Source organism: Bidens hawaiensis, unplaced genomic scaffold (assembly GCF_021521415.1).
Source record: "Bidens hawaiensis isolate Kalapana, Puna unplaced genomic scaffold, B.hawaiensis_p1.1 tig00005179_1, whole genome shotgun sequence".
NCBI classification, from domain to species: domain Eukaryota; kingdom Viridiplantae; phylum Streptophyta; class Magnoliopsida; order Asterales; family Asteraceae; genus Bidens; species Bidens hawaiensis.
Window position 1 is genome coordinate 1,566,362 of NW_027491332.1, and position 72,089 is coordinate 1,638,450.

Here is a 72,089-nt window from a genome sequence, read left to right on the forward strand (position 1 = left end):
TAATAAAGAAAATAACGAGAAAGAAGTCACGTAAGATCGCTTGGCCTAATGGATAAGGCGCTCGCCTCCGGAGCGGGAGATTGTGGGTTGAAGTCCCACCGTGATCGTTTATTATTTTTATTTTTATTTATTTTTATCCTTTTAAAATAAAGCAATTTGGGCCTGATGAGTTTGGTAAGCATGCCAGATAGGCCTTCTTAACTATTAGTATAATGTTTTCTAAACCCAAATTTGAAAATAAATATTTTTAGTATATAAATACCTCTATCATAACTGTTAAGAATACTCTAAATTTGTGTCTGATCCAATGAGTAGGCTCATATTAGGTTGGTCTAATTTGGGGTTGCCTCATTATTGTGCTCTTTAATACCTTATGCATACACCCATGATAGATTCAGGGCTTCTGCATTGTGACCCCGTCTAACAGGTGTTTATTTATGAGGTTACATTGTTACAAGTTGGGTAACTATAAGACGAACCTTCATTTGTTTGGTGAATGTAACTCTGTGAAAAAGATTTGGGATTTGATTGAAGGTTGGTTAAATTTGAATCTTCTGGTTTTGAGATTCTTTTGGATCTTATGGTGTGGCTAGAAAATTCGGTGTTAAATCTAACCAAAAAAGAAATCGTGGGGGCGATATTGTTTGTAGCGTTGTGGGTTATATGAAAACTTCGGGTCGACATGGTGTTGTTGAAGAATAGTATTAACAAAGAAGTGTTTTTTTACGAAGTTGTTTACTTTTCTTTTATTGGTAATCGAGTAGGAAAAAAATGTAAGTTATCTTGGACAGAGTGGTTGAAAAACCGCCTTTTAGTCATGCAATTTTTTCTGTTTTCGTACGTCTAGTTTCTTGCTAATTGGTGCTTTCTAAAAAAAACGAAGTGTGAGCTTGTTATTGAGATAAGAAGCATCTCCCTCCCTCGCAGTACTATTATTTAGATCTAAGCCAATGATCTGGATTTTCGTAGTGACATCAAGATACATATTTTTAAGAAATAAATATATAAATACTAGATTACATTAGAAAGTTATTTATGATCATTAATCTGAAAACATATGATAAATGAACATAAACCTTCATGTATTTTTCTCTTACTCTTGAGTTTGATTTCGCCTACTTGACAAGAGTGTTTCATCGTTTAAAATATATTTTAACAAAACATGAATATAAATCAATGTTAAATTTACAAAGATTAGTTGATTTATTAATTTACAATGTATGAAACATACTCTCTTAAAAATATTAACCTGAAAACATGTTTGAAACAATATAATCATACGTTTTCTTTAACGAGTGTTATATTGAGATTGAAACTTTCTTTGGTTCATCTTTAATTAGAAGTCCCTATGAATTGTTGCTAATGTACCATCTATGTACATGATGGCTTAATTGTAAGAATACAAAATATAAAATGAAACTCGGAGCCCCAATTTTTTAGCTCTTCACTACAATTGGTTTGCATTCGATGAACTAATGTTGTTCCATTGTCTAAATCACATACACTCTATAATGCTGTTTTGTAACATCAAATATTTTTATACTTTGAAAAATTATATATCATATTTCATAATCCTTGGCATAATGACATTAATTATTTTCAACAATCGATAGTGAAAATATATATTCTTTTTATTTTGTATATTTGTTAAACTTGTACATTTATTTAAAACTAAAAGGAGAGAGTGATGCTCTATTGACATAATTACCATCCAAGGTAGTTGGTGGTAGTTGGGTCGGTAGTTACTTTCGTGTATAATAAATCTCAATGGGACAGCAGGCCTAATTAAGTGAGCAACTATGGTCCCTCCAACATGTGATTATGTCTACTATGCTAGCATGTTATTTGGAATCAATTTTAGGTTGAGAACTTCGAGAACCGCGCAAATCACTTGTAGTAAATGCAATAATGATTTAAGGAGATAACACGTAGACGGTTATGTAATTGTCTTTTATGTGGCACTTGAAACAAAATACACTAGTATATTATCAGTTATCACTATTATACAATAACATTTTTTTGTTATGATTTGAATGCTTCTCATCTCTACTAATGTAAAAAAAAAGAATATAAACATTATAACTCATAAGGCAATTCGACCATTATTTGGAATTAAAAAAAAGGTTTTATATCGGTAGGTTGAAGCACGTGCGATAAGTGTATATATTTTTATTATACCCTAGTTTAAGTACTGCGTAAGTGCATATATTGAAGATGTTAAGGTAGTTTTAGGCACTCAAATTGTTGACTATTTTAGTTTCTTAGAACATCCATAATGCCTCGTTTTATATGGCGTTCTTGGATTCATGTATAGAGAAGAGAAAGGAGATGTTGTCAATGTGAAAGGGAGATGAAGGAGAGACGTATGTTGGATACATGTCTTATATGTGGTATCATATCTGAATATCTGTCTAGGTATCCATCTCGAATATTTCGAAAATACCTTCGGGGTTCGTTTGCCGTATTTACTCCTAATGAGACCTTTTTCAGGCTTTGACTTTTATTTGTGTATATTGATGTTTATATGACTTTTATATGTGTATATTATTTTACTCATAGATAAACAAATAGTTGTGTTCTTTTAATCGTTGATACTCTAGCACTTAAAAAAAACATTAAAGAGAGTGTTGATAAAGTAAGATCAACATATGGTGCAAAAATGAGTGGTGGTACAAAGTTTAAAATCTTGGAATGCAAGATATGAAAAAAGAAAAGTCTCTTACAAGCTCTAGATATGGAAAATCAATTGGCCTAATTTGTTAATTCTTTAATTCACCATCACCATTTTTGGCTTTTGTGCTTCCATCCATGTGCTCTACTCTTCACTTCTATAATGTTTCTTCTATATATCTCTCACACATATTTTTGGGGGTTTGTAGAGTAAATTATTATGTATCATCGATGGTATATGAGGAGTAGTAGATTTAATTTATTATAAACTAGTTCTTTTACCTGGCACGTTGCGTCGGGCAGCTGACAAAACTCTAGCGTTAAAACCCTGGTGTTGGTAAAATCCTAGCGTTATAATGATGAGTCAACACGAATTCAATCAATATCGGTTACGCTCGTTAGGGTATAGACATCGTTGGCAAAGTTTGAGCTTTGAAGCCCAAAAAAATATATTCGTCAAATTAACATATAACAAAACAAAATATTTAAAACGATGTTTATTTGGTCGTTAAACCTAGACGGTGAAAAATACCGGGGGGGGGGGGGTGGACGGTAAGCTTGCCGTTGGTAAAATCGAGCGTTGTCAGTCACAGGCGTTGAAGCTACGAGACTACTCGAATTTGGTTGGTTTCCGTCAGTTCCGTTATGGTATCGAAGCTAAATAAAAAAAATACATTTAGTCAGTTTCCCTTACGTTCGTTGTGGTAATCAAACTAAATAAAAAAACAATTTAAGGACTAATAAGGTGGCGCTAAGTGGTCCAGCAGGGCACTTGCGGCACCAAAGTTTTAATTTATATATAGTAGCAACTAGGTTATTGACCCGTGGGTGCCACAGATGGAAAAATATAAATCATGAAACATCCACATGTTTCTAGCATCAACTGATATATAAATCATGTAAAAACATAACATTCAACTAAAATAACATCCATTTTACAATTATAAATTAGTAAATAGTTCCTTATAAACCATATTTTTAGTTTTATTTGTAACTTTACCTTCATTGTCTAATATAAGCATTTTAACACCGTCTCTACTCTTCACTTATGATAAGTCACATATAGTTGACCATATGTAGACACCGGTTCTCGCAGGTATATGCCAACTCTTGCTAGTGATTGGTCTTGACTTTTATTAATGGTCATTGCAAAACAATCCGCAACAGGAAACTGTCTTTGTTTCAATATGGATGATAGTTTCTTATCTGAGGAGTTAGACCACTACGAGTTATATAAGTGCGAAACTCAATGTTAGTACCTGAAATAACATTTAGTTCGATAAAACGTCTCCCCATGTTGATTACTTGTAATCTGGTTTCGTTGCATAAACCGTTCTTCTGATCAATATACCTTAGTAACATTATTGGCACACCAATTTTTGGAACTAATCTATGATTAGGCATACCAGACATCTTTAAACCATTTAGAAAATCCGGTGAGTGTAATGCTGGATCGAAACCAGGACCAACACTATTAGACTTGTCTATACTATCACAACTGAGATATTTAACTTGTTATCCGGGAAACAAAGACAAAAAATTGTCTTTGAAATCTTGGACAACCTCATTTAAAGATGCAAGTATGGCCCTTTCTTAAAAATATGAAATATCATTAAAATTTTCCAATAATGCTGGATATACAAAATCAATCAGATCAGAAATATGATCGAATGAATCACCCATCAAAAGATCATCTGGTATATCTATAATGGCGTTGTTGTATTTATAAATAATGAAATGCAAAGTTGTATTTATAAATAAATGATAATTTTATATGAATTATAAGACATCATAACTTATTTGAATCAAATACAAAGACTAACAAAGATAAATGAAAAATTAAACTATTTTATAACTTATATCATGAGCGTAATAATAAGCAAGCAAAGAAATTAGTCTCTAAATCAACAAAACAATTTTACAATTTTGATTCAACAAAACTTCTATCTCAATGTTGATTTAAAAGAAGAACATTATCTAAGACAATTGTTACACATCAATAATCATAATGTTTATTACTCTAAGATGGTACCCGTATTTATTTACACATCAATTTAAATATATGTTGCACATCAATGTTAAAAGATGAACAATATCTAAGACATTTCTTTTTATAAGTATATTTTAAATTTATGTTACAAAACAAACTGCTATGACAATCTAAAACCTAAATTTAGTCTTTCATAATACTATAATTAATTGATCTTCAAAATAAAGTCTTTATCAATATTCAGTAACATATTAATTTTCATTCAAGTATAGCTGGCTCATCTAGAAAATTATGCAAAGCTTTCTCATCTATTTTTTTATAACTTCTTTGTGGATAAATTATGTTAAATAGTTATTGAATAATAATAATAATAATAATAATAATAATAATCTAATATTGTTTTAATAGTTTGTGCTATGTAGTTGTATTGTTTTACCCATTCAGACAAATTGCATCTACTCGGGAGATTAAACTTTTCGCCATATTTCATACATGCTAATTTGGTGGTGATGAAAATAGAAATTTAATTTTGTTAAAACTTAAACATATGGTCAACTATATGTTACTTTATCACGAGTGAAGAGTAGAGACGGTGTTAAAATGCTTATATTAGACAATGAAGGAAAAAGTACAAATAAAACTAAAAATGTCGTTTATAAGGAACTATTTTGTAATTAATGAAATTCTCATTTTTAATCTATCTAATTATTGTAAAATGCATGTTATTTTCGTTTGAAAGTTATATTTAATAAAGTTTTTATTTTGTTAGTGACATTATTAACAATTATATATCATCTTCTCGTCTCTACATATATGTATGAAATTATGTTTTCCACTTTCATATTACCGGTGGATGTTACATATTTTATATGTTTCCACCTGTGGCGCCCACAAGTCAATAATCTAGTAGATAATATACATCTTTGATTCTTTAAATGCATAATGTATGAATCTTGCAAGTTATAAAAGCAATGGTATATTCACTTTAAAAAGTGTTGTAGGTAACAATATGACTATCAAAAACCTAAATTTTGTCCTTCATAATATTGTAATTAATTGATCTTTAAAATTAAACTGTTAATTATAATAACATATTAATTCTCATTCAAGTATAGTTGACATATAGTTGATTCCTAATATATATCATTTAGGAAATTAGCCAAAGCTTTACCATCTAGTTTTTTATAACTCCTTTGTGGATAAATTACGTTAAATAATTATTAAATACATATAATAATAATAATATAATATTGTTTTAATAGATTGTGCTATTTAGCTTTTATGTTTCTTTCAATGTGTATCCATTTAACCCGTTTTATTTGTAGCTATATTTTTTTTAGCTATTTAGACAATTGTATCTACTCATGAGATTAAACTTTTCGTCATATTCCGTATATGCTAATTTAGTAGTGATGAAAATAGAAATTTAAATAAAGAATTAATTAATACTAGTCAATTTAAAATTGTAACATAATTTAAGTAATTTTATTTAATATAACGATAATTTTGGTAATACGATTACTATTGATATAGAAAGAACAAATAAAAGTTTAGTATATTTAAGGAAACGATTATTATTGATATAATCGTTGTTATTGATATCCATATTAGAGTCTGTGTTACACACGATTGAAAATATAAAAATAATAACATAAGAACTTGTTAAAAATATACGTAATTTTTTCAAACCCGGGTAATAGTTCCAAATCCATAATAATCTAGCTAGTATCTGTACTAACAATATACCAAAACAAATTTACAATCTAATAATACAAAAGATCAATATGGTACCAAACTACCAATTAAAAGTAAACTATAACCCACAACCTTCATCTCCTTCAAACAATATGAAATTTGAAATGAATGATAAGCTTTGTATTGTGAGTCTATTGGACTTGTTTGGCTGCTACAAATTCGAATTATAAGGTATTACGTCATGAATATTAGTTAAACGGTAATTACATCATTTGAAATTAAAAGTACAACTCTAATATAATTAATATGTTATAAACAAAATGGATTCATATGTTATAAACAATTACAAAGGTTTAAATAAACATATATGTTATAATAATAACATATAAAATGATTCATAAGATTTTATTTCCGATCCTAACATCAACTATAACATCTTTTGTTTTAGACTTAGTAACTACTTCTAAAACTGCACCGTCAACACTGTCATAAAGATCCTTGATGTTTCTCTTTAGATTTGTTAACAAAGTTTACCTCAACAATTTTCATATGAGTAGCACTATTCTTACCAAATGATATCCTCTCCTTCATAACAAAAGAGAAGTTAAAAATACAAAAGTAACAGTCCCATATCATAGATATTAACATACAATTAAAAGTTTCCAATATTGTATTGACGGTGTCTTAGGATTGGATATCACCATTTATAATTTGGTTTAATTCGGACATTTTAACCATTCAAGTAACAAAAAATAAGCAAGTATTTTAATCTATAAAAAAAATAATATGATAACATTTATAATAATAATAATACCACTGCCGTTGTTAAATCTCTGTTCCAAACACTCCATAAATAATATATCATTAGCAAACTTATCAATATTAAAACACGTTGCTCTTTCAAAATTGTTGTCGACCAATAGGAGTAAGTATTTATTTCGAAACATAGCATTCCCAAACTGATGTAAGTTCATATAGTTTAAAAACCGTGTGAGTTATTTTTGAAACAATATCACGTAGTTATGGAAATATCAGAAGTCATTTACTTAAAAATCTCTTACATAAAATTAAATTTAAGAAAATGTTTAATTATGGATTATATATTAAGTTAATATATAATAAATAATTATCTTGTTTATTATATATTAAAATTTATATCGTTAGATAGTTTTACAAAATTAATACACCTTAATTTTAAATTTTAAAATGTCATTAATTTGGATGCATATTTTGATAAATATTGTTGATTAACATTTAATAGTATTAAATGTGGGTGATGTGTATTACAGAAAGTTTTTGAAAATATCATTATGCATTTTGAAAAACTGTAATCTATATTATAGAAATTATAGAGACTTGGTCAACATATTAAAGTTTGAGAAAACAGTCTATATTAAAATTGAATAAAAACTTAAACGAATAATAATGCAAAAAAAATCTATATTAATATTAAATAATAATAATCTTGTGAACAATATATGTAAAGTAAATAATATGAATGTATAAAAAACATTGTAATGTTTTTCGTTACAAATATTACATTAAAATGGATTTAGTTTAAATTAAAGCTATTTAAGTTATTCAAATTCGATTATATATATATATATTAAATTGTACATGTTCAGACCTAGGGGTGTCAAACGTGTCGGGTTGGCGGGTTAACGGGTTGCGGGTTGGCGGATTGACAGGTTGAAATGTGCAACCCAAACCCGACCCATAATATTATTCGTGTCAAATATGTCAACCCTAACCCGCACACACATAAATTCAGGTCGACCCGAACACGACCCGTTTAACCCATATTTTTAAACAAGTTAATTTATATAATCAGACATACAAATTATAATAAAATCAAAACCATATATTGCAAAATTCAAATGAAATTTAAGCACCAGTCGATTTAGATATAGATGGATTTGACGATATGCATATTGGTGAATGGACATAAGAAATGCATCTTGGGTAATGAAATTCTGGTTGAGAATTTAAAAGTGTCGTTCACGAAAAATAGAATTTAAAAGGAGGCCTAAAAGGTAATATGTGGAATGAAAAATAATTAAATTCTCCAAACACATTTTAAAACTAAAGAGGAAATATAAAATAATTTTAAAATATATAAAATTAAACGGGTTAACGGGTCAACCCGTTTTTTATACAGGTCAACCCGAACCCGACCTGTTTAGAAAACAAGTCAACCCGAACCCGACCCGTTTTTTAAACGGGTCGTGTTAGCTGACCCAAAACCTGTTTTTTTCGTGTCGGGTTCGGGTTGGGTTTCGGGTCGTGTCAAGAATTGACACCCCTATTCAGACCAAGATATAATAATAAATTTTTGTAAACTAAGTATACATGAGTAATAATCGGTTTCTATAATACCATTTTAAATGTGTATAAAAATATAAAATGTAAACTAATATAATATTGGAAAGTATAATGATGTTTTAAATTGGACGGAATATTTTTGACTTAATTGGACATTGACAAAAATAATAGAGTAATGATTATGCTACTATAAGTAATTTAATGTACATTATAATCTTACGTGAATATATTATAGAATAATCAATTAAAATTCATTTCCGGAATATAATATAATCATTTAACTTACATAGATTGTGAAAAGAAATATACATCAATATTAAAAAAAGAAATATATATGAATATTAAAAAATAAAAAATATACATCTTATCAAGTAATACTCAATTCATGAAATCTTCTTTTCTCATCCAAAAAATTCCTGAAATTAAAAAAAAATCCAATCTATGAATGTGTAGATTTGACATATATTAGACAACCTAAATCTTGTTAATCATCCGTATAAAAAATATATAAAAACACAATAAAATTAAATATATAATATTAATCAAGGGGAACTTGTGTTCACAACTTACAAATGTATATTAGAAAAACAAAATGAGAATATTGTTTTGAGTCATCCTTATTTCAAGCAAAAAATCAAGCTCATGAGATCTTTTACTTCTTTCATAAAATTAAAAAAAAATCCTAAAACTAAAACACAAATCAAAACTATGAATGTACAGATTTAGTTTTCCCTTGATCATGACCGTAATACCAAAGATACCACTTAACAAACTTCTTCAACCCGTCGCCAATTCCGTCATCGTCTTATACCCAAGTTCCCGTCTAGCCAAACTTTTATTCGCGTGCGTAAATTAAACATCAATATAACAATCAACGACCTATTCTCACCAAGCCACACATCATGCTTGGGGATGCAAGTCTTCCTTACATAAGCTTGAATTCTGTTACCCTGTTACATTATTATTAACATTAGTACAAAATGGTATGAATAATATAGTAAAATTTATGAATGTGTAACAATACCATTTCGTCTTGCAAAATCATTTTTATCGACCAATCTTCTCCGGGCTTTGAATTGTCCTTGAGAAGCCATAGTTTTAAAATACGCACCTTGAGGACATGGTCACTGTTTAGCACATCAAATTGGTTCAACATTGTGATGTTTGTCGGCTCCATCTTCCTAATGGTGACAAATTAAAAATAAACAAATTATTAATTTTGAAACAATAACACTTTTAACCAAAAAACTAAAAAACATAATGAATTATATAAGCACGACAAAAACTATAAACCTTACAAACAAACAAAATTCGTTTTTTGCTAAATATGATGTGATAGTGTAAGAATTCTTGTGTCAAAGTCATAGTATTTATACATAAGAAGTAAATGATTGAATTTTTGGAGAGTTGAATAAATAAGGAAGATATAAATGTAATCAATTAAAAAACATAAAATCAGGGATTTTGAATTAGCATGAATTATGGAAGAAAATTAGGAGATGTTAATTAGGAGATTTTCAAAATTTGAAATACTTAAATGTAATGTACCTAAATTATATTATAAATACAAAATAATTAAAATTGATATATTTTAATCTACACCATAATTTCGCAAAAATTAGGAGATGTTAATTAGGGGGTTTTAATTAGGAGATGTTATGGACGAAAATTATGAGATGTTAATTAGGGGATTTTCCAATTTCGAAATACAAATAATATATTTCCAAATTTTTGAATTTTATGTAATGGTAGATCTGTAAAATGGAATGTTACATAATGTAAAAATGTAAGTTACTAATCATATAGTATGTATTGTAATTCATATAAGGTGTGAAAAAAAGTTACTAATTGTTATAATATATTGACAATAATAAGTGAATGGGTCAACTAACGTAAATTGTTATTGTTAAAAATAATAAGTCAATGGATTGTATTTTAAATCTTAAAAGTAAATGAGTGTAATTAAATCAGTGGGTCAATGGGTCAAGTAACGTAATTATAGTAAAACTTAATGATTGTTAATTAAATGAAATTTACATTCAAATTTAGATCATAATTTAGTCAATAATTAATTCAAATAGGAAGGAGGGAATATCGAATTTAAAATTTTACAAATCTGTAATTAAACCTTTCCTTAATACATTGGGTCATCATTTCCTAATCTCCTTAATTTCCTTACGAATTTGACAAATTTAATTTAAATATTTAAATAATATAATATTTTAATAGAATTATAATATTTTATATCGGTATCTCTCTCTCTCTATATATATATGTATATATATATATATATATATTCTCCGTAATCTCTATATTAAATACGTAAATAATTAATTAAATTATTTATTATATATCATATATAAACTTAACACAGGTGGTGAATGAAATCAACCAAAAAAAATAACAAAGGTGGTGAATGAAATCAACCAAAAATAATAAATTTTTTAAAAATAAATTTTTAATATTTCGAATTCAAACCATACCTGCGATTTTAAAATATTACATTAAATAGAATATTTTGTCTTGTTATTTAATTAATATAAATTTACACTTTTAGCTAAATGAAAAATTAAAGATTTTTAAGTATTATTACATTATTATTTAAGTATTTAAAATGAAAAATTAAAGATTAACGGAAAGAGAAAAGATAATAATTTAATAGGATTGATGAATCTTAATTTAATATATTATTGATTTATTTTATTAACTTGAAAATTAGAGAAGACATTGATATAAATGGAAAGTATGAGAATCAACCAATAGGAAGAGGGTATATGACTTAAAGCTTATTGCTTTAATAGTATAGTTAGATTACATAATACATTCATAATTCATAATGTATTATCATTACGCATTGCATTGAATAATATTAATTGTAGCAAATATATAATTTTTTTACATCAAAATAGAAAACAAACGGGCAAATATATATCTTATTTAAGTACAAGTTAAATCTTATGGGCATAAACACTCTTTAGCCTAAACCTCGTAAAGCTTACTGTAAGTGATGGTCATGATAAAATAATCCTGATTCGCAAAAACTTGTGAACATTCTGATTAATTTTATTTGAAAAACTAGACCGGTTGAGTTAAAGTTAGATGAAATAAATAAAATTAAATTTGTCATAAAAGATTTAAAGATGAGATGAATTTGAAGATATGCCTATTCAGGCTAGACACAGATAAATATATTCTTCTAGTTTTACAAATTACAAGTACATTATTTTGCATTCAGGTTGGAGAGGAACCTGACACGAAACGTGAAGCATTTAAGTGGAAATTTTGTTGATGGAAAGATAAATAATTTTTTATACTTCTTATTTATTTTTTTCATATTTTAATTGATCTACCTTTGCTTAGAGTTTTAGGGTTAATGCCCCATTTTTAGCCACACTTATTAAACTAGAGACAAAATGATTAGAATACACTAGTACAAGTGTAACATCCTACTTTTGATAAGAATTAATAAAATAAATTTCGTTTATCTTATAATGTGTCGTGTGTCGGTTTAGATAAATAATTTAATAGAAGGTGGGCTTGGACTTTAGAAAATGAAATAAGAAATGGAATGGGCCTTAGGTCCATGGGCTTAAGGGAGTATAAATACCCCTTACACCCTAAACATTTCCATTTCTATACATCTATACACCATAGCCTAATCTTGGAAAACACACACAAACCCGAACCAAGAATCGAAGGCGAGACCCCAACTTGTTGGTGCTGGAACGTCGTGACGGACCAAAACAACATCAAAGACCAGCTCGTGTTCATAGTTCGACTCGTCTAAGGTACGTTTATGAGTAGAAATCATTCGTTTAGGTCCGGATTCATTTAAATAATCATAGATCTGTTTTAGTATGGCAAAAACGAATCCAACGAAGCTAACCATACTGGAATGGATTACAGTTTGATAGGTTAATTGTTAGTATGAAGAACCCGTAACACATATGCCCAAATCTCACTCCTTAAACATGATTATTTGGACGAACAAAGGGTTAGAATTTGTAGGTGCTGTAATTCCGAATCCAATGATACCAAAATCGTGATGTTTCGTTAAGAAACGAAGATTTAATTGCAGATCTAAGATCGGTTGACCAGTTCGTGTTCTTGATAATTTTGACTTTGACCTTAAGTCAAAGTCTGGATAAGAACAGGGGTGATTCGCTATAATTGATCAGTTCGTTACGCGTTCATAACGAATGGGACTAATTCGTGTGATTTAATAACGAATGAACCTTTAATTCATTATCTGCCCATTCGTTATATCAAGATAACAAATCAGGTCACGTTAGATAACAAATTAGACTAGTGAACGAGGATAACGAACCAGATAACGAATCAAGTGATTTGTTATTTACCGAATTCGTCATGATAAGGTAGCGAACCAGAGGACGAATCTGATGATGAAAAGTAACGAATTAAACTAACGAATCAGGCATGGATGATAACGAATTAGCCAGCAAATTAGGCTTAATTCGTTATAGCAAATGAGTTAGCGAATTAGAAAGTTATTTAAAATTCTAATAGAAAATGTGTTAAGACAGTTAATGGAAATAAAATTTTTCCAAGCTGACCTGGCAACTAGACCCTAGCCAGGGGCTCTGCTCCTTGGACCCTGCTAGGGGCTGCCGCCCCTAGACTCCGCTGCCAGGGGCGCTGCCCCCGGACCCCGTTCGTTGTGGGTTACATAAATATAGAAATACAATACGAGTAGTAATAGTTAATTGATACGTGTAATTGTTATACAGTTAGTCGTGCACAACTCAAGAAAGGAATAACTATAAATGGTGGACGTAATCGCATTCAGGTGAGTTTCTAGCCCCATTTCCTTGTTATGTTTTCGGGGCTGTGTGCATACTCGATGTGATAGTTAATACACTTATCTTAACTGGTAAGTGTATGCCTTGTATGGTTTATATGTTATGTATGTATATCTTAAATGTGAATGAAAACTTGTCGGTACGTGAACGATATTCGGATATTGCACGTACTGTGAATGGAGGTAGTTATATAATAGATGAATGTGTATGATAGATATATGTACGATATATAAATATGTATGAATGATTAAAGAAAACATGTATGTTATGGGTATGTAAAGACAGTATGCACGAAGATGAAGAAAAAGGGATCAGACCCTAATAATATCTGAGATAGAGAATAAGGGATCTGACCCTAATAATATCTGAGATAGACAAGAAAGAGATCAGACCCTGATAATATCTGAGATAGACAAAGGAAAGAGGGATCGGACCCTAATAATATCCGAGATAGAAAATGACAGTAATTTATATAGTATGAACGTATGTATGAACTTATGTAATGGAAGCAAATAGTAAAGTAATGATTATGTGTCTTCGGATGCATAATTGAAGGTAAGTGTATGTATGATTTAATGTGTGATTAACTAGAACTCACTCAGCGTAGCTGACTTTTAGTATGCACGCAGGCTAATCGACTGAGACAGCTGGCTTAAGGGAGACACATGACAATGCTGAAGAGGCTGACATCTGAAGATTTGTTGTGATTTTTTGATACTATATTTTATGATATGTTTTTATAAGACAAGTTATGGATGTTTGTAATGGATGGTTGACAATTTATATTATTCCGCGAAAGTTTTAATTAACTCTGATATTTAGAACTGTGTTTATGAGTAAATTCTACACCAAATGTAGGGCACCAGTAACGGGGCCTTACAACAAGACTACATATTGATAAAAAAACCTATTCAATAAAATTCCAACTAGAATGTTAAAGGAAAATTTGGTTTCTTAAACCAACTATTCATATTTTACCATATACTTGTACTTTTCCAATACCGAGTGAACAATGTGGTTACGAATATTTTTTTTATGCCTTGTGATTTCGATACAAGTCGTTTTCGATATTCTTGCACTAGTGGTATTGAACCGGTGTTGTACTACCATAATCGTATATGTGTTTTTAACAATTTAAATTCTGGTGCTCGTGTAGTACATATCTAGGACGTGTATTCAAATTAAAGCATATTTTTATTGGTGAAATATAGTTATACACTCCGTTACCTGACGACGTAGAAACTATATATTTAGCTTTTTTCTTTCCTTCTTTTTTGTTTTATATTTAACATTTATGCTTACTAAATATATACATATTTATTTTTTGTAATTGTTTTCCCTATATTACTTGTTATAATTACTAACAAACAAATATACGTAGTATCCAATATAATTTCACTCATGGCATAAGCTATCTATTGGGTGGGGGCATGAGATCAGTGTGATGGGGGGCAACGATACCTCTATCACATAAGATAGATATCTGGAGTCAAATTGGATTTTAAAAATCCTATATTTTTAGCCGATAATAATTCCACCTTATAAAATAATTGTTATCGATTCCACAATTCACACTAGTTGTATTCAATGGATCTTCGATAAAAAAGTTTACGTCGTTAAGTTTTTTTTTTCTTTTTTCGAATTTCAAACTGATATTTTAGGGTTTTTGGTCGGAAGGATGATACATAGATTGATGTAAAATTTATCTCAAAACGGTGCTTCTAACGACCTGATTTTTGTTAATTAGAAGTTTAAACACCCAAATTTAAGCATTGTTTCGACGTTTCGAGCACTTTTTCGAGGTACGTTTTACATCAATCGACTTGTATCCTCATTCCAATCAAAAACTCTAAGAATTCAACTTAAAATTTGAAAAAAAACTTAACGGCGTTAAACTTTTTTTAACGGGAGTCCAATGAAAACTATTAGTGTGAAATGTGAGACCAATGACAACTATTTTATAAATTGGAATTATTATCAGCCAACTGCAAAAATATAAGATTATCAAAATCCAATTTGTCTTATTATTATTCTATTACTAAAAGCTTAAACTACTTGACAAATTCAGTTTTTATCTTCTTATTACATAATAACGTTTTTCCACAACATGAACGCACGGAAAACATATTGTTCTAATTCAAATAGGAAGTTAAAAGTTTATGTAAGGGGGATAATAAGAAATAGAGTTTCATTTATCACTTCCCGGTTCTCTGTTCTCATTCCAATGACTACAGAATAGATACCATACCTATATAGCTAAATCCATCTCAAACAAAAAGAACACCGTTGTTATATGATTCTGATTTGGTTACTGTGAGATGATAACAAAACGTATGACTGACTACATATGTGGACGATCGGCATGAAACGAAGTGTAAGGTTAATAGACATGCAATATTATAGCATCAAATATATTCCAATATTTCAACTGTAATATGCTTATCAGAAACGTAATACGTGTTACATGGTTATCCATTTCAACTTTAATATGCTTATCTTTATGTCATGTTCCTCCATGTAAATTCTTTTTGTCTCCTCATATTTATTCATCCATCATCCTATATTATTGTGATGTTCTCATATAAAAGGGTTATAGTTAGAATGATATGCAAAATAATACTAATGCAAATAGGGGTTTTCAAAAAGCTCGCGGCTCGTGGCTCGCTCGAAAAAAGCTCGGCTCTAAAAAGCTTGATTCTAAATGAGCTCGGCTCGTGGCTCGGTTTTGGCTCGACTCGTTAGCTCGGCTCGTTGACTCGTTTAGATTAAACCATAAATTTTAATATCTATATATAATAATATCATACTTATACATATATTATGTCACTCGATACCTAAAATCTTATAAAATAATAACGAAAATAAAACATATAAAGTTCTAATCATTAATTTTTATAATATGTATGTTAAAATTATATTTTTTATCTTCTATATATCAAAATTTGTAAAATAAGAATTTAAAAAATTAAAAAAAATTAAAGGAGACTGGCTCGACGAGCTCGAGCTCGGCTCAAGCTTTAAACGAGCCGAGCTCTATTTTTAGCTCGATAAAGAAAACGAGCCGAGCTCGAGCCAGCTCGATTAAGTTCGAGTTCGAGCTCAAGCACACTCTGGCTTGGCTCGACTCGGCTCGTTTATAACCCTAAATGCAACAATAATACACACGAATAAATAATATTAATGCAACAAAGGCTTTCTTCTTTTTTATTATTTTTTTATTTTTATAAAAATAGTATTGATGAAAAACTTATTTACTAAAATGATGTTATATGAAAAACAATTACCAATATAATGTTTTTAATTTTTAATAAAAACATGATTTTTGTCACTAAACTTTGACAAATATATACATTTGCCCCCTCAACTTATTTACAAACTTGGGTTCATTAGACTTGCGTCATAAAAGTTTAACATATAAGCTTTCAAGCCTCTCAATTTTAGTTTTACATATTTATCTTTTGATCCCTCAACTTTAGTAATGAACTTTTGTAGTTTTGCTCTTTCAACTTACATTTACGTTTAGGTCTCTTAACTTTGGTAATGAAACTTTTGATCGACTTTATGTCATGTAAGGTCGAAACACACTGTAATTTCTAACATGTAATGCATTTAACCTCATCCGTCACACCACACTGATAGAAAAACTTGTATATTATACAGTAGCAACAATAATATTTTACTGAAAAAAAAAACTAATGCAACAATAATATATTATTATTGCTTAAAGCACAACTTCATTTTCAAGCAAAGGGGCAAGCTTGTGGCCCCTTTTCACACTTACATTCTTCTTCTTTTATCCTCCCAAATCCCATAATTTAATATTAATTCAATTTAACGTTTATTGAAATGTCCGATATTACCCCTAGCATTATTGCAAAATGGGGTCCACGTTTGTTGAAGTGTAAGGGTAAATTAGACAAAGTACGGAAAGTACAATGGGCTTCTTTGACAAGATGATTGGTTATGTCGTCAATAAGAATTAAAGAATTCCATTCCCCACAGCCGGTAGTGGCTTCAATTAAGGAATTACAAATAGGGATTTTCAAAAAGCTCACGCCTCGTGGCTCGCTTGAAACTTGCTCGAAAATAGCTTGAAAAAAGCTCGACTCGAAAAAGCTCGATTCTAAATAAGCTCGAATCGACTCGGCTCGATTTCTGAACGAGCTGAGCTCGAGCCAGGGTCAGCTTGGCTCGTGGCTCGGTTTTGGCTTGACTCTTTAGCTCTGCTCGTTGCCTCGTTTAGATTAAACCCTAAATTTTAATAATCTATATATATTATGTCACTCGATACATAAAACCTTATAAAAGAATAATGAAAATAATACATATAAAGTTCTAATTACTAATTTTTTATAATATGTACGTTAAGATTATATTTTTTTATCTTTTATATATCAAAATTTTTAAAATAAGAAATTAAAAAATTAAAAAATAAAAATAAAAATAAAAAAATTCAAAAAAATTAAAGGAGACTGGCTCGACAAGCTCGAGCTTTAAACGAGCCGAGCTCGAGCTCGATTTTTCAGCTCGATAAAGAAAACGAGCCGAGCTCGAGCCTGCTCGATTAAGTTCGAGCTCGAGCACACTCTGGCTCGGCTCGACTCGTCTCGTTTACAGCCCTAATTACAAAACTACATTACTTATTCTTTCCAATCACTAAAATAAAAAGAGTAAATAAGGTGGAATAGTAACGTAGTTATATATTAAGAGCATTCTCAGCTCATTCTTTAAAGTTGTCAAACTCATATAATTTAGGGTAAATATTAAGAAAACCATCAAAATCACCTCTCCAATTCATTCCCTATTATATGGATGAGTTATATGGCAACTAAAGTAAATCCCTAAATATAGGGACTCATTTTTATCCATACCATATAATATATCACATATCTCCCAATCACCATTTACTATATAATAAGACAAAAGAGAAAAAAATAATAAAGAATTAATTTATGGATATGAATAGCGAATAGAATGCGAAATAATTTTGAAAAATGATAGATAAATTTATGGAATGGTGTTTTTTAGCTAAATTACAGGGAAAATATACGGAATGAGATGCGAATGCTCTAAGTAAGATTAAAAGTGTTAATACTAATCTATCAAATTAGTCATTCTTGTATATCTTTTGAATAGATTGTTGTTCAGAAAATTATAATTTTTTTTATCAAAACTATGAATTCTTTGATACTTTTTGAATTAATTAAATTTTAGTCTGTTTCATAATACTAATTTGTATGTATTAATTAAATGCAAATTGAATTTCAATAAAGTAAACTATAGTCTATTGATCAATGACAATACATATCTGCAATTTAACCTATGACACTAAGATTTCATTTTTATTATCAACTGCATACGAATTCAAATAATTATCATATTTTTAAACTCGTTTACACTTAAATCATTACTCGATTTCTCACACAATAAATGTATGTTCCCCCTTTTGCTCATGACCTATGTGGGCGGAATCGAGTTGACATCAACCATCAAGTGTTAATCTATGATGACTTGATGAGTATGTCCATAAAATTGTTGCTTGTAACAAAAGTGAAAATTCAAAGCGTCACCGGTTAAGTTGTCGATATGAATTATTATCGATTAATATTTGTATTAGATAGGGCAAACCAAGTATACGTGCAAGGGGTCCAACATTGTCAAGCCAACCTATGACTAATGTATACATCTTCACACTACATCTGAAAATAGAAAAAAAAAGGAAGAAAAATGTTTTAAATTATATTAATATAAAATTATTTTAACTCACTTTTTTTTTGTCTTACTCCTCTAGTCCCAATAAATAGCGGTTTCCGTTTCACTGTCTTCACACATTCAACCCACCTTCTCAACTCTCTATACGTACGTGTGTGAAAATGGAAGTTAGTGGTTTAACTTCTTTTGTACTTGTGTTTTCGGTTTTGACGGCGGTCAACGCTCGTGTACCGGGAGTTTACACCGGAGGACAATGGGAGAGTGCTCACGCCACCTTCTACGGTGGCAGTGACGCCTCTGGCACCATGGGTAAGTCACCATTTCAATTTCAATAATAACATGTTACAAGTAGGGGGTGTTCTTCGCGTTTCAGGTTTTTCTAGTCTGGTTGTTTGGGTTTTTGGCGGGAAAAGTGACCCGATTGCCAATTATTTTGTCGGGTTAGTCGAGTTTGGGTCGGGTTGTTTAGTTTTCGGGTTTAAATGTAAATGAAACAACATTTTTTCTTTTCCACAAAATATCATCAAAATGCATCGTGCTACTAAAAAAATATACTTAAAAATCAAACATCATTTGCACAATCATCTCAAAACTTAATATTCCAAATATAAGAAAAAAACAGAAAAAAAAAACAATAAATGTTTGGGTTTCGTGTTTCGGGGGTTTTACTATAACTATTTAAGGTTCGGGTTGGTTGGGTTCGGTTTTTCGGTTTTCTAGCATAGATGAAGAATGAATTTTTTTTGTTCACAAAATATCATTAAAAAACCAAAGTACGTTATGCTACCAAAAAATTATCCTCAAAATTCAAATTTAATTTGATAAAATTGTAACTCCGGAACTTAATATTCCAAATACCAAAATACAACAATAAATGTTCGGGTTTCATGTTTTGGGTCATGTTGTTTGGTTTATGCTAGGAAAAGTGTCCCAATAACCGACCCATTTAAGTTTCGGGTTTGTCGGGTTCAAGTTTTCAATTATCCTCTAATAATTTGGGTTCAAGTGGCTTCGGTTCAGAGTTTCTGGTCCTAGCTAGAAGCCTACAAGTTACTTTAATTAACGTTAATTTAATAATGTAACAGGGGGAGCATGTGGTTACGGTAACTTGTACAGCCAAGGCTATGGTGTTAACACGGCTGCACTAAGCACTGCTCTGTTTAATAATGGGCTAAGTTGTGGTGCTTGTTTCGAGATCAAGTGTGCGAATGATCCGCAGTGGTGTCATCCCGGTAGCCCATCGATTTTTATCACGGCCACAAATTTCTGCCCGCCTAATTTCGCTCAGGCTAGTGATAACGGCGGGTGGTGCAACCCTCCTCGAACCCATTTTGACCTCGCCATGCCGATGTTTCTCAAAATCGCTGAATACCGGGCCGGCATAGTTCCTGTTTCTTACCGCCGGTTAGTTTTCTTTATTATGGGAGTAAATTCCTAACACAACATAAAACTAACACGAAATTTGTTTGGATTTAGTATGAACGGGTTCATGTTAGTTTCTTGTCTAAACCGTGAATATATTTAGTTAAACGGTTGTGTTCGTGTAAACTCTATGGGCTCGCGTGTTATCCGTTTAACCCATTTATTTAATATTTATCGAATATATTTTTATGATAAAAAATAATTATTAGGTATTTTAAGCCCAAAGTTTAAAATTTACTAAGAAATATAATAATATTTTAGTCCTAAATTTGTGATAAAATTAGAATAAAAAATTCAGTCTTATTACAATTAAAACCTTTAAATAATTAAAAATGTATATTTACTATTTTAGCTTATGTAAATTTTCAAAACATCTTGATTTTAACACATGAAAACCCGGTGTGGGCCATCACACAAAACCGTGTTTGCAAATTTTTGGTCTTCTTGTTCTTCAATTCACAGTTACCAATTTACCCTTGTACAACTACTAATTACATAACATTTTGTTCACATAGGGTGCCATGTCGAAAACAAGGAGGTGTAAGATTCACCATCAACGGTTTCCGTTACTTTAACTTGGTTTTAATCACCAACGTCGCGGGAGCAGGGGACATAACTCAAGCATGGGTGAAAGGTTCCAGGACCGGATGGATGAGCCTTAGCCGCAACTGGGGTCAAAACTGGCAATCAAATGCAGTGCTAGTTGGCCAATCACTTTCATTTAGGGTCAGAGGCAGTGATCGTCGCACTTCCACTTCGTGGAACATTGTTCCCGCCAACTGGAATTTTGGACAAACCTTTGTTGGCAAAAATTTTCGAGTTTAGCCACTTGGGTGTTAAACGGGTTAATTGAAGCATTACTAATACTCGTTACACAAGCTTTATGATAAAGAAGTTGTGTACTAGGTGTGATTTTAATTGATGTCAGGTTTGAAAGAAAAGGAGTTATATCATATACGAGTAAGTTTAGAAAACAATGTGATTGGGAGGTTTGAAGTGGCCATAAACTATTGTCGTGTCGTGATTCATGATGGCCCGCAACTTTCAGTTTCTTATATATTATTATTTCATATTATTATCATTGTAAGAAATGAGAATTCACTTATGAAATTGATATGATATTTTTGGAGTTTTATAGTCTTTTTTAATTTATCATTACTTATTAAAGTTATCTTAGTAACAATTGATATGTTTGCTTAGGACTGTCTTATTGATAGCATGAACCTGAAACTAATGATAGTTATCGCTTTTAAATAAAACGATAATCAAACATTGTGCTTTGATCAACGGTACATGAACGCGTCTTTGATGACCATTTTTTTTACATATTTTGTTCATGAAGGCAGCAGGTATCTGAATTCATAGACATATGGCTGTATTTCTATCATTTTAGTCGGATTGGCTTTCGTTTCACCATTGAGACACTCCATTATTAACCTTTTAAGTGAGCCCGACTGTGGTAACTGGCTATAAATCCATTCCAGTAGTGACTCCATGTCATCTGCAAAATCCTTCAAGTGCCATTGTAAAAGCTTTGGCACCATAATTTTTTTTTTGCTAATAACTCCCACTGACGCGTCTAGATACTCCAGTCTCGCTCTTGCTAGTTCGTTCACTATGTTCTCGGCTGTATAAACTCTCAGCTGCAAATAACATTACAAGTTACAACCATCCTAATTAATATAGGGGGTGTTTGGGATTGTTTATTTTCACCAACTTATAACTTACTAACTTTTTAAAAAAGAATAAGATGTTTGGGATTGCTTTTAATGTGAGAGGAAAAGTTATATAAGTTACACTTTTGTAACTTATTAACTTATTGAAAAGTTATAAGGACGTAAAATACGGAATCCCAAACACCCTCATATTTCTAACACATTATAGTTACATCGTAAATAGTGATTCAAACGTACCGCTGGTGAAGACCAACTCCCTCTACAAAGAGCAAACGTCACATTGGGTTCAGGGAATCCTAACCCATACGCGTGTCTTAGTAACGTTTCTCTCTCATCCGCTAGACTCTTGTAGGATTAAGCAACAATATATATTTGTGGGTGAGGTTCATTACAAAACACTAAATTATTGCGAGAACAAAAAATTCATGCCTAAATTGTTTATCATTTTTATTAATTGTTTACATGTATATTGTAGGGGTATGGTACTAAACCCGGCTTACGACCTTAATTTATTATGTCTGGCTTATTTTATTATACGGACTAATACAATATTATTGGGCTGAGGGGTTTTGTGGAGGTAACCCTAACTGGGCTAGGCCCATTAGGGTACCATGATGGTGGCCATGAGGCTCCCTATATAAGGAGGTCTCCACCTCCTTATTAAAGGGTCGTTGTTGTTGTTCTCAATAAGAGCCACCACCATAACCATTTTTGTGTCTGTAAACAAGAGATCCTCGAGATTTCTTAGCAGTCACCTCCACACCCCCCATATTTCTATGGCAGGTCTCGAACTACCGGAGAAGAAGATCGAGTCGTGGTTTGTTCATCTCGAAGACCGGGGAACATCGTCATGGATCAGGTCAGATTCATTTCATGTTTCTTCATTGGCGCCATCCGTGGGACCGGCAACGAGCTACCCTTCGATTTTCGTCTCGATTCTCAGATCTGTTCATCCATTATTCTAGATCTGTGATTTTCTTTCTCCCAAGAAAAATCCAGATCTGGAAGTTTACAGAAAGATGCTTCAAGATTTGTTCTATTAAAGCTCAAAAGGATCCATAGATCTAAAAGATGCTTCCAGATCTGTGCAAAAATGAAGCTGAAAAAGATTTGTAGATCCAAAAAAAAACTACCTGATTCGGACGGTCAAGCCTCCGGATCTGTGATGGTTTTAAATTCTCTCCACTCCGAGCTTCAGATCTATTTTCGAGGAGGAATTTTTACACGATCCAAAAACTGAAAATATATTGCGCCATCGCCATCGCGGAAAAATGTGATGGCCGCACGTGCGCCATCGCAGATCAGTACTCCGTCATCACGTGCGCTCCAGCGAACAAGACTCCAACGCCATGCATGTGCACGTAACCCTCCACCATGCTTGTGCGCAACTTGCCGCCATGCATGCGCGCTCAACTCTTCGCATTGCATGCGCACTCAACTCTCCGCCATGCATGCGCGCTCAACTTTCAGCCGCTATGCATGCGCGCCCGCGGATCACCACTCCGCCGCCATGCATACGCGACCTTGGATCACCACTCCGCCTCCATGCATGCGCGCACCGCAGATCAACACTCCGACGCCATACAGGTGCGCTGCGGATAAACTCTCCCGGCCATGCATGCGCCGCATCGGAGGAACACCCCGACGCCATGCATGCGCAGTGCCGACGCGGGTCAACACCTGCGTGCCACCATGCATGCACGCCGGCGGGTCCTCTCTCTGCCGCCATGCATGCGCAGTGCCGAGGGTTAAGACTCTATTGCCATGCATGCACGCCACCAGAGATCAAGTCTCTGCTTCCATGCATGCGCACTGCCGAGGGTCACTTAACACGGGTCTCTTAATGAACGTCGCGGGTCTTTATGAACGCTAAGGGTCACTTACCGCGGGTCACATGTGTGTTCCTTAGAATAAATTCCAAACAGCTGGAGGTCACCCACACACGCATATCGGTGCCCCTCCATCACCACCGGAGCAACTAAAGTTAACAGTCTCGGAAAAACTCCGCCACCGCGGAAATATCCATGCTCCGCCGTGATGCATGCGCGCCCGTGAGTCATCACTCCGTCGCCATGCATGAGCGCCCGCGGAAACCACCATGTGGGTCATGCCTTTGGTTTTGCGCAGAAGACTTCGCCGCCATGCATGCGCGCCCGCGAGTCACCACTCCTCCGCCATGCAAGGGCACTACCAAGGATCAAGATTCCGCTGCCATGCATACGCGCCATCGGAGATCAAGTCTCCGCTTCCATGCATGCACACCGTTAAGGATCACCCACCACCTCCGCCGAGGAGCCGCGCCTCTAACTTGTTAGATCCAAGGAGTCCGCTTGTCTGCACCGCGCTTGATAAAAAGCAAATCCTAAAAAGTATAAACTGTCTAAAAATTTTATACACATGCGAAGGAAAGATATGCTTGTACGATGCAGTCACCCGCGGGTCATAACCGCGGCCCGCGTATCAACACCTGGGGGATGCCAATACCACCCGCGGGTCGAAACCGTGATCCGCGTAGTAACATGAACACCCCGCCATGCATACACGCAGCCACGGATCTACACTCCACCACTTGTGGAAGACTTTGCCACCGTCCATGCATGCGTCCACGCGGATGAGCATTCCACCATCATGCATGCGCGGGCCGCGGATAATGCACTACCCCGCCATGCATGCATGCAGCCGCGGATCAACATTCCACCACCTATGAAATATTCCAACGCCATGCATGCGCACGCAACCCTTCGCCATGCATGCGCGCTCAACTCCCGCCATGCATGCGCGCTCAACTCTCCGCCATGCATGCGCGCTCAACTCCCGCCATGCATGCGCGCTCAACTCTCCGCCATGCATGCGCGCTCAACTCCCGACATGCATGCGCGCTCAACTTTCTGCCGCTATGCATGCGCGCCCGCGGATCTCCACTTCGCCCCCATGCATATGCGACCTTGGATCACCATTCCGCCACCATACGTACGCATCGCCGGGATCAAGACTGCCACCATGCATGCTCGCCAGCGGGTCACCATTCCGCCGCCATGCATGCGCACCCGCGAATTCTCACTACGCTGCCATGCTTGCGCGCCGTGAATCAACATTCTGCTGCCATGTATGCGCATCCGCGGGTCCTCAATACGCTGCCATGCATGCGCACCCGCGAATCCTCACTACGCCGCCATGCATGCGCGCCGCGAATCAGCATTCTGCTGCCATGTATGCGCATCCGCGGGTCCTCAATACGCTGCCATGCATGCGCACCCGCGAATCCTCACTACGCTGCCATGCTTGCGCGCCGTGAATCAACATTCTGCTGCCATGTATGCGCATCCGCGGATCCTTAGTATGCCCGCCATGCATGCGGGCCGCGAATCATCATTCTGCTGCCATGTATGCGCATCCGCGGGTCCTCAATACGCTGCCATGCATGCGCACCCGCGAATCCTCACTACGCTTCCATGCTTGCGCGCCGTGAATCAACATTCTGCTGCCATGTATGCGCATCCGCGGGTCCTTAGTATACCGCCATGCATGCGCGCCGCGAGTCAGCATTCTGCTGCCATGTATGCACACCCGCGAATCCTCATATACCACGGGTCACTAACGCGCAACCGCTGATCAAATCTGACCTCCGTGGGTCATGGCGAGAAACTCCAGCAGCTTAAGCACAACCTCTGCGAGTCACAAGAAAGCTTCCGCGGGTCACGTGTACGCTCTGAGCAAAGAAATGGCCGGTCAGGTTTGGCTCCCGCAGACCAAGTTAAAGCCCCGACACGATCACCGCGGGTAACATAAGCGTTTCAGAAGGTGAACTTCAACCCCGCGGGTCGTTTATACTCTTTCGCTGATCAATTCAAGTTTCGCGGGTTGCAAGAAAAGTCTGGCGGGTACACCCCACGACTTTCGCGGATTATGCAAAAGCTCCGGGCAAAATCACGGCGGGTCATTTCCGCCTCCCGCAAACTTTTTGTACGCTCCAGAATGCAAATATAGTTCCAAGAACCAAGTGCAAGCTTTGACACTCTAAAACACTCCCGCGTATTATGTAAGCATTCCCGCATGCACGTTCCTGCGGGCCAACTCCGTTCATTGAGGGTCACTTATAAACACCGCGGGTCACTAATGCTCTCTGGATAGTGTACTATGGCTTCCGCAAAACTTCTGCGGATCAAATCCGGTGATTGCGGTTTACATGCAGACCAAATTCGGCCACACGCGGGCTCCGGAGGGATACCCGCGGTTCACTAATGCAAAACCGCGGATCAAATCCGGCTACTGCGGATTATTAGCGGGTTCAGGCGGATCAATTCCGCCCACACATGCGGGCTCCGGAGGGATACTTGCGGGTCAAGTAAAATCTCTTGCGAGACAACCTCGGGTCACTGACGCGCAGCCGTGGACCAAATCTGGTCACTGCTGGGTCATACGCGGGTTCAGGTGGATACGCTCCGGCAATCATGAGCTACATATGCATCAAGGAAGCTGATCATCGCGGGCCGCATGCGTTGTTTTTCTACTGTATTATTCTCTTCATCTTCTCAAACCTGCAAATTCAAGCAAGACCTTATTTTGCTTCGACATACCATCTTCGGTAAAGGTATTCTGTAACTCATATTTTTTAAGCTAAAAAGTGATGGGTAGGCATGTCAAATTGTGCGTGGTATCTTGCAGATCATCTTAACTTAGATGTTTGTCAGTATCATGTGAAGGCCACCATAGTCTTACAAATATTTGGAATTAATTTCCAATTTTTCACAAAGAACCCTCGTACTTTGAGGTCTTATTTATTATGATTCAATGTAACAAAACAATGTTTTGGATATTTACATTCTAATCATTTATTTTTCAACAAGATAAAACAAAAGGTGATTTCAATTATGAAAGACCTTGATTATATGGTGCAAGTTACCAGAAAAGTAAGTGAATTCCTTTACAAGTTTTTAACAATATACTATTAAAAAACACGAGGTTGTTCAAATCTTTGGGACGATTATTAGTAAATATAACTATAAATGATTATTTAATCTCATATGACACCTCAAAACAACAAATATCACTTTTATACAGGATATAGAATGTTGTTCATACTCATCCGCGCATGTTTATTATTACTTCAATGCTACTAACATTATTTAGCAGCAATGAACTAGGGGACTATTATGGTATATCACCATTACATTAGCGGATGGAAGACGTCCAAATATTAGGTTGGGCACACCTCATAATCCGCCCGAGGATGGGAACCTTAAAATACACCCATATGGCCACGCGTCAAACATAAAGGTCGGGAGCCTAATAATATCCCGCATGGCCACGCGCCAAACATAAAGGTCGGGAGCCTAATAATATCCCACATGGCCACGCGCCAAACACAAAGGTCGGGAGCTTAATAATATCCCACATGGCCACGCGCCAAACAAAGGTCGGGAGCCTAATAATATCCCAAACGGCCACGCGCCAAACATAAAGGTCGGGAGCCTAATAATATCCCACATGGCCACGCGCCAAACATAAAGGTCGGGAGCCTAATAATATCCCAAACGGCCACGCGCCAAACATAAAGGTCGGGAGCCTAATAATATCCCGCATGGCCACGCGCCAAACATAAAGGTCGGGAGCCTAATAATATCCCGCATGGCCACGCGCCAAACTTAAAGGTCGGGAGCCTAATAATATCCCACATGGCCACGCGCCAAACACAAAGGTCGGGAGCCTAATAATATCCCACATGGCCACGATTCAAACAAAGGTCGGGAGCCTAATAATATCCTAAACGGCCACGCGCCAAACATAAAAGTCGGGAGCCTAATAATATCCCAAACGGCCACGCGCCAAACATAAAGGTCGGGAGCCTAATAATATCCCACATGGCCACGCGCCAAACATAAAGGTCGGGAGCCTAATAATATCCCAAACGGCCACTCGCCAACGTAGGTTAGGCACACCTCATAATTTGCCCGAGGATGGGAACCTTGTAATACATCTACTTTTAGTTGATATGTTTTTGCATGTTCGGCTACGAGTCGCACAAGCACCTATGACATTATTATTATTATCTGGCCGTTTGTGCCTCCATTATTATTTTGAAAACAAGTTGGGATAGTCATCCTGCGTAGAAGATGCCCACAAGTCATTATCATCATATTATAGCTCATAAGCCGCAACTCGCGCATGCTCCATTATTTTATAGCTCTGCACCATTATTATCATAAGGATCACAACATGTCACCATCATGGAGAAAACCTCTCAAAACTAAAAGACAATAAAGACAAGGCCGAAGAAAGGGAAAAAAACCGCCTCATATCCTAACACACCTTATGAAGTCCAGCGCTCCACCTAAACGCTTGCACGCCTAGGAGCAACACTGGACTTGGGGGGCTTGTAGGGGTATGGTACTAAACCCGGCTTACGACCTTAATTTATTATGTCTGGCTTATTTTATTATATGGACTAATACAATATTATTGGGCTGAGGGGTTTTGTGGAGGTAACCCTAACTGGGCTAGGCCCATTAGGGTACCATGATGGTGGCCATGAGGCTCCCTATATAAGGAGGTCTCCACCTCCTTATTAAAGGGTCGTTGTTGTTGTTCTCAATAAGAGCCACCACCATAACCATTTTTGTGTCTGTAAACAAGAGATCCTCGAGATTTCTTAGCAGTCACCTCCACACCCCCCATATTTCTATGGGAGGTCTCGAACTACCGGAGAAGAAGATCGAGTCGTGGTTTGTTCATCTCGAAGACCGGGGAACATCGTCATGGATCAGGTCAGATTCATTTCATGTTTCTTCATATATATATTATATATTTTTTAAATACAAATTTTTATGTACATAAAAACGATTAAACTATTTTGTTCATATGTTATCCTAAATTCAACCGTTTACATACACATGTGTAGGTAATATAAATGCACATGTAAAGGTGGTGTTGAATATAAATGACACCCATTCATCTTTTTATTTCTTTAAATTTAAAAAAAGATGAATAAATATTGCATTTACACCACTTTTGTTATGTTTTAAAAAAATAAGATTGAAAAATGGATAATGTATTTTGTTTTGCGTGTTCTTGCAAAAAAACCGCGTTCTACTTAAGATTCGTATCTTAAAAGTTATTAAAGATTTTGAACTATTTATGGTGTCAACTTACATGATTTGAGTTTGATGGATGCCTAAGAATGAAGTGCTCAATGGCCAATGCATTAACCACAATACCACCCACATTAATTACTGCCTTATTCATGAGAACTAGCAGCTTCTCTTGTGTTGAGGGCAATCCATGTTGTAAAAAAGCCTGCAACAAAATATTAACTTACAACTTTATGTTTATTACAACATTTTTCATACAAGTTCAAGATTTCTTACAGTACATGCATTATGCAGGCATTGTATATATTAATCCAGAATGCTAACTTCTGCTTATATGTCAATAAGTTCAACTTCACACTGCATAGTGTCTGCATCAAAACTCTAAACAAAAAATAACATGTTATTAGTTACAATGTAATTACATAATAAACATTTTCTTAAAAAAATATATCATTTAACTTACCTGAGTTTTCCAACTTCTACCGAACATTCGGAAATACGTGTATGGTCGAGGGTTGTTCGTGTAATTTGCGTGAAAGTCTTGTAAGGGCCAATGTCTCTAACTGCACCATCAAAGTCAAGTAATATCGAATACGGGTCAAAGTTTGACCCGTTATCATGAAAGAAAAATGTTGGTGCAGTACAATTAAAACTTGTTTTGGAAATAAAGTTTTTGGAACTCATGCAGGAAACTTGCTTGTGTGCAATATCAGACCCTTCTTCACTGTCCGGAAACGGTTGATTTAGATCTAAAAATATTCCTATTAAGCAGTTAATAAATTCTTCAGATAACTTATTTGGATTTCTTTTGTTATTATTAAAATATGCACAACTTGAGACGTCGTCTGTTTGTAAGACCGAAAGCCCAAATGAAGATCGTCTTATCTGCGTTTCATAGTCTTGTGATCCATGATTATTGTTCATCAGTTTTGGTCGGTTTTGATGTCGTCTATGTAATTTTGTCCGTGGTCGTTGGTGACGCCGATGCAGGTTTTTTAGCTGCTGCAGTTCCCATTCTCTTGTTTGTTTTTTCTCAATGTACAAACTGAGGTTCAACTTGTGGACCTTTCTTTCAAGCCACTTGATTTCTTCCTCCACCGTTGCGAGTTCGGTTAGGAGTTCTTTTATCTGTACTTAAAGGTAGTTAAAACAAGTTAATACTTTTTTTTATAGAAATAGTTGTTTTTTATATTATAAGTTTATAAATAAATATTGATGTACCACCTTATAGGGAAGGTGAGTTTGAGTAGATAAACATGGACAACAAGGACCATCCAATGCATACTGCAAGACTTTGCTCAGTTTCAACTCATCTTCTAATTCTTCTTCAAGTTGCTCAACCTTTTTATCACACACAACTCATTGAGTACCTTTAATTATTATACATATTTCCTAAAACTTACTAGATATATATTTTAAGATTATAAAACCAAAATAAGAAGCTTAAATTCTTTTTAAGAGTTTTTCTCTAAATAAAGTAGGGGCTGGCACGCCATCCGTTGTTACAAAGGTCGCATGACATGCCAAAAATGGTCATATGCAGGGTTGAGCAATAACCGAACTGTTAACCGAAAATCGACGGAAAGCGAACCGAAATTAACTGAATTAACCGAAAATCGGTTATGGGTTTTTTTGGATACCCTCGGTTAATCGAATTAACCAAACCGAACTGAACCATTCATATGTTCATGTATTTCTAGTTTTATCCGTCTATTCATGTTTTATACCTCAATTTCAAGTATTTCTAAGTCTTTAGCCCAAGTTTGGTTTTGGTTATTAACCAAATTGAAAACTGAAAAAGTAAGCGAATAAATCGAACCGATTAACCTAAAACTGATCGGTTAATAAAAAAGATTAACCAATGACTTCGGTTTGGGTTTCGATTGAGGCTAATATCTGAACCAAACTGTGCACACCCTTTGTCATATGGGTCGTATGAAAGATTAAAAAAATGCTCATATGGGTTGTATGAAAGACGAAAAGGATCATATGCGTCATACGAGGTGTTGCTCGCCAAATCTTACGATACGACCCATATGATGTGTTTGACTAACAAACAACTGATTGATGCGACCACTCTCATATAACTCGTATGACCATATTTCACCCTATCATACGACCAGATATGGAGATACTTAGTATTGTAGTAGTAACATTACTTAATAGAAGATAGTTAAAAATAAGATAAACGACACCTCTTGTTGAAGAGCCAATGTTTTTTGATTCTCCTGAGTCTCCTGCATGATGAGCTCTTCAAATTTCATTCTGTTTAAGAATCACAAAAAGAATTATAATGATTAAATTAATTAAAGGCTATTGTAGATTAAACATAAGCTATAATAATATATAGGAATACCAATATGAAACGTGAATAAAGCGGTGGTGACATGAATCCCATGAAATTTATTAAAACTTCACCGTAACCTTTTTTTTTATGCCCGTGATGCTTGTTTTAAGATGTTGACTATACTGATATTATTAATCTTATTATTACCAAAATGTATTTATTGCTGAATAAAGCTGGCATTGGATTCCAATCCAAACCGTACATATACATTTTTGGTTAAATCAGGACACGGCATTTCATTAGGTAAAACAAATTTTGGATCATGAACCTTAATTAATCACATGGCTTACAACTATATTACTATTTTAGTATTTCACCAAACTACCTGAAATAGGTCATTAAGACCATCCTCTGTGAGTGACAAAGAGCCCGGCAAAGGGGTGGTAACCCCTCGGTACATCGTCGAGGGGCAATTTCAAACGGGCAGTAAGGGGGGGGGGGATGTGGGGCTTTTTTGATGAGTTGATTCAAATCCAACTGTCATAAGACCAAATCCTCGGGGCGGCAACATGAGGAGGGGCTTTGTTGCCCACGTGGCCAATGAGGTGGCAAGGTGGGAGGGGCTTTGTTGCCCCCTCCACAAAGAATGGTCTAATAAAACAATACGTTATTTTGTTTTACCTTTTTTGAACGACTAAGGAATAAAGTCCGGTTACTTGGGGTTACCTAATGATAAAAGGGGGACCCTAAACGTCCGTGATCACATAAAATGTAGGTACCCTAGCCCACCATATTATGTTTCGGAGAAAACCCGCCGCCTGAATGCTCACTGCAGTAAAACTCAATTGAGATTGGATTTGAACTTGCAGCCTCCAACGGAGATCTTCACTTACACTTCAATGCCAGTTGACTTTGTTAAATTATCTCTAGTGTATGAATATTGATTGATAATCATTTGTGATTGACTCAAATCCGTGTCTATGGATTTAAAATAATAGAGAACTTATGAACTGATATGAACCTAACATATTAGCACGGTTTGGCAAACTATGTGACACTTTTTTTCTTTTTTATTTATAAATTTGCACGTTACCAAAAATCACTACACTTAAGAGAATGAATAAAACATAACACGTCAACTGGATATCTAGTGAGCTGAATCACCTAAGAATAAGAAACATAACACATTCAATATGAAAACTCTATTCGTATCTTTTAAGAAACATGGCCTTCCATGTTAATCTAGTAACTTATGTTTACTCGATTGGATTAAACAATATAATCCATAGGATGTTTTCAGGCGGTAAGCGTTTACTTGGTTTTGTAAATGTGCGTGACCGAAGCTGAACCAAAAAAAAAAACGTTCAAAAAAAACTAAAACCATCAGTTTTTTTGCTACTAGCTAAGTTTATCACCTCCCTCCTAAGTTCATAAGAATAAATGAGGATGTGAAAGTGTATATTTTATTTGTGTCACGGGTGGCAGTAAAATAAAAAACGAATGGTGCCTAAAAAAAATAATCTAGTGAAAAATCGCCATCCATGGGACTTGAACCCACGAACACGTGGTTAAAAGCCACGCGCTCTACCAACTGAGCTAGAACGACTCATACATAGATTATACTTCAGGTAATTAAATACGTTTCTTACTAAGCAATTAGAAGTTGACTACAATCTCATTCTTTTATTACAGTTTTTGTGTACCCTCCGTGAAGTCAATGCCGTACATCACAAATATATACTAGTTACTGAATGGAGTGGGTCGGGTTTTAATCAAATATATACGAGTGGGAGGCTAAAAATGCCATTTGCCAATGGAAATGGGGAGCAGACCCTCAGACGGATCTGTATGTGTTTGGACATCGTTTCTACGTTTTCATGTTAGCATCTTGTTACTTCACTATAAATGTTTTCTAATTTCCAACATTGGTAAAATACTAAAATGGTCACTAAATCAGTCTATTCATGTTATTAGAAGTCACAAAAATGTGAAACTTGGGTATAAGGATTTTCTGTATGGGTCGAGCTAGTTGGGATGAAACACCTTGTGTGTCAATTATGATTAGGGAGATTTTTGAGTCACTTCAATTTAGTGTTATTTTTGTTTTACATAATCTGTTTTATCATGAATATTACACAACTTAAATCGATCCATTTATAAATGTGATTAGTGTGGATTTTAGTTTCAGTTTTGGTGATCATTTGGTTATTGGCTATGGGCAAGATCATGACGATATGTGATTATTCTTAGCTATTAAAGACTACAGAAACCATCACTTTCCAGAATATTGATTTTGTTGCGTATGTTACTCGAAATCAGTATATTGATGAGATTGAATGGAACAAAAACGCACCAAATGAAAAACAGCGAATTGAGTCCACTTAAGAATGTTGGTAGAATGCTTTAACACACAATATGGACCTTTGTTCTTATCTTTTTAAGGAACACGGCCTTCACTTCATCTGTTTACTTACAGTATATGATTCGATAGCATTACACAATATAATGTAGAAGTGTGCTGGCGAATAACCTTTGTGGACATATATGACCGAAAACGAATAAAAAAAGTACAATTATTTAGCTAAGTAAAACGCCATCCATGCGACTCGAACCCACGACCACATGGTTAAAAGCCACGCGCTCTACCAACTGTTGAAACAAAAAATTTGACTGAAATTTTTTACTCTCAATCTGTTGAAACAAAAAATCATCTATGGGTAATATACTACTATAATATGTGGGTAGCAGAGGACAAAAGTTATTTTCATATATTTATTTATGTCAACTTAACTTCTAAATAAATAATAATCAATAATCTAATTTGTAAATCTATCTTTATCATTTGACTTAGAAAGATAGCCCACCACAAAAAAGAGCAAAATAAACCTGTGTACATAATTTCTTACTTTTTATGTCATTTCCCCCTTATATACAATTTCAAACATTATGCTAAAAAGTGATGATTTTGTATGCAATTTGCCCATTTCTTTAAACCATCTTCTTTTGTCACTGTTAGCCATAACTTGGTTTGGTCCGGTCCATCGAGCCTATGGTAGATCGGTATCTTGGAGACCAAGTCGAGCACATGATTTAGGCTACAAGTTATTTATTAATTATTATTTTGATTTGTTTTTACCAATTAGTATTTGAATATGATTTAGGCTACAAGTTATTCTGTGGCACCTACACTTTCTATATGATGAATATTAGGTAATTTAATTTGTTTTTAAAATTTTAAAAATATCTGCACTCGTGTTTACATATGATGAATATTATTTTTCTTGGGGATTAATTTTTTTAAAAAAATTTAATTCCATCCACTGTTCAATGGATTACCTGTTCCTAAAGATAAACAGGTCACTCACTTCACTTCTAATTCCATCCACTGTTCGATTGAGTAAAATCCATTTCTTGGCGGTAGAACTTCTCCTGTCATCAGTTTCCTGATCTCACTGAAACCCCCAAAATCTAATTTAAATTACCTTTTTTCTGTCATGCACACCAACTGTTCGACCTTTTGCCTCAACCAAACTTCTTGATTTTTCACTCTTGTTCTTTCTATTTTCCTTTTGGGTGCTTAAGGGGGTATTTTGAGTTGGAGTTCTACCCATTTTGCTTTGTTTTGGAGTTATACCTTCCTCCTCTTATGCCTTAGTGGTCGTTGTGGGGTGCTAGATGGGGGGTGAGCAACCCGTAGTTGCTCCCCTCCTTCGAGTGTGAGGGGTTTGGTCTTTGTTTCTTGCTCTAACTCATCTCGAGTCGGGGTCTTTAGGGGTCCGGTGTCTTTTGTGATTTGTTTGTTTTTTGTTCTCGTGTGTACATGGCTACCATAAAAATAATTCGAAACGTAAATACAGGAGGGCTTGGTCCTAGCTCCACTTACGGTTTAAGGCCATGCCTCTTTAAGCATTTCCACGAGTGTAAGGATGGTAGACCTGGGTCCTCGGGGTTTTTCCGCCTACTTGAGCACATGCAAAGTACCCATTTCAAAACGGATACTCGGAAGAACCTTTTAAAAGACGCTATCTCTAAGGATTTGGACCTTTTTATAGATGTTGGGGAAGCCCTTCGGGCGGGAGATAAATGGTTATGTGGGAGGTGCATGACGTTGCATGCCCTTAGCAGGGGGTGCAAGCATGCTGATGGTGTCTATTCTTTTTCTGTGGATTTGGAGATGCTGGAGAATTCATCGTTGGGATCCAGAAACCTAATCGTGTGTCTGTGGATAGGGACCCAGTCCATCTGTAGGAGTGGTTGGGGATGTATCCCTTTTGGAACGGGTTTTCTCCCTTCCCATTCAAACGGTTAAGAGCATCCCCCCAAGTTGTCGTTTGGCGTTTGCTCAGACTTTGGCATGCGCTTTACGCAAGGTAGTGGATTCACCAGGCTCGATTGAGAATTGGGTCAAATTACTATTGTTGCCCGTTGTACTTTAAGGGTGGTGAAACCTTCCACTAGGCAGGAACGCAGGTCAGGGAATCAAAAGTCTTTGCAATGTAGTAGCATTCAGCAAGCACTTGCGGTGTGGAAAGACGGATCTGGTTTTGCTGACTTGGTTCTTTCTCTCTTTGATAACGTGGGGGGAGCACTTTTTCTAAAAGAGAGGTGGGAGGGGAGGAGGGTTCTGAAAACAGCCTCAATATTAAACAATGTCTCAGGAAAGTTAGGGATGGTCATTTCACAGCTGCAGTCAAGGTATTATACTCAAGTGGGGTTGCCCCTCTCGGAGATTCAACCATGAAAGCCCTCATTGATAAACACCCAGTGGTGCCGCCTCCGTCCTTGCCTTCTGGCTCTGTCGCCCTGCCTACTCTCTCTGTGGATGGGGACTTTGTGCTTAGATGTATCCGATCATTTCTTAAAGGGACCTCATGCGGGAGAGACGGGATGCGGGTGCAACACTTGTTGGACGCTCTTAGTGGTGAGGGATCAGTGACTTCCATGGGTCTGCTCTCAGCCATCACTGAAGTCATCAACTTATGGCTAGGGGGTCTGTGCCCCAAGGTGCTCGCTGAGTTTATTGCTTCGGCCCCCCTTACCCCTTTATTAAAGCCGGATAATGGAATTCGGCCCATTGCTGTGGGGGCTATCTGGCGTAGGTTGGTTTCTAAAGTGGCTATGAAGATGGTTGGGAAGGAAATGACTCAGTATTTAGGGGACTTTCAGTTTGGGGTGGGGACCCCTAATGGGGCAGAGGCGGTGCTTCACAGCGCGAACCGGTTTCTTAACTCCTTTCACGCGGACGGCTCTTTAGCTATGCTTACCGTGGACTTCTCCAACGCCTTCAATATGGTCGACCGCACAGCCCTTCTCCGGGAGGTTCATCATCATTGCCCGTCTATCTATCTATGGGTCCAGTTCCTTTATGCCCAGCCGGCTAGGTTGTATGTTGGTGATGACTGTATAGGGGCTACTACTGGGGTTCAACAGGGAGACCCCCTTGGGCCCCTCCTCTTTGCCTTAGCATTACACCCTCTTGTTCTCCGGGTACAAAATGACTGTAACCTCCCATTTCATGCTTGGTACTTGGATGATGGGACTATTATTGGTGGTGCCAATGAAGTCGCTAAAGCCCTAGACATTATCAACTCGGAAGGGCCATCATTGGGGCTGCAACTTAATATTAAGAAAACCGAGGTTTTTTGGCCAGCGTGTAATGGGGTGAAAGTCAAAGATGGGCTCTTCCCTAGTGGGATTGGTAGACCAGAGAGAGGGGTAAAGCTCCTTGGAGGGGCTGTTAGTCGAGATCCCTACTTTATTAAGGAGTTGGCGAGGCGGAGAGCATCTCGTGCGGTTGATCTTATGAAACTCTTACCTTGCCTTAGGGATCCCCAGAGCGAACTCCTCCTGCTTAGGTCTTGCATGGGGGTTGCTAAGTTGCTTTTTGGGTTACGAACATGCTACCCCCATTTGATGGATGATGCGGTATCCTGTTTTGATAAGGGGCTACGAGAAGCCATCGAAGACATAGTTGTATGTGGAGGCCCGTTCTTTGGTGATCTTCAGTGGCGACTTGCATCTTTACCGATGCGCTTAGGGGGTTTAGGCCTTCTTTCGGCTCATGATGTTGGGGTTTACGCTTTTGTAGCGTCGAGGGCTCAGTCTTGGAAGCTACAGAATCACATCTTAAGGAATAGCGGGGTTGTCGACCTGGACTCAGACTACGTGCAGGCCCTGGAACGCCTAAATGGCGCTCTCCCAGACTTTGACATTGGTGGTTTCTCTAATATGGACACCGCCCCACCAAAGCCTCAAAAAACTTTGGCGAATGCCCTTTTTGGCAAAATCGCTCAGAGCCTGGGAGAAGTTTTTGGATTGTCCCCCCGACAGAAGGCGGTTATTGAATGCTTACAAGGTCCTCATGCCCAAGATTTTCTGACCGTTATCCCGATTGATGGCTTGGGCCAAAGCATGTCTACGGTCGAGTATAGGGCCATTCTTAAGTACCGTTTGATGGTCCCAATGTACCCAGAAGACGAAACATGTCCGATCTGCCGTAAGGCTTGCCTGGATAAATTCGGAGAGCATGCGGTTCATTGCAAGGAGATGCCTGGGTTCAAATACCGACATGATTGGGTGCGGGACGTTCTTTGGGACATCTTAAGGCGAGCTGGGATATCAGTTAAAAAGGAAGCCCCCGTAAACTTCCTTACAGACCCCTCGGAAGGGAGATCCACTCTACGACCTGCAGATTTGCTCGTCTTTGGTTGGGCCGGGGGAAAACACGCTTGTGTTGACCTCACAGGGGTATCTCCCTTAGCTGGTTTGAGGGATAATGGGTTTGTAGCTGGGCAAGCAATGAAAAGGGCTGAAACGAAGAAGGTGGAGAAACATGCTAAAGCCTGCGAAGAGAACCAACATGTTTTTGTCCCTCTGGCTTTTGATACATTTGGCTCATTGGCACCGGAAGCTATCCGTTTCCTAACCAGGGTCCATCAGGTTGTGCATAGCAATGTGTCGAATTCAAAAGGGCAGGGGCATGTCTTTAGCGGGTTAGGGTTTGCAATTCAGAAAGGGGTGGCGGCGCAGCTTGTTGCCCGCCTACCTGCTATATTGATGTAATATCTATGTTTCTATATTAAATAAACACTAAATTAAAAACCAAATATATATATATATATATATATATATATATATATGATTATGATATATGTATTCTAGTCTAGTTGGGTTTTGAAATCTAAATTAGTATATATACCCGAGCTTGTGGGTTATATCATATGCATTGTAATTTTTCGAGCTAATGAAAGTTACAAGGATCAAGCTTATGATCTAAATTCGTTTTGTGTTTTCGATTCTGGTTACCAAACTTCAATTGGTATCAAGAGCTCCGTTTACAAAACACTAGTTCTTGTTTTCTATTTAGAAAATCCATCGAGAGTTTTTTCTTGCGTGAAGATCCCAGGAGCAGTTAACAAAGTTGGGTTAGTTGATATTCCCAACAAAGGGGTTAACTGATATTCCAAAGTAGAAGTAATTCAAAAGTTTGGAGTGCCTCTTTTCGAATTAATTCAGAGGGAAATTAATTAATCTCTTATTCCACCCACCTTCTATATAATAATTCAAATTGTTGACGGTGATATATTTTTAGTTGAAGACCCACCGATTTTTATCAATTAGTTGAAGACTTCAATATAAAACAACAATATTGTTTCTGTCGAAGACCAGTGCAACCTTCAAGTGTCTCCGTCGATTTTTTTTCTGTTTCACTATCGACTCAAGAACCCTAAAAAACTATAGCCGCTGGAGAAGAAGAGGAGCTATGGGTGATACTTCAAACCGAACGGGTGGTTCTTCAATTCCTTTACTATGTCCGATGCTCACGAAGAACAACTACACCACGTGGGCTCTTCGAATCAAATCCGTGTTTCGAAGCCATGATTTGTGGGATGTTGTTGAGCCGAGGTCGGTAGCTGCAGTAGATGAGAAGAAGAACAGTGCTGCGATTGCATATTTGTTTCAATCCATACCGGAAGAACAAATCCAACAAGTTGGCCAATACGGGTTCGCTTGGGAAATTTGGAATGCGATCAAGACCCGCTATGTCGGCGAAGAGAGGGTTAAGGAGGCTCGACTAAATACCTTAATTACTGAATTTGAAACCATGAGGATGAAAGACACCGATACTATTGATGACTTTTCCGGGAGACTATCCGGTATAGCCTCAAAGTTCGCCTCGCTCGGTTCGACACTCGATGAACAAAGGCTAGTAAGAAAGTTTTTTACAAGCATGCCTAAGCGTTTTATAAGCGTTGTTGCCTCATTAGAACAAGTTATTGACTTGAAAACCATAAAGTATGAAGAAGCGGTAGGTAGATTAAAAGCCTACGAGGACAGTGTGAAAAGTGTCGATGATATGGATGATAATCATGGTAAGCTCTTTAATAAATCTTCCTCTCCGAGAAACTCCAAGAGTGGGAAAAAAGGGAAAGGAAAACGACATCAAGAGCAATCCCGAGACAAATCGAAAGGCAAATACAACCGGAACAAAGAAGGTGATTCGGGTATGAAAAAGGATTATTCGGGCGTTCAATGTTTTCGGTGTGACGAGATGTGTCACTTCGCTTCGGCATGCCCGGAACGAAGAGGAAAACGAGTCGGAGCAAAACGACACGAATTAAACCTAACCGAAGCAAACAAACAAGCAACTAAGGAAGTTTTGATGAAGATAAGTATTAATGAAGAAGTTTTCTTAAACGAAGAAAACGAGCATCCAAAGCGGTACGAGTCGGAATCGAAGGAGGATGGCGTTTGGTACCTCGATAATGGGGCGAGCAATCATATGACGGGTATGAAATCTTACTTTTCTGATTTAGATGAAACAGTTGCTGGACAAGTTCGTTTCGGTGATAGTTCGTGTGTGAACATAAAGGGAAAAGGCTCGATAACCACTATTTGTGACGATGGGGTTGAGAGGGTAATCACTAACGTTTATTTTATTCCAAGTTTAACAAGCAATATTTTAAGCTTGGGACAAGCAACCGAAAACGGGTGCAAGGTGATTATGGAAGATGACCAACTTTTAGTGCTTGATAAATCGAGAAAGGTAATAATGAAGTCGGTTAGATCAAGGAATCAGTTGTATAAGGTGTGGCTTCGGGTTGGAACACCGGTATGTTTGTTATCAAACATTGAAGATCCGGGTTGGCTATGGCACGCACGTTTAGGCCATTTGAATTTCGCGTAAATGAAAATTCTAACAACCAAGGATATGGTACGTGGTGTTCCTTCGTTTATTGCTTATACTAATCCGTGTGATAGTTGTTTAGTAGGGAAGCAAACCCGAAAACCGTTTCCCGATCAAACACGTTTTCGAGCCAAGAAACCACTTGATTTGATTCATGGCGATTTATGTGGTCCGATTTCACCGAGTACACCGTCGAGTAAGAAATTTATTTTTCTTATTGTTGATGATCACACGAGGTTCATGTGGGGATTTTTGTTTAAATCAAAAGACGAAGCTTTTGATTATTTCAAAAAATATAAAAGTTTGGTTGAAGGTGAAAGTGGGTACAAAATTGGAGTTTTTTGGACCGACAACGGAGGAGAATTCACGTCTTTTGAGTTCTCAAAATTTTGCACACGTGAAGGAATCACACGACATTATTCCGCCCCATACACACCCCAACAAAATGGTGTGGTGGAGCGGAGAAATCGAACCGTGATTGACACAATTAGAAGCATGCTCCATGTCACAAAAGTTCCAAAACGGTTTTGGAGAGAAGCGACGAGACATGCTATTTATATCCTAAACCGAGTACCGACGAAATCACTACCGGAGAAGACTCCCTATGAAGCTTATAAAGGTGTAAAACCGAATCTTGATCATTTACGGGTTTTCGGGTGTGTCGGTTATGTGAAAACACCTCCAACTACTTCGGTTAAAAAGCTTGACGACCGAAGTACCCCTATGGTTTATCTCGGTACCGAACCCGGGACAAAGGCATACCGGATGTACGATCCGGTTAGACATCAAATTCATGTTTCTCAAGATGTTATTTTTAATGAGAAACAAGGTTGGAATTGGTTTAAAAGTGGTGAAAACTCGGCTGAAAATTTGGTAGTTAATCTGGAACAAGTTGGTAACGTTAGAAACTTGTTTGACCAAAATACCCCTAGCCAAAACAGCCCGAACAGCACCGATTTCAACCCAAACAGCAGCCAAAACAGCCCAAACAGCACTGATTTAAGCCCAAACAGCACTCAAAACACCCAAAACAGCACCGAAAGCAGCCCGAACAGCAGCGAAAGCAGCCTGAACAGCACCAGTTCAGCAAACTGTTCAGATCAGCAGCCCGTTTCAGCAGTTTCAGCAAACTGCGCGCATTAGCAGCCCGTTTCAACTAATTTACATGCTGACCCAGGTCCATCTACCCCAAGACGGTCGAACCGAACCTCAATTTTACCTAAAAAGTTGAATGATTATGTGTTAAATGTTGAGTTTCCACACGGGGAAGAAAGGGATGAAGGGTTTGAAGATGAAGAATTATTTTTGACTCAAGATGGTGAACGACGAGTTATGCCGAGGCATCCGGAGTAAAAGAATGGGATAATGCAATGAACGAGGAGATTGCATCTATTGAACGAAACAAGACGTGGGTACTTGTTGACAAGCCAAACGGGTTTAAAGCGATCGGGTTGAAGTGGGTTTATAAAATTAAAAAGGATGCTATGGGTAGAATAGTAAAATACAAAGCACGGCTTGTGGCGAAGGGTTATGTTCAGAAATTCGGTGTGGATTTTAGTGAAGTTTTTGCTCCTGTTGCTCGAATTGAAACGGTTAGATTATTACTCGCCTTAGCCGCCCGAGAGGGGTGGGAAGTACATCACTTGGATGTGAAGTCGGCGTTCTTACATGGTGAGCTTGACGAGACCGTGTATGTTAGTCAACCGGAAGGTTTCGAGAAGAAAAGAAGTGAAAATAAAGTTTATTTATTAAAGAAGGCCCTTTACTAGTTAAAGCAAGCACCGCGGGCTTGGAATGTGAAGCTCGAAAAGTGTTGCAATCACTTGGTTTTTACCAATGTCAACGAGAAACGGCGGTGTATCAAAAATATATAGAGAATGACATATTGATAATATGTGTGTATGTTGACGATTTACTTGTCACAGGTTCAAGTAAGGATGACATTCTTAAGTTCAAGAACCAAATGGAGGAACAATTCGAGATGAGCAATTTGGGTTTATTGTCATTCTATCTCGGAATAGAAGTCTCACAATCCGAAACCGGGATCGAGATCAAGCAAGAAGCCTATGCCAAGAAGATCTTGAAAGAAACAAATATGGAGATTTGTAATCCTACCAAGTGTCCACTTGAACCGAGCACAAGGCTTTCAAAAGACGAGAAGGGAAACCCGTTGATGCTACCGTCTACCGAAGAATAATCGGGTGTTTGAGGTATTTGTTATATACGAGACCGGATTTGAGTTTTTCTGTTGGAATAGCGAGTCGGTATATGCAAGAGCCAAAGGAATCTCACATGGATGCGATTAAGCATATTCTTCGGTATGTTAAAAGAACCATGTCTTATGGTTTAAAATATTCGAGGGGTGGAAGTCGTCACCTTTACGGGTATTCCGATAGTAGCCACGGAGTTGATGATGACGATGGCAAAAGTACTACCGGGTATATTTTTTACTTTGATGATGCCCCGGTTACTTGGTGTACTCAAAAACAGCCAACGGTAGCTTTATCTTCGTGCGAGGCGGAGTTTATGGCAGCAACCGCGGCTGCGGGTCAAGCCGTTTGGCTCCAAGAATTACTTAGTGAAGTAACGGGATAGCCGATGAAAACCGTAGTATTATATGTTGATAATACATCTTCCATTGCACTTATGAAGAACCCGATCTGGCATGGTCGAAGTAAACATATAAAAACAAAGTATCACTTCATACGAGATTGTATCAAGAACGGGGATGTTAAAGTAGAACATATTCCCGGAAGCGAACAACGAGCTGACACGTTGACAAAGGCTCTAGCTCGTATAAAGTTTGCGGAGATGCAAAAGCTACTTGGAGTGGATGATCTCTCGAAGGCCAAACCGAAGTTAGAGGGGTGATTGTTAGCCATAATTTGGTTTGGTCCGGTCCATCGAGCCTATGGTGGATCAGTATCTTGGAGACCAAGTCGAGCACATGATTTGGGCTACAAGTTATTTATTAATTATTATTTAGATTTGTTTTTACCAATTAGTATTTGAATATGATTATGGTATATGTATTCTAGTCTAGTTGGGTTTTGAAATCTAAATTAGTATATATACCTGAGCTTGTGGGTTATATCATATGCATTGTAATTTTTCGAGCTAATGAAAGTTACAAGGATCGAGCTTATGATCTAAATTCGTTTTGTGTTTTTGATTCTGGTTACCAAACTTCAGTCACACCTTTGAAATTACAAATACATGACCGTACAAAGACGGTATGATCTTTCACTCTTTCAAACACTCCCAAATCTAGTGGCCACCTGCCTCGGGTAACCAGCATTTTTGTTACCATTATGTTTCCGACCCGTTTCTTTTCTACTAAGATCTGACCTGTTTTGCAATTCTTGAAGTTGTTCCAACACGTTGACCAACTCATCAGCAGTCGGTCTGTACTTGGGTTCTCTTGCAAGGCACTTCATTGCAAGAACTGCGGTTCTTGTGGCTACTTCCGAAGAATACTGACCAATAATGCGCTGGTCCATAATATGAAGAACCCGTCGTTTGCTTGACAAATAAGGCTTAGCAAAGTCAACCAACACTTGTTCATTAGACGGGCGATTTTTGTCAATGCATCGTTTTCCTGTCAAGATTTCTAGAAGTACCACCCCAAAACTGTAGATGTCACTTCGTTCAGTTAAGTGACCTTCATTATAAAATGAGAGTATTAATATCAACAAATCTTTTTAACTTTTTAGGTGTCAAAATTGTTTCTTTTTTAAAAAAAAAAAAGCTTTTTAAGTGTCAATGGATACATATTTTAGGCTCACCCACAAAGACATTTTTTTTAATTTTTCAACTTTTACAAAAATAATAAATATTTGTCAAAAGAGTTCACCTGTTGCCATGTACTCAGGAGCCGCGTATCCATATGTACCCATCACCCGTGTGGAAACATGGCTTTTCCCATCCAGCGGCCCGTCCTTAGCCAACCTGAAATCAGACAGTTTTGCATTGTAATCCTGAAATAATAATAAAAATAATAATTTTTTTAAATAATAATTAAAAAAAACATAGAACAAAATGTGTTATGCCACAAGTTTGACACATACCGAGTCAATCAAGATATTTGAACACTTGAAATCGCGATATATGACATTTGCTTCCGGGCTATGAAGATACGCAAGCCCCTTAGCAGCACCAAGAGCCACCTTTAAACGTAAGGTCCACGAAAGCGGTTGAAAGTAAGAACTCCCTATATCAAATTAACCAAAATTTTGTCAGATAAATTAAATTGATTTGAATAAAACTAAAATTAATAATGGATTAATGGAAGGAAACCTCACTTCTAAAAAGATGGTTTTCCAAGCTGCCACGCGACATAAACTCATACACAAGTAGCCTTTGATCATCCTCTAGACAGTAACCGATTAACTGTACCAGATTCGGATGATGCAGCTGCCCTAAATAATTAATTTCCGTCTATAACATTAATATTAAAACAAATTAGTTTACTCAAAGTAACAGTTTCATACAAAGATGCAAAGTGTGACACTTACCAACCATTCTTGGTGGCCTTGAATACCATCTTGGTTTAATCTTTTAACCGCAATAACAGTGCCCGTCCCAGGACGGGCTGCTGTAAGCGACTGCTCATCTATCCAGCCTTTGAAAACTAAACCGAACCCGCCTTCACCCAACACACTATCGGGACGAAAGTTTCTGGTGGCGGTTTTAAGTACTTGGAAGGTAAAAGATTTTAGGTTTCCTGACTTCAAAATCTCGTCTTGGCTTCTAGGACTAGGTGGCATTGTTGCAGATGTAACCTTAACTGTCAAAACACATTAAAAAGATTAATAATTTTATGAATATGTGATCAAGATTAATATTAATATGGATAATAATGTTCAACTCACCACCATCAAGACAAGAACTTTCTAATTTAAACTGGACACTAAAACAAGAACCCATATGAATGTTTTTGATTCAAATTATTAGTTGTGAAGAGAAGTGAGTAAGAGATTAAATCAAGCAGTTGGTTAGTGTGAACATGCATGCATCAAAAGTCTTCTTAATTATGTTATGTGTATATGGTTTTCTTCACGAGAACCTTTCTTGAATAAAGCCAATGACAGAAGGGTTGACTTAGTTTTCAATTAATTCATCACTCAACTTGCTTTACCTTTGAATCATAATAAGTTAAATCCCATGCAAAATGACCAAAATGTCTGTTTCATTGCTCAAACTCAAGAAAATGTCAGATCATTTTGTTTATGAAATGTCCACCATAAATCTCATCGAATCGACCGTTTTTAGTCATTACTCGACGTGATTTTTAACCGTTGGAAGCCATATATAAATATTAAATATAGTCATAATCCAAGCAAAATTTTGTCAATAAATACCTCGTCAGAAGCCAAAAAATATCTTGTTGGAAGCCAAGAAAGTCTCGCGTGGAGCCAGAAAAATCTCGTTGGAAGCCAGAATAAATTGGACGTCTAAAAAAATCCCGTTGTCTCCGACTATTTAAAAAAAATTCTGAGCCCAACAATTTTGTGACGTGTGGCAGAATCTTATTGGTTGAAAATCTCAAAAGTGTACGGTCAACGAGATTGAGGGTGAACATTAAGTGAAGTAAGTGGGCAAATGCAAATGGGCATTTTGGTCATTTGACCTAAATACCATCTCTAATCTTGGATTAAACAAGTCCATAGTTTAAGAGTATAATAATGTTGGAAATGATGGAATCTGATTAAATTAATGAGATTGTTATTAGTTTAATTATGAAACTAGTAAGAAGACAAAGGAATAGGGTCAACAACCTGCTTAAGACTTAACCCTTTCAAGATCCAGTGAGGACTTAACCCTTTCAAGATCCAGTGAGCCGGGTCACTCGGATTCGAGTTTTAAGACATCCTTATCTTCACAATTTATAACTAAAATGAACAAAATTATCTAAGCATATAAAAGTAGTTGAAATATGCATTCTTTCACTGTCTTTGTCATAATAATAATAATAATAATAATAAATATATGATTTATTTTGTTTAATCATATTTATTTAAAAAAAAATATGATGAAAAAAGTATCACAGTTTTTCTACCTTACAATATTAGAAATCTTGACAGTTTCCTACGCAGCACAATCTCGGTAATGGTTTGAAATTTTCTATTTTTAAAAAATTATATATGTTGCAAAGCAAAATTTAACCTTAGTTAATGAATAGGGTTGAAAATGACTGATAAAAAACCAATAAAGGTCTAAAAAATATGACACGTTAATTAAACATAAAACAATATAATAAAATGTTATTTGGACTAGACATGGTAATGTAGTAAATCAATAATGGAATTGCAACTAACATGATAACATAGTCCGGGCCTAGCAATGAAAGTGCATTTTTTAGTACTCGTTTTGAAAACTCGAATTCTAGGGGAAGACCCTGGTTTTCTACACCTATTTTCGAAGAAACAGGAAAAAGATATTTTAGAGTAATATTCGACAAAATTGTTTTTTATATAAATATATCTTTGTCACAAAAGTTATATTGAAACTTTTTGTTTATAATAACAAAGTCCGGGCCTAGAGTGAAGGGCCATTTTTTAGTACTTGTCTTGAAAACCCGAAATTTTGGAGAGGTCCGGGTTTCCTACACCTATTTTCAAGAAAAATTAAAAAGTATTTCAGAGGTAATATTCGATCAAATCGTTTTTATAATAATATATATCTTTGTCACAAACGTTATTGAACATTTTTGTTTATAATGAAATTTAAAATTGTATAGTTGCATACCTGCATGAAAGAACACAACACACCTTAGCTATGTTTGACTTTTCTCTACGAGTCAAATATGTATGTTTCACATAAAAACGGATAAGCTAAGTTTTTGTGTCCTATGTTTATTCTATTTACAACATTTTAATTGATCCATTAAAACATATGACATAATATGCTGATATTATATATATGTATACAACAGTGACGCATGCCCTTAGACAACTCCAAATGCTACGCACCTGATTGAACTTGTTTAAACAAACATTTCAATTTACATGTCACTGTCCGATATGTTTATTTATAATTTTAAACATTGGGGGGGGGGGGGGGGTTGTCATTTTTTCGATATTCAGATTTTTCGGGTTTGTCGTTCTTAGGGTCGGGTTGGCACAAGGAACGCCATAAAAAACAATACTATAATAAAAACAAATAAGATCATTACTCGTTAGAAAACACACACAGTATGAGTCTCTCTTCTACTAATTTTTATAAGTCCCTTAAAAATTTATCATACCGCCTTTAAAAACTTTTAGAAAACATTGAGGTCATGGGAACCCAATCCTCTCTATGTGGGTCCGCCCCTGGCTTGATCCACAAAGAATTCCTTCAAGATGTTTTTCAAAACTGATTCTTGTCACGAATTTTTTTAATCGAATATTTGATATGCCATCACTCATTAGGCCTCGATATCGGTTAGATTTGTCCATCGCATGCAAGAACATTTTGTTTATATGTCCATAAAACCGTACATTCCGAACTTGTTTATATGTCCAAATTTTTATTGACAACTATAATCATATTAGAATGACATAAATGGTGGATTTTTAATTACCTCTATTTTTGTCAACTCCGAACTTGCTAGGCCAAAGTCTATTGCAACTTGATTTGTATCCCCACATTAAACACGTATCTACAAAGACGTGTCATGCTGCCATGGTAATTTATACCATTAGACTTTTATAAGTTAAAAAAAACAAATAAACTAAATGTGAGGATCTTTGATAATTGTACGTATGTCCTTTGATTATTTGTACATTACTCACGACCCGTTTCTGGAACAAAAATACTTCAACGCATAGATACAAAAAGGCATGTTGCGCAAATATATGGACCAAATACTAAACCAGTAGGATGGTTTGGTTTCGGTTTCTTGTATCCAAAGACATCGGGCTAGTTCAGTTTCGTTATAAACTGATTCATAACGGCTCTCGCTATCAATATGAAGTAAACAAAGATTATAAGGAGAAAGGATAATTATACCATGTCTAGTGGAGGGTTACATTGGAGAGAAAGAGGGGGAAGGGAAAGGGGGGGGGGGGGGGGGGGGTTGACACGTGGCGCCACGTCAGCTGGGGCAATTTTTATTTTAAAGTGTAGTGGTTTGTAGTCCCAATCTTCCATGCTTTTGTAAGTTGGCTACAATTAAACTTATTTATACAATTAGTATTAACATTAATTTTAAAGAAATACTTAAAAAAATGAAAAATAATAATTAATTAAAATTTACCAGCATCATGATCCTTTGAAACAGAGTGATAAAAATTAAACATTAAACGAGCCTATGTAATTTATTTTGTTGTATATTTATTTTTTCAAAATTTATTTTTGTTGTAATAAAATAAATGTAACACTAATAAATTATTTTGATTAGCTAGCAATTTACTCACCGGATCGGATAATATATTAAGCTCGCTAGCTTGTAGACAGATACATTCGAGCAAATGCTAGCTCGCTCGTATAAAAATTGAGTTGATGATATTAATTTACTAAAACTATATTACAAAAACCATCTCTTATCTTTGTTACATCTGTGAAATTAGTAACAGGACTATTTTTTCTCACTTTCAAACACTACCACCTTTAGAAGGAAGACACCAGCCAGGGGTAACCAACATTATTATTGCCACTATGTTTTCGATTCAACTCGTTTATTTTCTACGAACATGCGACCCTTTTTTCAAATCTGGAAGTTGAAGTTGTCCCAACACTTTCACCAACTCATCAGCAGTCGGTCTGTACTTAGGTCTTATCGCGAGACACTTCTTTGCAAGAGCTGCAACTCTCATGGCTACATCCGAAGAGTATTGACCCTCAATCCGCGGGTCGATGATCTGAAGAACCATTCTTTTGCTGGTCAAATAAGGCTTAGCAAAGTCAACCAACATTTGTTCATTAGATGGGCGGGTTTTGTCTATGCATGGTCTTCCAGTCAAAATTTCAAGAAGAACCATCCCGAAACTGTAGATGTCGCTTCGTTCACTTAAGTGACCTTCATCAAACCCATTTTTATTTTTTTTTTTAATAAATAATGTACTAGATATGAATAAAAACACTATGTTATGTTATTTCAAATAGTTCACCTGATGCCATGTACTCAGGAGCTGCATAACCATAAGTGCCCATAACCCTTGTGGATACATGGCTTTGTCCATCCACTGGCCCGTCTTTAGCTAACCCGAAATCAGAAAGTTTTGCATTGTAGTCCTAAAATAATAATTCAATTAGCAATGAAGCAAAACTAGTAAAACATGGCGTAAAAATGTTAAACATATATATAACAAATGTCTTATGTGCATATGCAGGAATTTGAGACATACAGAATCAAGCAAGATATTTGAATACTTGAAATCCCGGTATATCACATTTGCTTCCGGGCTATGAAGATATGCAAGCCCTTTAGCAGCACCAAGAGCCGCCTTTAAACGCAGGGTCCACGAAAGAGGTTTAGAACTCCCTATTTCAAAATGAAACACCAAATTTAGGCAGTTAAATTGGAATGATTTGGGTTAGCCTTGTAAACTAACACGAACCCGCGCGGGGGGGGGGGGGGTGTAATGTTTGTGTTCGCTCGTTTATGTTCTATTGTTAATAGATTAAATGAACGGTTCATGAACGTAAACAAACATAAACAAACGAATATAACTGAACATAAACAAACATAACCGGCAAATACCAATTAAAAGTAAATGTGAATATTAATAAAACTAAACTAAACTAAATTGTAATGGGTGATATTTTAATTTAATAAATTAGATTGTAATGACTAAGGGGCCTAACAATAAATGATTACATAAATGATCAAACTCAAACAAACGTAAACGTACAAACAATGGAAAGAAACCTCACTCTTAAAAAGATGGTTTTCCAAGCTGCCACGCGACATGAACTCATAAACAAGGAGCCTCTTGTCACCCTCTAGGCAGTAACCGATTAATTGTACCAGATTCGGATGATGTAGCTGCCCTAAATAATTAACTTCCGTCTATAGCATATAATTACAAATAGTTAGTTTACTTAAAGTAACAGTTTCATAATCAAACAGCATATATATAGAGACTAGAGTGACACTTACCAACCATTCTCTGTGTCCTTGAAGACCTTCTTGGTTTAATATCTTTACCGCAATAACAGTGACCGTGCCACGGTTGGCTGCTGTAACTGATTGCTCATATATCTTGCCTCTAAAAACTATACCAAAACCACCTTCACCCAACATGTTTTCGGGACGAAAACTCCTAGTGGCTGTTTTAAGTGCATGGAAACTAAACGATTTTAAATTTGCATTTGCCGACGGCAAGATCTCATCTTGGCTTCGAACTGGTCTAGGTGGTGTTGTCGCAGATGCAACCTTAACTGTCACAACATTAAAAATAACAATTATTGTTTTATGTGTTAGTGATGAAAAACACAAATAGATGATGTGATTGTGCTTGGAACAAAGTGGCACACAACATAAATAACCAAATCACGCATAAACTAGAAAATATAAACGACACAAGAATTTAACGTGATTCTGTCACAAACTCCTAGTGGAAACCTATGTTCACGGCTGTAACTAGGGTTTTTCTTATTAGCTCATAACAAGATATATACAGAGACAGTGATGAAGCTTAGACATGAACGTCGAGGGGGCTGGACTCAATATGTATAAATAAATTCATACACTAGAGGGGGGCGGGCTCAAAATTTCGGTCGGAAACAGGTGAATTTATACCATGTATAAAAATTTCTGGCTGAAAAAAGAATAAATTTACACTGCTGGGGGAGAAAACGGAGGCCGGCTCAAAATTTCGATCGGAAACAGGTAAATTTACACTATGCATAAAAATTTTCGGGCAAAAAGTGGATAAATTTACACTACCTAACAAAAAACCGAGGAGGCGGGCTCAAAATTTCCGTCAAAAACGGGAAAATTTACACTGTGTATAAAAATTTCTGTCCGAAAAATGATAACTTTACACTACCGAGCGAAAAAACGGAGGGGATGGGGCACCCATGTACAGAGAAAATACTGCGGTTAACAACTTAATGGAACAAGAAACAAATATAGGTCCGAACCCTTGTACTCACCATCACGACAACTTTTTAGTTTGAATCGAGTAAGGAAATAAGACCCCATTTCAATGGTTGTTCTTTTGATGCAAGTTACAAGTTGTTTTGCTAATGTAGTTGACTGAAAAGAAGTAGTAGTGTGTAAGAATAAATATATTTTATATATTTATTTATATGACCATCGTTATCATTTATATAATAATAGATCTAAATAATTAATTATACCTTATTATATATTAGCTTGGTAATTGTTGATGGATCATATTACTCTTAATAGCTAATAAAGGGTTTCCCCTTGGGTGTATATATAGAGAGAGAATAAATTAACATCATAACCTAATCTCACACACATAAGTAAATCATGTGTCTCTTCTCTCTTCTAAACCGGGTTCCTCTCAGGAACCCTAACCATCCTTAACTATACATCCTAAAGGGAAACTCGATCAAGATGACAAGCATGTCGACTACATCACCCTGCTGCGGTTACTACTCTTAAATGCTGTAACAGATTCATAGGTTTAATATTTATCATGTTTTATATTACTTACATGAAGAACTGATCAACAGTAGTGGACTTAAATGATCGTACATTTGATGGGTGTGAACTTGCATGGAAAGTGTTGTTGGCGTCACTCGAACTTTCTCATTTCTAGAATAACATTAACGAGTCTACTTTAAATTATATTATAGTCAAGCTAGGGAGAGTTAATAATCGGATTAACTTAAAAAGTGACCAAATTTATTTAATTCTAATTCATGAAACAAGACCAAGGATCATTCAACATCCATTGGGCCAGCTTTTATTCAAAACAAAGTTATGTGAAGGTAACATGGAAACAGCCATTGATAATAATTTTTTTTAAGGTTTAATAGAAGTATTTTAAACTTTAGTTAAGACTATTAAACCTTAACTCGTTAAAACTTAACTCGACTTGGCTTGAGCCAACGGGGGTAAATGTTCGAGCCCAAGGTAGCGCGTACAAAAACTCGAGTTGATTTTGCCTCAAGTAACTCGCTTGCTAACTCATAAAACTTTGCTAATTTATTTGTATATTGATAGTTTGATATTTTATTATGTTGAGAACTATCTTGGAAAATATTTTTGTTAACTTGTTTGAAACTCTTGTGACAAGAAACATACAAAATCATGAAGCCCCGGGCCGAATTCAAGCTCAACTTTTGTATCAGTTAAAAGTATCAAGTACTCAAAAGTGCTTGGTTCCTAGCATTACGGGTCGAGACCGAGTTGGTGTTGGTCCAACAAACTTATATTCACCAATAAAAAATGTAATTACTAATTTTACTAAAATGCTAGCAATGGAATTTAAAAACCCAAATTAGTTAATCAACATTTAAGTCTATATTCAGTTAGAGGTGGGCAGCCCAATTTTTCAAGAACCAGAACATAGTAGGAACTGGTTCCGGGTTTGGTCAACAAAAGTCACATACGGGGTTGGGCAGGAAGTAGTTCCAAGTATGATCGGGTTTTTAACCAAGTATATATGGAATCGGTTCCAACGTGTTCGGGTACAATTTCTCTAAGAAACCAAAACCTGGTCCGTAAACTAGGTTGGATCCGGAACCGGGTTTTGTGCCCACCTCTAGATTCAGTTAATAATATTGTTGGGTTGGACCAAAGGTGGTGTTTGGGATTTGCTTATTGTTAGGTGCGGATTTTTATCCTCGGAATTGAGCTTAACTTAAGGATGTTGACTTGAGAGGTTATTCTGAGGAAGGTACGTTGACTAATTGAATTGTCCTATATTATCTAATTGTTTTGCAGATAAGAGCACGTGTTAAATATGTTTATAAGAACATGGATTGAAACGGAATACTACTTGAATTTCGTCAACAAACAACGTGGGCAGTAACGGCTTGTTGAAGAAGTAGTCTAGGGTTTCCGGAATAATCGGAATAATAGTTGTAATCTTCTTATTATATATTGAGCTGATAATATCGATAGGTCACACACAAATCACGGTTTAGCTTACTAGCAATCACTGTAACACTTAGCTTCCGATATTCTATCAGCTCCACCACTTGTAATCACCTACTTTCGTTATTAATAATATCGACGGTGATAGTTTTCACCATCCGGGGGTTTTTTGTGCCGGAGATCATAATAATCAAGCGTTAATTCGACCAAAAGTTGAGTTCATAATCCTTAACCGAAGCAATTCGACTAAGGATTAAGTTGTAAACTCTTGACCGAAACGAAGATTATCATAATCAAGGGTTTTTTCCCTCGTAATCATATCTTTGTGTTTGATATCACCATCATTAAGCACTTCACCTCACGCACTAATTTGATCAGAAGTTGCTTTGTCAATTTTTGACCGAAACAATTTGGCGCCCACCGTGGGGCAAACAGTGCTTTGATCATTATTCACTCTCAAACTAAACCCTACTCTCAATATCCACAACATGTCTTCACAACCCAAGATTGTTTCTGCCGCAACCTCAGAATCCTCAGCGAGGCCGCCCATGCCTCCTCCTGCTGGTGGTATCCCGAAGAAGCTTGATAACGTCCAAAAGAAGACTGCTACTCCTGTGTTCTCAGGATCGAAACCATCTTCCCAGGATCCCATCATGGTATCCAACAACGACCTTCTGTCTCTGTACAGACGGCTACAGGAACAGATGGATCGCCAGAACAAGACCAACCAGATGCTCGTGAGGGAACTGGAAGATTTCAAGAAAGCCAAGAAGCCGGCGGAAGAATACACACTACTGATCCCGAGATCTCTGGATTTCACTCCTCCAGGATCCTCAGGATTGGTGCATCCAGAGCCAACCACGGCGTACAACTCTGGACCCCCATCTTTCCAGCATTTGGGGTCTGCGGGATTGCACTTATCTAGATCTCAAGGATACCCGTATGTATCATTTTCTGGGCCTTTTCAACATGCAGGATCCTCAGGAACGTCACAGCCGGGAGGACCCTCTGGATTGTTCCAACAGTCTGGATCCTCAGGATTGTTTCAACAATCCGGATCCTCAGGATTGTTCCATCAGGCTGGTCCTTATCAGCAGGCGGTATCTTCAGGATTAGCTCAAGCTCAGCAGCCCTCAGGATCCTCTGATGTGCACCAGGGAGACTTTATCCCGATGCAGGCTAACACTCCAACTGCTCCGCTTACCTACCCTGGAAATACTATGTTTGGGAATACGAGCTACAACACCCAGAACACTCTTCAGAATATTAATCAGGGTAACTCTTTCAATACGATTCCTCTTAATACTAATCAAGGATTTTTGCAGGATGCAGGCATAAGTTCAAGTTTAGCCCGAGAATTACAAAAACTTAAGGACATGATATAGTTAGTCCCCAGCGTAATCCATCCCATAGCTGAAGTCCCCACTGATAGTCACATGATATCCCGGTTTGTGCCATCAATTAGCGATGTACAGATCCCAAAACGGTTTCAAACCCCAAAAATGAAACTATATGATGGCTCAACGGATCCTGAGGAACACGTCGCACAATACAGAGAACGTATGGAGATCAATCCAATCCCTATGGAAATCAAGGAAGCATGTCTTTGCAAAGGGTTTGGGTCTACCTTAACCGGAGCAGCCATGAAATGGCTACTGAGTATTCCTTCTAACACTATCAATTCTTTTTCTCATTTAGCTAACGTGTTTAATAACCAGTTTTCTTGCAGTGGAACTTTTGAGAAAATGACAAGTGATCTTTATAGGGTTACCCAGAATCCTGGGGAATCCTTGAGAGATTTTATTACCAGGTTCAGTAAGGAGTCGCTGGAAATCCCGAATCTAAACCCAGCTTCAGCAGTAGAAGCTCTCATGTTGGGGTTAGAAAAAAGGCTCCTCTTTTTATGATGATCTTGTCATGACTCTATGCAGGTCATTAGACGAAGCAAGAAGCAGAGCTCTAAGGTTTATCAGGCTAGAAGACGACAAGAAAAACTCTAAGGTCGATATCCCGAAGTATGATCAGACGAACAGGAAATTCGAATCCCCGGGAAAATCATATCGAGCAAAGCCTCACTACAAGCCTGATAACCCCAAAATTAATGCAGTAGATGAGGAAAATGATGAAGAATATCCTAAGATCTCTGAATATTGTTTTTCTGTTGATATTGGTGGATTAATGTGTGCCATGCAGGATTTAGGTGAGAAAGCCAGGTGCCCAAGGAAAGTGGAAAGACCAGGAGCCTGGAAAGAAAAATCAAAATGGTGTGCCTTCCACGAAGACTTTGGGCACTTGACTGATGATTGCATCGCACTCAAAAGAGAGATCAGCTATCTTCTCAGCAAGGGCCACTTGAAAGAGCTACTTGCCAAGAAGAAGGGAAGAGAGCAGGATCCCGAGAAAATTCCTGAAAAGCCGACTCCTCCACCAACAGATGCGAGAACAATCATGTTCATATCCGGAGGATCCGACATCTGTGGAATGCTGACCAAAGAAAGTTAGAAGTGGCTGACAGGCCAACAAAGACATCTATTCTCACTTAAGAGAGGATTATATCCTTCGATGAAAGTGATAGAGTAGATGCTCAGGATCCTCATCATGATAGTTTGGTAATAACTTTATATGTGACTAACCATTATGTTCGCAGGATCCTCATAGATGGCGGAAGCTCTGTCAACATTATTCAATTAGACGTGCTGAAAAAGATGAATATTCTTGAGGATGAGATCATCCCCAGTTCCTCAGTATTGGTTGGATTCAGTGGAGAAACTAAGAACACTATTGGGGAGATTAAGTGATGTGTTGTAAAACACACTTACTTTCCTTATGATTTTATCATGGTTTTTATGCTTAATTGTTATTTTATGAAAGTATTGGGGGTTAAGTGCAATAATTTACAAAGTTTAAATGTTAATTGTAGGTTTATGAAAGATGGTGAAAAAAGAGTTAAGTTGGAAGACTCTAGGGGCCTTTTTGGTCAAGTTTTAAAACTACAACTCAAGGCCCGACCTAAGCCCACAAGTTAGAAGCCTTACATGATATTATATTAAGTTAATTAACTTAATTTTCTGCCAGAATCCAACCACAAAACCGAAATCAAAGAACCCTAACTCCTACTACCTAGTCCGATCGGCAGCAAGAGGAAAAAGAAAGAAAATTTTGTAGTGGCTAGGTGGCGGCTAGGGAAGAAGGAAAGAAGGCTTGGGTGACTTGGGACAGCAGCTATACTCGTTTTTCATCATTTATATCAGCCATATACTCTAAGTAAAACTCTCATAAACTTTACTTTTTGTTCAAGAACCCTAACTAGTTGAATTGATCTTTTTCTTTGGATTGTTTTGCAAGTAACTGATTGTTTGACTTTGATTTAGTTATTCTTTGATTTTGAATGAGTTTGATTATGTTTATGTTGATGTTTATGATGTTTTACTTGAATGTTAATGGCTGTCCAAACTTAATGAGTAGCTAATCTTGTTTGTTCTACCTAGGTTTGATGAATATTGTTAGTTTTTGACTAGTAATATGGATTGTTAATGATCATGGCTTAAATTGTTAATGTAAAGTTTGATTTAACAGTAAATTAGATTGTGTTTAGTGGCTGTGTTTTGTTTGATTATACCTAATAACCTTGTGTTTTAATTAATTGAATCTGTTTTGATTAGTTGTTGCATGTTTAAGGCTCTTTACTTTGTGTTTAGGGTTTATTTGCGGGAAGTACAACCGTAGGGATAAGTGGGTAAATTAATTAGATAAAATCAGTTGTGAAACACCTTCTTAGAGACCGAGAGGTGATAAGAAGTAAACTCGTCTCATTACTTTTACTTGTTAGAATTAAGATCGCGCGAGAGCGGGTTTTGTTCTTGTCGGGTTTAGATGTTTGAGCGATTAGTTGGTCTAGTTTAAGTTAAGTTGAATTGTTCCTCTATCCTTGGTTGCGTAGTATTCGTTTCCATTAGGCTAGTGTGTCGGTGAGACCGAGAGGTGAGTCGGCATTAGAACACGTTAATAATTTGTTTTCCCGGTTTGTTCTTAAAATCAACTAAAATAAGTTAGAGTTTGTTAGTGAGACCGAGAGGTGATCTGGCCTTATTGAGCGAACCTTAGTTGTGTCATCCTTTAGGACCGGTGTCGTGAGAGTTTTCAATCCATTGTCTTGTCATCTCCTTCAATATGATTTTTACCTAGGTAGACGTTTTTATCACTGCAGTCAAAGTTTCCGAAGTTTTGTCAAAAGTTTTCATTTAGTTAAGTTAAGTAGTTAAATCAAATCTAAAAAAAATCAATTAAATATTTTGGCGAGTCTTGGTTAGAGTTTAGTGATTATAAACGTTTTCACGTGTCTTCGAGTTCGATATACGGACTTTCCTCATCTGTGCTATACGCGACCGGTACACTTGCCGTTTGTGTGAACTATGATAGATTGTTTGGTTTTTAAAGCTTAGTTGCGACTTGTGTTTTATATATATATATATATATATATATATATATATATATATATATATATATATATATATATATATATATATATATATATATATTCGCACATCAAGTTTTTGGCGCCGTTGTCGGGGACACGGTTTGAGGCGTATTAAGAACGACTCGAGTTAGGACTTGCCTTGTTTACTACTTGTTTTTCTTATTTGTTTTGTTTGTTAGTTTAAAATAGTTTAGCTAATTGTAGTTTCTTTTTTTTATTTTAATAGTTGTATGCGACGTACTCGATCTCTAGGACCACCAGAAATTGAAGGATTTCCCGAACCAGAGAGAGAGTTTTTTGAGAGACGTCGTACAAAACCATCTTCCAGTTCATCTACATCTGTCGGTAATACGTTCTCTTCTCCTACTTTTTCGAACCCGTCATTAGGGATAGGATTATGGGCGACGCGAATCCACCACCGAGGAGGACAGTTGCAGACCGGGCCCGTCCGGTCAATGCTGGCCCGAGATCCAGCATTGCTCCACCAGCTATAGGAGTTCAAACGACTTGGCAGATTCCATCTAATATTCTGAACACGATTGCTCATTCTACTCAATTTCATGGGTTACTCCATGAGAACCCACATGCTCATATCACTCGCATCACACGAATTTGCGACACGTTTCATCTTGTCGGCGTATCCGAAGACGCCATCAAACTCCGAATCTTTCCGTTCCCACTCGTTGATCATGCGAGTCTGTGGCTTTAGTCCCTCCCACAGGGATCCATTGCTACTTGGGCTGCCATGCAGACCCAATTTCTTGAAAAATACGATCCTCCGGCTAAGGCCGCTCGTTTTCGTAACCAAATTCATTCTTTCCAAATGGAGGACACCGAGAGCTTCTACGAGGCGTGGGAAAGGTTCAAAAATCTACTTGCATTATGTCCAAACCACGGCTTACAAGACTGGGCGGTTGTTGAGAAGTTCTACAATGGAGTGACGTACGCAACTCAGAGTATGCTCGACACAGCTGCAGGAGGTAACCTACTGACAACGAAGGATACGGATGAGTGCATTGCCTTGTTTAACGGTTTAGCCATGAGTGGATACCAGAGACCACCAGTTAAGAGTACCAAAACCGTCGATTCCCTATCACGCGGCATGCATTCGGTCGACACGAGCACCGCACTTGCGGCACAAGTTGAAGCGTTAGCAAAGATCGTGAAGGACTTGCAGGTGAAAAGTAAGTTATGAGAGATCTGTAGAGGGGGACATGATACTGTTCAGTGCTCCGTAGGTTTCCAGGAGGAGGCAGTCGACTTCGTTAATAATCCAAACCGAAATCAACATTCTTTCAATTCTTATAATTCGGGGTGGAGAGGTAACCAAAATTCCAACTGGAGGAACGGAAATCAGTCCGGCTTCCAGCAATGTCAGAGCCTATTCCAGGATTCCGGTGAGGGAACGAGTAGTGGGGAGAAGAAGCCCACGTTAGAGGAGATGATGGCACAGCAGACACAGATGCAGTCGCAACTCATGACTCGAGAGGACTCCCGTCACAAAGAAACTCAAGAGAAATTTCGGGAGCACAAGTCATTCATGAGAAATCAAGGAGCGTCAATTCAAAATCTTGAGCGTTAGATAGGAGAGATAGCAAGTCGTCTAAATGAGAGGTCGCCAGGTACACTTCCAAGTAACACTGAACAAAATCCGAAGGCGTTCGCGAAGGCTGTGACGACAAGGAGCGGTGCAGGGGCACGTAGCGAGCCCGTGATTCAAGAGGCGACGAGAGGAGTCGTTAACGAGCCTGCGATAGATGTAGAGGAGCAGGTAGACGAGGAGATTCAGTTGGAGTCTCCACCGGCCAAGGTGCATAAAAGGCACAACCCCGGAAGTTCAGCACCGGCCGAGAACCAACCATTACCCAGCACACCACCGAGAGTCTACAAACCTAGACTCCCATATCCCGGGAGAGTCCGTAGGGATAGAGACGAGGAGCAGAACTCCAAATTTCTTGATCTTCTGAAGCAACTTCATCTTAATATTCCTTTCCTTGAGGCACTTACGCAAATGCCCAAATACGCAAAGTTTCTTAAGGATATTCTTTCGAACAAAGAGAAGTTAGCCGAAGTCTCTTCCATTCCTCTGAGTGATGGTTACTCTGCAGTCTTGCAGAGAAAGTTACCAGAAAAGATGTCCGATCTTGGGAGTTTCACAATTCCCTGCATCTTGAGTGATAATACGGTCGTCCATGCGCTGGCAGATCTTGGTGCCAGTATTAATCTCATGCCGTATTCCGTGTATCGCAAGTTGGGTCTAGGCGAACCGAGGCCTACCCGTATGAGTATCCAGATTGCTGATCGTTCTGTGAAATACCCCCGAGGGGTGGTCGAGAACATGCTTGTTCGTGTCGACAAGTTCATCTTCCCGATGGACTTTGTCATCCTGGACATGAACGATGACGCTAGTGTCCCACTCATCTTAGGCCGACCATTCCTTGCCACTGCACAGGCATTGATCGATGTTTGCGAGGGTAAATTAATCTTAAGAGTTGGGGATGAGAACGTCACCTTTGACGTTCGACAGTCACTGAAACACCCCAAGTCTGCTGATGACTCCTTATACTTCATTGATACCATCATGGAGCATGTCGGGGAGTTTCTCAGCGAAATTTGTGGAGGATCTGCCTCCGACACCCAGATTCTCGATAGGGAGATTCCGGAGATTGAAATGGTTGCCGTAACCAATCAGTCCTTAAATGACGACACCGAGTCGCATACCCCTGAATCTGGCGTGTCTGCTGAGATCGTACGAGACGATCCGATGGACCGACCTTCAGTCGAGAGTCCTCCTTCTTCCTTAGAGCTTAAGGATTTACCTTCCCACCTTGAGTATGCATTTTTAGATGAAGAGAGGAAGCTTCCGGTTATCATTGCATCTGCTTTGACCGAGGTCGAGAAGGAGAAGTTGTTGAGGGTGCTACGAGAGCACAAGGAGGCTATTGCATGGAATATTTTCTGTAAGGCCCCGTTACCGGTAGCCCTACTTTCGTGTTGGATTTACTCATAAACGCAGTTCTAAATATCAGAGTTAATTAAAACATTCGCGGAATATAAAAGCTTTCATAAAACATTTCATAACAAACACGTCTTGTCTTAAAACATCATTTTGTCTTTCAAAATAAACGAAACATTAAACTTAAACGTCTTGAGTCTTCCGATGCCAGCTTCTTATTCAGTGCCACGTGTCTCCTCAAGCGAGCTGCCTCATCCTACTCACCTGCGTGCATACTAAAAGTCAGCTACGCTGAGTGAGTTCTAGTTAATCATACACTATACAATACACATAAACTTATATTCTTTCATTCATACTTTCTTACTTTCATACTTTCTTTTGTATTAACTTACTTTCATATCTTACGTTATAAAGAGCATTACGCCCTACATTCCTCGAGTATTATTAGGGCTCGGTACCCTCTTTCCTCGAGTATTATTAGGGCTCGGTACCCTCCTTCCTCGAGTATTATTAGGGCTCGGTACCCTCCTTCCTCGAGTATTATTAGGGCTCGGTACCCTCTTTCCTCGAGTATTATTAGGGCTCGGTCCCTCTTTCCTCGAATATTAGTAGGGTTCGGTTCCCTAGTTCTCGAATATTAGTAGGGTTCGATTCCCTCTTCGTTACCATACAACCATCCTTTCCTTCTTTTATTAACTTTATCACATTCATACACATAAGCATACATATCATACTTACCTTATACTTAGCGTTACAACCTGACAGTACGTGCAATATCCGAAGATCGTTCACGTACCATCAAGCAATCATTCATACATATCACATCATTCACATAAGGCATACACTTATCTCTTAGGATAAGCGTATTAACAAACATATCGAGTATGCACACAGCCCCGAAAACATAACACATAAATGGGGCTAGAAACTCACCTGAACACGGTTACGTTCACCGTTAATCGTAATCCCTTTCTTCAGTTGTGCACGGCTGACTGTATAACAAGTATACATATCAATTAACTATCACTACTCATATCATCTTTCTAGTCTTAATTACTACCCACAACGAACGGGGGTCCGGGGGCAGCGCCCCTGGCAGCGGGGTCTAGGGGCGGCAGCCCCTAGCAGGGTCCAAGGGGCAGAGCCCTTGGCTGGGGTCGAGCTGCCAGGTCAGCTTGGAAAAATTTTATTTCCATGAACTGTCTTAACACATTTTTCATTAGGTTTTTAATTTATTTTCTAATCGAACTTGACTTTAGGCGAAGTTAAACCTTAGGCGAACTTAGCTTTAGGCGAAGTTAATTCTTAGGCGAACTTAGCTTTAGGCGAAGTTAATCCTTAGGCGAACTTAGCTTTAGGCGAAGTTAATCCTTAGGCGAACTTAGCTTTAGGCGAAGTTACCAGTTAGGCGAACTTGGCCGTAAGCGAAGTTAAGCTTTGAAGGCGAAGTTATCGCTTTGAAGGCGAAGTTGCCCAGTTCAGCCGCGGGTTTGGTTTTCATCAAGCATTTTGGCGATTTTAACACCCTTGTTATGGTTCAACATCATCCACTACGTTCCCCAACCATTTTCGGTCGTTTATATACCCCGTGTATACTATAAAGCTTGGATCTTTAAACTTTAAAGATCAAGAACATACCTTTTTGTGCTCGTTTGGATCTCGTTTAACTTGTTTAATCCCAACTAATCGTTCTCTCTCTCTCGGATCTTGTTCGTTCCTCTCTCGGCCGCCGGCCGTATGGCGGTGATGTGGTGTGTGTGTGTGTTTTGGAGTGTGTTAGAGAATAAGATGGAATGAGTGATGGTTTAGGGTTTAGGGGATATTTATATCCCTTAAAGCCCATGGACCTAAGGCCCATTCTCATTTAACCCATCTCAATTAATCTAAGTCCATGATCCGCTCCTTACACGATATTAATTAATCAATAACGTGAAATCACTAAACATAACTTTCTTTATTCAACATTAAAATTTTAGGATGTTACATTATCGATATCAAGGGTATCAACCCTTCGTTTTGCACTCATAAAATCCTCATGGAGGAAAATTTCAAAACTGTCGTCCAGCCGCCGTTAATCAGAAAATGCAAGAGGTCGTAAAGAAGGAGATCATTAAACTCCTTGATGCGGGGATCATTTTCCCCAATTCTGATAGTGCTTGGGTGAGTTCAGTCCAAGTGGTTCTTAAAAAGGGTGGCATGACTGTCGTCACCAACGAGAGGAACAAGCTTATTCCCACGAGGACTGTGACGGGATGGCGAGTCTGCATCGACTATCGCCGATTGAATGATGCCACCAGGAAAGACCACTTTCCTCTCCCATTCATTGATCAGATGTTAGAGCGTTTAGCATGTCAGTAGTACTACTGCTTCCTAGATGGTTTCTCCGAATACTTCCAGGTTCCGATAGCTCCCGACGACCAGGAGAAAACCACTTTCACCTGCCCTTACGGAACGTTTGCTTACAAGCGTATGCCGTTCGGACTTTGTAATGCTCCGGCCACATTTCAGAGGTGTATGGTGGCCGTTTCCATGATATGATCGAGGACTCCATGGAGGTGTTCATGGACGATTTTTCCGTATTTGGGAGTTCCTTTGATCATTGTTTATCAAATCTCGAGAGGATGATGTCCCGCTGCGTTGACACCAACCTAGTCCTTAACTGGGAAAAATTTCATTTCATGGTTCGCGAGGGCATTGTTCTAGGTCATCGAATCTCAAGTGTGGGGATAGAGGTTGACCGGGCAAAGGTCGAGACCATTTCTAATCTTCCCCCGCCTACTTCTGTGAGATCAATTCGTAGCTTTCTTGGTCATGCCGGGTTCTACCGCCGGTTCATCAAAGATTTTTCTAAAATCGCGAGACCCATGACCAAAATTTTGGAGAATGATGCTCCATTTGTTTTTTCTGAGCAGTGTATCGAGTCGTTTGATCTTCTAAAAGACAAACTCGTTAACACCCCAATCATGGTTGCTCCCGACTGGTCGTTACCATTCGAGTTGATGTGTGACGCGAGCGACTTCGCAGTCGGAGCGGTTCTTGGACAACGGAAGGATAAACATTTCCATCTGATCTACTATGCGAGCCGGACCTTAAATGGCGCACAGGAAAGCTATACCACCACCGAAAAGAGCTTTTAGCTGTGGTGTTCGCTTTCGACAAATTTAGGTCCTATCTGGTTTTGTCCAAAACGATTGTTTATACGGATCATGCCGCTATTAGATATCTTTTTAGCAAGAAGGATGCTAAGCCTCGTCTTATCCGATGGATCCTGTTGCTTCAAGAGTTCGATATAGAGATCCGTGATAAAAAAGGGGCCGAGAATGTGGCGGCTGATCATCTTTCACGTCTAGAGGGAGTTGATTTAGGAGATTCGGGAGTTAGGATCGACGATCGTTTTCCGACGGAGAGTCTGATGTTTGTTACTGCACAAGAGGAAGGTTTTCCATGGTTTGCTGATTTCGCGAACTATCTTGCTGACGGATACCTCCCAAAGATGCCTTACCAGCAAAAGAAGAAATTCTTTGCTAACATCAAATTTTACCTTTGGGACGATCCATATCTTTTCCGCATTGGTGCTGATCAGCTTATTAGAAGGTGTGTAGATGTCAAGGAAGGATGGCAAGTTTTGAGCCATTGTCATGTGGGACCGACTGGAGGTCACCACGGTGTGAGTTCTACGGCAAAGAAAGTCTTTGATTCTGGTTTTTACTGGCCGTCTATCTTTAAGGATGCTCAACTGTTCGTTAAGAGTTGTGATCATTGCCAGCGTGTCGGCAACATTTCTTCGCGAAACGAAATGCCCCAAAATGCCATTCAAGTTTGTGAGGTTTTTGATATTTGGGGTATTGATTTCATGGGACTGTTTCCATCTTCGCGTGGAAACAAATACATACTCGTGGCCGTCGATTACGTGTCTAAGTGGGTTGAGGCCAAAGCTCTACCCACCAATGATGCCCGAGCGGTAATCCGTTTTCTAAAAAGTCTATTTGCTCGTTTTGGAGTCCCGAAAGCCTTGATCAGTGATCGAGGTACTCACTTTTGCAACTCGTAGATGGATAAGGCGTTGAAGTGTTATGGGGTCACCCATCGGCTTGCGACCGCCTACCACCCACAGACTAGTGGGCAAGTAGAAGTGAGTAATCGGGGAATCAAACGTATTCTCGAGAAAACGATTGGTTCAAATCGTCGGGATTGGTCCGACAAATTAGATGACGCTCTGTGGGCCTTCCGTACAGCATACAAGACTCCGACTGGTTCCACACCATTTCGGATGATTTATGGGAAGGCCTGTTATCTTCCTGTTGAATTGGAACACCGCGCTTCATGGGCCCTTCAAAGGGTTAATCTTGATTTACCCGCCGTAGAGGGTATTCGTTTCCATCAATTACACGAATTAGAGGAGCTCCGGGATCACGCATATGCACAATCATTTCGGTATAAGGAGCATACGAAGGAACTGCATGACAGAAAATTGAAGGGTAATAAGCAGTTCAAGTGTGGGGATAAGGTTTTACTGTATAACTCACGGTTGAGGTTATTCCCGGGAAAGTTGAAATCCTGATGGTCGGGACCGTTCACGGTAACTGAGGTTTTCCCGTATGGCACGATTGAGATACAAGATCGAAGCGGGAGGTTTAAGGTGAACGGCCATAGATTGAAGCACTACATAGGAGAGCCGATAACTGATCAGACAGTCGAGGTGTTCTACCTTGACTCATTCACCGAGGAATAGTCGTGATGGATGCATCACTCGGGAGACAGCCCGAGTTGTAGAGTTTGTATTATGATTCTCTTTATTATCTGTTTTTATTTGTTGTATTTTTTTTTATATTTATAAAAACATAAAAATACAAAAAAAATTAAAAATTAAAAAAAAAATCAAAAACACAAAAATATGTTTATTTTTTATGTTTTTGTTTTATAGTTTTGTATGCCGCTACATGCGAGCGAGTTTGAGTTGTTACAGGTATTATTATGCGCATGGTAGCTCTGATGGCGTTTTGGAACTGGTTCACCCGAGGTTGCGGCCGCAAATGAAATACTATACAGTCGTTCGTTCGAGTCATACACAGCTGATGAAGAATCTGCATCTAAACCAGGGGAGTAACCCGTTCTCTATTTTAATTTCTGCTCTTTCAAGTTTTAATTTTATGCTTTACGTTTTATTTTTATTTTATTTCTTTTCCTTGTTCTCATCGAGGACGATTTCGTTCTAAGTGTGGGGATGGGAATTTATTTTACTTAGTTGTAGAAAAAAAAATTTAAAATAAAAAGTTTTCACTTGTTTTTCGTTTTCGTACGTTATTTAAAAAAAATGTCCCTTGTTTTTAGTTTCTTTTGCATTAAAGTGGGAGATGATGATATTTATCGGAAATCGGTTTTTCAAACTACTAATAATATGAGATAAATAAAAGAAAACGCACTTAACTTGGGATGTGTCGGTAGGCTCAGCCTTGAAAATGAAAGGGCAAATTTGATAAAACGGTTAAACGGAAATCTTTTGTGGGTAAAGCGTTTTGTCCGTGGAAAATAAGCAATGAAAGGTCGGGCCATACTCAAGCCTCCAATTTTGGTATGAAAAAAGTGGGTAGGTTTAACGTTAGAGTATGCCGTGTAGCCTGTGATATAAATCTTAAACTGCTAGTTTGGTGTTTTACACCTCATTGGCGTATGGTTTTATAACCTTAAATCCTGTATTGATGGGATGCTTCGGGTCCGGAGACCATGGGTCTGTATGCAATCTATTTATCTGGGTATTCACAATTCCTAAATGGGGTTGTGGATATTTAAAATAAAGCCAAAGAGCAAATCCTTATAAGTCTATAAACATGATCACAAAAGTACAAAAGTACAAATACACTACAGACTTGATCATCCACGCTGTTAGCCACGTGGGGTCCCCTTGCTCGCGTCTCATTACCATCATGATAGTTTGGTAATAACTTTATATGTGGCTAACCATTATGTTCGCAGGATCCTCATAGATGGCGGAAGCTCTGTCAACATTATTCAATTAGACGTGCTGAAAAAGATGAATATTCCTGAAGATGAGATCATCCCCAGTTCCTCAGTATTGGTTGGATTCAGTGGAGAAACTAAGAACACTATTGGGGAGATTAAGTGATGTGTTGTAAAACACACTTACTTTCCTTATGATTTTATCATGGTTTTAATGCTTAATTGTTTATTTTATGAAAGTATTGGGGGTTAAGTGCAATAATTTACAAAGTTTAAATGTTAATTATAGGTTTATGAAAGATGGTGAAAAAAGAGTTAAGTTGGAAGACTCTAGGGGCCTTTTTGGTCAAGTTTTAAAACTACAACTCAAGGCCCGACCCAAGCCCACAAGTTAGAAGCCTTACATGATATTATATTAAGTTAATTAACTTAATTTTCTGCCAGAATCCAGCCACAAAACCGAAATCAAAGAACCCTAACTCCTACTACCTAGTCCGATCGCCAGCAAGAGGAAAAAGAAAGAAAATTTTGTGATGGCTAGGTGGCGGCTAGGGAAGAAGGAAAGAAGGCTTGGGTGACTTGGGACAGCAGCTATACTCGTTTTTCATCATTTATATCAGCCATATACTCTAAGTAAAACTCTCATAAACTTTACTTTTTGTTCATGAACCCTAACTAGTTGAATTGAACTTTTTCTTTGGATTGTTTTGCAAGTAACTGATTGTTTGACTTTGATTTAGTTATTCTTTGATTTTGAATGAGTTTGATTATGTTTATGTTGATGTTTATGATGTTTTACTTGAATGTTAATGGCTGTCCAAACTTAATGAGTAGCTAATCTTGTTTGTTCTACCTAGGTTTGATGAATATAGTTAGGTTTTGACTAGTAATATGGATTGTTAATGATCATGGCTTAAATTGTTAATGTAAAGTTTGATTTAACAGTAAATTAGATTGTGTTTAGTGGCTGTGTTTTGTTTGATTATACCTAATAACCTTGTGCTTTAATTAATTGAATCTGTTTTGATTAGTTGTTGCATGTTTAAGGCTCTTTACTTTGTGTTTAGGGTTTATTTGCGGGAAGTACAACCGTAGGGATAAGTGGGTAAATTAATTAGATAAAATCAGTTGTGAAACACCTTCTTAGAGACCGATAGGTGATAAGAAGTAAACTCGTCTCATTACTTTTACTTGTTAGAATTAAGATCGCGCGAGAGCGGGTTTTGTTCTTGTCGGGTTTAGATGTTTGAGCGATTAGTTGGTCTAGTTTAAGTTAAGTTGATTTGTTCCTCTATCCTTGGTTGCGTAGTATTCGTTTCCATTAGGCTAGTGTGTCGGTGAGACCGAGAGGTGAGTCAGCATTAGAACACGTTAATAATTTGTTTTCCCGGTTTGTTCTTAAAATCAACTAAAATAAGTTAGAGTTTGTTAGTGAGACCGAGAGGTGATTTGACCTTATTGAGCGAACCTTAGTTGTGTCATCCTTTAGGACCGGTGTCGTGAGAGTTTTCAATCCATTGTCTTGTCATCTCCTTCAATATGATTTTTACCTAGGTAGACGTTTTTATCACTGCAGTCAAAGTTTCCGAAGTTTTGTCAAAAGTTTTCATTTAGTTAAGTTAAGTAGTTAAATCAAATCTAAAAAAAATCAATTAAATATTTTGGTGAGTCTTGGTTAGAGTTTAGTGATTATAAACGTTTTCACGTGTCTTCGAGTTCGATATCCGGACTTTCCTCATCTGTGCTATACGCGACCGGTACACTTGCCGTTTGTGTGAACTAGGATAGATTGTTTGGTTTTTAAAGCTTAGTTGTGACTTGTGTTTTATTTATATATATATATATATGTATATATATATATATATATTTTCGCACATCATTAAGCTCCCAATATATGTCGAGGGAGTAAATAAAATGCAAAAATTTTGTGTTATTGACTGTTTATCTTGTTGCAATATTATATTAGGCAGGCCCTGGATACATGATATGAAAGCAGTTCCCTCCACTAATCACCAATGTGTGAAACTCTCTAGTCCATGGGGGGTTATTAAAATCATCAGTGATCAACAAGACGCGAAGAATTGCTACACCTCTTCCATGAAGTGTGCTGCCAAACCCCAGCAGGCGTAGCAATTACAGAAGCCAGCACGAGGCGTAATGGAGGCCAGAGAAAAAGAAATTAAAGAAGTACCTCTTTATCCCGAGGATCCTGAAGTCAAAGTGCTGATAGGAACAAGCATTCCTGAGGATATTGAGTCAAAATTGCTTGATTTCCTCAAATCAAGGCTGTCGACATTTGCATGGAAACCTGAAGATTGACAGGTATTTCCAAAGATATTATAACATATAAACTTGGAATTGATAATTCTTTCAGGCCAATCCATCAAAAAAGAAGAAAATTTGCACCTGAAAGAAACATAATTATTCAAGAAGAATTAGAAAGACTCTTGAAGGCAAAAATGATTAGGGAAGTTCAATATCCCCGATGGGTAGCAAATGTGGTGGTTGTACAGAAAAAGAATGGCAAATGGAGAGTTTGTGTAGATTTCACAGACTTGAATAAGGCTTGTCCTAAAGATCCATTCCCTCTACCACACATCGATTCAATGGTGGATGCTACAGCCGGCCACGAAATGCTGACATTTATGGACGCTTCCTCAGGATTTCAGCAAATCCAGATGGGGCCCTCAGATCAAGAAGATACGATATTCATGACTCCCACATGTATTTATTGTTATATTGCTATGCCCTTTGGACTTAGAAATGCAGGTGCAACCTATCAGAGGTTAGTTAACATGATGTTCAAAGAGCAACTGACAATGGAGGTCTATATTGATGATATGGTGGTGAAGTCCAAGAAAGCTGAAGATCACCTTCAAGATCTCAAGACAGCATTTGATATCCTCGACAAATACAACATGAAGCTGAATCCTTCGAAATGCCATTTCGGAGTGAAGGCTGGCAAATTCTTGGGATACATGGTCACCAAAAGGGGGATAGAGGCGAGTCCAGAGCAAATACAAGCTATCCTGAATCTGAAATCCCCTGAATCAGTCAAGGATGTTCAAAGGCTAACCGGCAGGATAGCAGCGCTCAACAGATTCATATCCAAATCCTCAGAAAAGTGTAAAGAATTTTATGATATCCTGAGGAAAAACAAAAGGTTCGAGTGGACCAGTAAGCATGAGGAGGCATTAGCATCCTTACAGCTTATCTTTCTTCTGCTCCTCTACTGGTAAAACCCGAGGAAGGTGAATCTCTATCTCTATATCTTGCTGTATCAAATAATGCTATAAGTGCAGTTTTGGCTAAGGATCTCGAAGGTCAACAACATCCCATATATTATGTAAGTAAAAGTCTTTTGGATGCTGAAACCAGGTATTCTTATCTTGAGAAATTAATTTTAGCACTTATTATGGCATCTACTAAACTTAGACATTATTTTGAAACTCACCCTATATGTGTTAAAACTAATTACCCTATTAAGTCTGTTTTGAGAAAACCATAAATGTCAGGTTGAATGACAAAATGGGCAGTTAAGCTAAGTGCATATGATATAACATATGAACCTAGAACTGCCATCAAATCCCAGGCATTAGCAGACTTCGTGGCTGATTTCACCAGTGAACTTAAAGAAAAGGCAGAATTGGAAGTCCAACAACTTGAAGAAACTAAATATAAGTGGACTCTATACATTGATGGTGCTTCAAATGTTAGAGGAACAGGTCTCGGGATTCTGCTGAAATCGCCACATGGGGACATTATACCTCAATCCATATCCTGCGGATTTCAAGCCACAAATAATGAGGCAGAATATGAAGCTATGATAGCAGGATTACAACTAGCAATCGACATGAAAATCAGGTTTATTCAAGTACATGTTGATTCATTATTATTAACTAATCATTTTAATGGTTCATACACTGTTAGAGGAGAAATACTAATGAAATGTTTCGAAATGTTTGATATTTCGCAGGAACCTAGGGAAGAGAATGTTGAAGCAGACGCCCTAGCATATTTAGCTTCATCCTTTAGGATACCAGAAGGTGTCAAGATCTCTATCGTACATATCCTGAGCCCAGCAATAGAAGAGCAAGGTGTCAACGAAATATCAAAAGATGACGAAGACGTGGGAGCTAAGAATCCTGAGAATAGTGAAAATTCTTGGATTATCCCAATAAAAGAATATATTCAGGATGGGGTCATCCCCAAGAATGAAAACCCAAGAACTTTTCGCACAAAGGTAATCCCATACACTATAATGAATGATATATTATACAGAAAATCTCTTGCAGGACCATATCTTAGGTGCCTGGAGAAGGCAGAAGCTCAAGAAGTTCTTCAAGATATCCACGATGGAGATTGTGGGAATCACACTGGGGGCAGAGCACGATTCTCCAGAATCCTGAGGACGGGGTATTTCCAGCCAACAATGAAGAAGGATGCTATGAATTATTCTTAGAAATGTGATGCATGCCAGAGACACATCAACATTTTGCACCAGCCAGCTGAACCATTATATCCTATTATATCCCCTTGGCCTTTCATGAAGTGGGGAATGGATATCGTGGGGAAAATACCAAGAGCAGGAGGGAAAGTCTTTATGTTGGCTATGACAGATTATTTCTCGAAGTGGATCGAATCGGAAGTCTTTGTTCAATTCAGAGAAAAAGAAGTTATCTCATTCATCAAGCGTAATATCCTGACCAGATTTGGGATTCCGGCAGAGATAGTATGTGACAATGGCTCGCAATTCATCGGCAAGAGAACAACTAACTTCTGTGCCAGTTGGGGAATCAAGATGATCACATCAACACCTGTCCACCCTC

The 72,089-nt window shown here is 37.4% G+C and overlaps 4 protein-coding genes and 1 non-coding gene across 5 annotated transcripts; 1 reads left to right on the top strand and 4 right to left on the bottom strand.

Annotated features, from left to right (window-relative positions):
* The first annotated feature begins 19,341 nt into the window (after window positions 1–19,341).
* Window positions 19,342–21,743, top strand: LOC143629302 (expansin-A4). The gene is made up of 3 exons (XM_077098611.1): window positions 19,342–19,518; window positions 20,295–20,613; window positions 21,147–21,743. The coding sequence occupies exons 1-3, from the start codon at window positions 19,371–19,373 to the stop codon at window positions 21,454–21,456; spliced, it is 777 nt and encodes a 258-aa protein (XP_076954726.1). The 5' UTR covers window positions 19,342–19,370; the 3' UTR covers window positions 21,457–21,743.
* Window positions 21,744–21,846: 103 nt separating this feature from the next.
* On the bottom strand, window positions 21,847–31,962 carry LOC143629301 (uncharacterized). The gene is made up of 7 exons (XM_077098610.1): window positions 31,591–31,962; window positions 30,620–30,736; window positions 29,859–30,523; window positions 29,677–29,776; window positions 29,457–29,600; window positions 22,545–22,652; window positions 21,847–22,274 (listed from the first exon to the last, which is right to left on the bottom strand). The coding sequence occupies exons 1-7, from the start codon at window positions 31,657–31,659 to the stop codon at window positions 21,966–21,968; spliced, it is 1,512 nt and encodes a 503-aa protein (XP_076954725.1). The 5' UTR covers window positions 31,660–31,962; the 3' UTR covers window positions 21,847–21,965.
* Window positions 31,963–33,215: 1,253 nt separating this feature from the next.
* TRNAK-UUU (transfer RNA lysine (anticodon UUU)) lies at window positions 33,216–33,288 on the bottom strand. The gene has a single exon. It is a non-coding gene; the product is annotated as a tRNA-Lys (tRNA).
* A 10,782-nt stretch (window positions 33,289–44,070) lies between these two features.
* Window positions 44,071–45,938, bottom strand: LOC143629220 (putative serine/threonine-protein kinase PBL10). Its single transcript, XM_077098548.1, has 6 exons — window positions 45,741–45,938; window positions 45,384–45,655; window positions 45,171–45,306; window positions 44,937–45,079; window positions 44,723–44,846; window positions 44,071–44,530 (listed from the first exon to the last, which is right to left on the bottom strand). Exons 1-6 carry the CDS (start codon window positions 45,793–45,795, stop codon window positions 44,121–44,123), a joined length of 1,140 nt encoding a protein of 379 aa, XP_076954663.1. The 5' UTR covers window positions 45,796–45,938; the 3' UTR covers window positions 44,071–44,120.
* A 3,422-nt stretch (window positions 45,939–49,360) lies between these two features.
* On the bottom strand, window positions 49,361–52,032 carry LOC143629221 (receptor-like cytoplasmic kinase 176). The gene is made up of 6 exons (XM_077098549.1): window positions 51,952–52,032; window positions 50,954–51,234; window positions 50,728–50,863; window positions 50,199–50,335; window positions 49,962–50,085; window positions 49,361–49,870 (listed from the first exon to the last, which is right to left on the bottom strand). The coding sequence occupies exons 1-6, from the start codon at window positions 51,998–52,000 to the stop codon at window positions 49,530–49,532; spliced, it is 1,068 nt and encodes a 355-aa protein (XP_076954664.1). The 5' UTR covers window positions 52,001–52,032; the 3' UTR covers window positions 49,361–49,529.
* Window positions 52,033–72,089: the final 20,057 nt, after the last annotated feature.

What these genes read in the sequence shown, in the direction of transcription:
- LOC143629302 (XM_077098611.1), top strand. Translation starts at nt 19,371, where the DNA reads ATGGAAGTTAGTGGTTTAACTTCTTTTGTACTTGTGTTTTCGGTTTTG. An exon ending in TGACGCCTCTGGCACCATGG is followed by an intron (nt 19,519 to 20,294) that starts GTAAGTCACCAT and finishes ATAATGTAACAG; the next exon opens with GGGGAGCATGTGGTTACGGT. An exon ending in GTTCCTGTTTCTTACCGCCG is followed by an intron (nt 20,614 to 21,146) that starts GTTAGTTTTCTT and finishes TTGTTCACATAG; the next exon opens with GGTGCCATGTCGAAAACAAG.
- LOC143629220 (XM_077098548.1), bottom strand. Translation starts at nt 45,795, where the DNA reads ATGGGTTCTTGTTTTAGTGTCCAGTTTAAATTAGAAAGTTCTTGTCTT. An exon ending in AAGGCCACCAAGAATGGTTG is followed by an intron (nt 45,307 to 45,383) that starts GTAAGTGTCACA and finishes TTAATGTTATAG; the next exon opens with ACGGAAATTAATTATTTAGG. An exon ending in CAAATATCTTGATTGACTCG is followed by an intron (nt 44,847 to 44,936) that starts GTATGTGTCAAA and finishes TTATTATTTCAG; the next exon opens with GATTACAATGCAAAACTGTC.
- LOC143629301 (XM_077098610.1), bottom strand. Translation starts at nt 31,659, where the DNA reads ATGAAATTTGAAGAGCTCATCATGCAGGAGACTCAGGAGAATCAAAAA. An exon ending in CATTGGCTCTTCAACAAGAG is followed by an intron (nt 30,737 to 31,590) that starts GTGTCGTTTATC and finishes TGTGATAAAAAG; the next exon opens with GTTGAGCAACTTGAAGAAGA. An exon ending in ACAATGCCTGCATAATGCAT is followed by an intron (nt 29,601 to 29,676) that starts GTACTGTAAGAA and finishes ATTTTGTTGCAG; the next exon opens with GCTTTTTTACAACATGGATT.
- LOC143629221 (XM_077098549.1), bottom strand. Translation starts at nt 52,000, where the DNA reads ATGGGGTCTTATTTCCTTACTCGATTCAAACTAAAAAGTTGTCGTGAT. An exon ending in AAGGACACAGAGAATGGTTG is followed by an intron (nt 50,864 to 50,953) that starts GTAAGTGTCACT and finishes TATATGCTATAG; the next exon opens with ACGGAAGTTAATTATTTAGG. An exon ending in GGAAAACCATCTTTTTAAGA is followed by an intron (nt 50,336 to 50,727) that starts GTGAGGTTTCTT and finishes ATTTTGAAATAG; the next exon opens with GGAGTTCTAAACCTCTTTCG.